The 60948-nt window shown below is 54.1% G+C and overlaps 2 protein-coding genes across 5 annotated transcripts; both read right to left on the bottom strand.

The window, feature by feature from the left end:
• Positions 1-9487: 9487 nt before the first annotated feature.
• SEMA7A (semaphorin 7A (John Milton Hagen blood group)) lies at positions 9488-33530 on the bottom strand. The gene is made up of 14 exons (XM_061394841.1): positions 33305-33530; positions 19689-19840; positions 18825-18866; positions 18396-18488; positions 18096-18180; positions 17822-17932; positions 16892-17031; positions 16087-16271; positions 15094-15202; positions 14811-15009; positions 12108-12235; positions 11763-11917; positions 11510-11571; positions 9488-11182 (listed from the first exon to the last, which is right to left on the bottom strand). Exons 1-14 carry the CDS (start codon positions 33474-33476, stop codon positions 10821-10823), a joined length of 1995 nt encoding a protein of 664 aa, XP_061250825.1. The 5' UTR covers positions 33477-33530; the 3' UTR covers positions 9488-10820.
• An 11404-nt stretch (positions 33531-44934) lies between these two features.
• On the bottom strand, positions 44935-58263 carry UBL7 (ubiquitin like 7). 4 transcript variants are annotated; one of them, XM_061394842.1, is made up of 11 exons: positions 58173-58262; positions 56622-56834; positions 54932-55051; positions 51471-51553; positions 50615-50699; positions 50057-50114; positions 49201-49334; positions 48895-48944; positions 48491-48658; positions 47657-47779; positions 44935-45184 (listed from the first exon to the last, which is right to left on the bottom strand). In XM_061394842.1, the coding sequence occupies exons 1-11, from the start codon at positions 58210-58212 to the stop codon at positions 45047-45049; spliced, it is 1212 nt and encodes a 403-aa protein (XP_061250826.1). In that variant the 5' UTR covers positions 58213-58262; the 3' UTR covers positions 44935-45046. The 4 variants fall into 4 exon arrangements, with proteins under 4 accessions (XP_061250826.1, XP_061250829.1, XP_061250827.1 ...); XM_061394845.1 differs by having other exon boundaries at positions 44935-47421; positions 58123-58227; XM_061394843.1 differs by having other exon boundaries at positions 58123-58227.
• Positions 58264-60948: the final 2685 nt, after the last annotated feature.

The following is a 60948-nucleotide window of genomic DNA, read 5'->3' as shown; positions in this document are numbered from 1 at the left end:
GGTCACAGCGATGTAGATATAGTGGTAAAGAATCCGCCTACCAATGCAGGAGACTCTGGTTCCATCCCTGGGCCAGGAAGATCCCCGGGAGAAGGAAATGGTGACCCACTTCAGTATTCTTGCCTGGAGAATCCCACGGACAGAGGAAGCTGGCGTGTTACAGTACAAAGGGTCACAAAGAGTTGGACATGACAGAAGCAACTTAGCACACACTAGATTGTGTACTTCAAAAGGGTTATTTTATCTCAATAAACAAATAAAGGCAAACAACCTCCCTAGGGACAAGTTGAAAGGCCAAACCCATCTGGTTGGCTTGTTTGCTCATCTCTTTGTGTCTCTCTGAAAACACCATTCCACAGGAGCCATTCTTTGTCCCAGGGAAGACCACACCCTCACACCCTAGCCCTGCCCCCAGACTCAGCCTGCAAGGAGTAGTCAGGAGGAGAAGAGACCCAGAGGGCCTTGTCGGAGGATGAAGCCCTCTCCTTGCGTCCCAGCTTCAGGGCAGGTGCCCTCATGACAAAGGGACTAGGGAACTGGCTGCAGTCTGGGCTCTGACACAGGTCCATCTCCTCCTTCAGTTTCCCCATGAGGAGTCTGCCTCCCAGGGTAGGATGAGGTACGACAGAGCCTGAGGCTGGGGCACCATCCGGAAGTCTTTCCCTTGGCTTGCACTCCCACATTGTATGGACCAGCAGTTGGGAGGCTCTTCCTTTGGTCTGGCTGCAGTATCCGGCTTGGAGACATTAGTAGGCAGAGGTTTCCACTGAGTCAGCCTGATTCAACCTTACTCACCTTTGGGCCTCCATGGAGGTCCTTGCGCTCAAATGCTCTCAGTATGGTGATGAAGCAGGATGTGGGCTCCCTCCAGCCCCCAAAGCAGCTGTTCCCTGAAATGGTCCTGGTGGGAAACAGCAAAAGGAGAAGGCCAATCCCCTCCCCACCTTCCTGTGACAGCCTTCCAGCCAGAGCAGGGAAGCTGGGCCCCCACGCAGCCTGTCTCTGTCCCTCAGAGGATGCACTGGCAGCTGGCCCTCCCCATACTGAGCCTTTTAGAATGAGTGGTCACGTTAGCTTCTTCTGATGTCCAAGCATCGGGTCTGAGCAGATGGCGCGTGAGGAGCCCTGGTCCCTGGGGACTGACCCAGGCCTGACCTCTTTCATTTTGCCAGAGTGATCCCCCGCCTACATATACGCTCACCTCTGCTATATATATCCTATGTCACCACAAGCCCAGCAGAGGAGCCTAAAACATAACTACGCAATGAGTGAATGAGATCAGATAAAACAGCCTGAAACTCTGGTTATTGTAGGGACAGGATTAATCCTTTTTTTTTTTTTTCGCTTTGAAGTTTTGGTAAACCACTTACCCTCTCTGTGCTTGAGATCCTTTAACTAATAAAACGGATAATATCAACTTCATAGGGCTGGTTAGGACACTAAAATGATTCATGTAAAACTTCTAGAATAGTCCCAAGCAAATGATGTACAGTCACTCTTATCCAGTCTGTACATTGCCCTCATAATCTTGCCCTTTGAAGACCAGCCAGGGGGTTGGCTGACCAATGCCTTTTGCTGACAAAGAGTGGAGATCAGTGACACCTTTCAGGAGATCTCTGGGCCCCTGCTGGGTCAGCCCCCTGGAGGACCATTAGCTCCTGCCCCAGTGGTGACAGGTACCCCCTCCCAGGTGCCCAGCCCTGGCTCCTCCTGCCCTTCACAAGTCTACTGCATGAAGAGCCTGGACTTAGGTGCTCAGTAAGTGGGCAGCTCTGAACACACAGCCAGTTATGTGCTGAGGTAGGGTAGGCAAAAACAGCTCTGGGGACCACCCTGAGCTCGCACGCAAGGGCAGAGCAGGCCTTCAGTGTGTCCCGGGGCTTCCTGCCTACACAATCCCCTCTCTTCCCATGTCATTGCTTCAACCCTGGGAGACCAGGAAGTCTGGGTATTTCAGGAAAGCCCTGGCCCGCCCAGGAAACCAAAGTACCTGGTCTTATCTGGCCCATTGTCCTGAAAGCATGGGAACAGAGGCCTTCTGCACCCATGACCCCACCATGTACTCACCAGGGACATCCAGCCCTAGCTCTCCATGGGTAGGGTACACATTCAGTTAGCCTTCCTGCCTGCAGTCACCTCATCCTGGGCCTCCTGTGGTGCAGTTCTCCTCTGTTCCCAGTTCCCAGACGGGTCATAGAACATCTCAGCAGGCCGACAGGGAAGGAGCACCAAGAGGGGAGGGTCAGAACACCCTCTGGGCCAAGCATCAGCTCCACATGGCATCTTCCTGTTCCATCTCCTCTGCTCACCTCTCTCTCTTTCTCTCTGTAGGTCTTGTTGGCCCAGTGATCCCCACTAAATTCCCCAAATATCAGTGGAGGGTTCCCAGCCTAGATCTTCAAGCTCCCAGTTGCCAGAGCCAGAGAGGCAGGAACAGCTGAGAAATTAGATGTGGGTCTACCCTGAGGCTGTAGTCACACAAAAAGAGAGCCTCATGACCGCCCCCCCTTATCTGAGTAGGTGGACAGGACCCCAAGGGGGAGGGCTCTATGAATGGGTGTGCATGGGCATAGATGCACATGTCTGCAAGTGTGTACACGTGAGCAGGTAATGTGTGTGGCCCCATGGGCTTGCTATGTGTATACACAAGAGATAAAGAAGCCCGCAGTTCCATCTTGCCAGGTTGCCAGGGCACCTGACTCTTCTCTCATTACATGGACACTCTGCCTGTGTTTCTACCCATGACCTGGGGTAGGAGTGAGGGTGTCTCAGGGGAGGTGAGTAAGCAGCAGGTGGAGTTCAGGAAAAGATGTATCAGGGCTAAGATGTCAGCAACCCCACACCTTCTCACTCACAGAGCCAGTCTGGGTCTTCCCCCAGGTCTGTGGTTTCTTCACATGGGAAATGGGTCTAAGGTCCCCAGGATGCTATCCAGGGCACAGGAGAGTTGCAGCTCTGGATTCCTCAGGTCGCTGGGGGAGGAGAGCACCTCTGACAGGCCCCAGAACCAGGAGCAAAAGTCTTAAAACAGTCTTTATACTTTTTGGTGGCCTCTGTGAACGCTGAGTGGGGCTCCCACCTGTTAGGAAATGAAGAGGGCCGTAGGGGGTGAGAAAACCTCAAACATCTTAAATATTTTTTTCAACAACTTCGCCTTGGCCAAGAGAAGCCTCTAGATCACACCCACCTCTGCTTCCTTGGGGGAGGGTGCTGCGAGAGGTACGAGGGGCTGGGGGGACGGCAAGAATCCTGGGTTCTAGGCCAGCTTCTGATGGGCCAGGTAGCTCTGGCTCCCTTCCTCTGGCCTCATCAGTTCGTCTCACTGCTAGGGGAAGGCTATGCCCACACTGGCTAGCTGCCTCTGAGGACTAACAGAAGACGTCAGGCAAGAAAAGTCTTCAGAAATAAGACTCTGGGTACTACATGGAAAGAACTGCTCCGTGACCTGAGCATTTCCCCCAAAATCACTCCCGCAGAAACGGAAAGTGGCTGTGGCATGCGCTGCCCCCACTTCCTGCACCTGGCACCCGGCTTAGCCCAAGTGGGGAAACCGTCATGGACCAGCAGCATCACCTGCGCTCTCACTCTTGCCGCCGGAAAGGCCCTCCCCTTTGTGGGGGCCCACAAACCCCATCCTTTACATGCAGACCAGGATGTGCCCCAGCCTCAGAGTGAGGGCTAGGTCCCAGCTGGGCATCAGGACTCAGAGGTTCCGGTCCCAACTCTGCCAAGTGCTCCAGATGGCCTTGAGTCCCTCCTTCCTCTGGGCCTCAGTGGGGAGCTCCACCTGCCTACTTCCAGCCCTGAGGAGCAGGCAGGGACCCCAGAAGCTCAGATCTGGAAGGCACCAGAGCTTCCCATAGGCCATCAGTATAGAAGGCCCGTACAGGGGAGCAGGTGCCTGGCACTGAACACTCCTCCTGGCAGGGACAGAGGGCAACAGCCCACACAGATGGGCTGCCACATCTAAGAGGTGCAGCTCCCTCCCTGTGGGGCAGGACAGAGATACCCGAAGTACCCATGCCTGCGAGGGAGGTAGCTGCCAGACCTGCCCTACCACCTTCCAGCCCCATCTCGTTCAACCAGCCCTTCCAAACGGCTCACCCCTCCCCACATGCCATGGTCTCTCACACCACTGGGTTTTACAGGTGCTGGTTGCACTGCCTGGAACACCCTCCCCTCCTCTGTGTCTGGCCAACATCCCCTCAAGAACAGGAGAGTGAACAGAGCACAGAGTTGGGAGGTCCAAGGGTCCAGAGGTCCGGGGTCCCGTCTGCTTAGGAGGGCAGAGCAGTAAGCAAACCCTCATCAGGCCTGACAGTGGGCACGCTGAGCTCAGGGTCCCCAGGGGCCAGGATAGACCTCGGCCAGGGAGACGGGGGCTGGCGGCTAGGGCAGACAGTCTGGGTTGTGGAGGAGCTGGCGGGCACAGGGCCTAGCTTTGCTCGATTGGCTGTGGAGGAGGCTGGAACTGCAGACTATTTTTAGGCTCCTGATGGATTGGAGAGCTGAGGATGCTACAGCCTTTGCTCACTGGGAAAATACTAAAGTGGCCCCGGCTCAACCTGGGACTCAAGATCTCCCAAGCTTTCTCTTTTGTCCCTAGAGACCAGAAGCTGGGGCCAGGAAGTGGGCCGGAAGTATGCCCAGTACACCCAGACATGCAAACACCCAGGAAGGATTTCCATATCATTTGCACACTGCTCTGTTTCCTTATCAGAAGAAACAGGAAGTTCCCTTTCAGAGGACCCTTGGTGGAACAGGGCATTCACCCAAGTTCATCTCCAGCTGCCCCTCCTGGGTATCAAGAAAGGCTGGAGAGGATGATGAAGCTCTAAAATCAGAAAACACAGACAGGGGATTCTAGCAGGTTAACAAATACATTCCATCTGATCACTCAGTGGTGGCTCCCTGAACAGCAATGTTGACAAGGCTTCATTCATTCAATCCACAGATAACCATTTGCATGTCTATTATGTGCCAGACACCATTCTAGAGGATGGAGGGTTAGCTGTGAGCAAAAATGATGAAATTCCCTCACAAAGCAGGTATGCTACCACAGTGTGGCCCAATAGAAATGTATTTGAGCCACACAGATAATTTCAAATATTCTAATAGCCAAATTAAATAGGAGTTAAAAGGAACAGGGAAGAAAGACTTTTATAATATATTTTATATAACCCAATATATCCAAAACATTTTCACTGCCGCGTGTAATCAACATAATAATTTATTAACAGATAAATTATTTTTTTCATATTACATCTTCAAAATCCAGTATGTCTTTTTATCCTTCCAGCGCATTTCAATTCAGTCGAGTTACATTTCAAGGGCTTGTTCTAGAAGGCAGTTCTAGAGAAAATTGCTCATCTGAGCTCAGGAGAAAGGAAAGCCATGACTGATAGGTGTCTGCTGTGGACCTGGGCAGGACCTCTGAGCTGGATGAAGTTGCAGGCCACGTGTTTGCCTTTGTGTTATCAACCCAACCCCGAGCACGTATGTGTTCATCTCGACCTAGTCCTTCTGAGCCCATTCATCTTCCCCAGCCTGAGAAAACTGCCAGCCTGACCCTGACTTCTGGGATTTTAATCAGGTGTGGGTCTAGCACTTCTGGCATGGGCTGCTTCTGCTGCTGCTGCTGCTGCTAAGTCGCTTCAGTCGTGTCCGATTCTGTGCGACCCCATAGACGGCAGCCCACCAGGCTCCCCCGTCCCTGAGATTTTCCAGGCAAGAACACTGGAGTGGGTTGCCATTTCCTTCTCCAATGCATGAAAGTGAAAAGTGAGAGTGAAGTCGTGTCTGACTCTTAGTGACCCCATGGCATGGGCATCATCCTACAAAAAGATATCAGAACATCAACAAGAATCTCCTGGGTGTGAGCCTGTGCTTTTTCCTCTCATGTGGGCTGGCTCATGGCCACTGGTGACCCTGAGAATGCGGGTTTTGCTTTTGTTTTATTCCCCAAGGCCTCTTCCTCCCAGAGTTAAATAATATCAACAGAAGAGTGTTTCCTGAGCCTGAATTAGCCATTTCAGGTGCACTCCACCAGCCCACACCCACAGACCTCCTGGCCAGACCCTAGCTGGGAAAACCCATCCCAGACTCTCCACTTGCTTTTCCAGATAGTGAGAAGCTAAAATTGGGCTGTGGAGGCAGCTGGAAATGCCTGAGGATTGGGTGTGTGTTGGGAGGGAGGGGGGTCAGGGGGTGTGTGTCGGGCAGTGGTGAGCTTGGAGTGAGGGAGGCTGGGATACAGTGTGTGAAAAACTGGATCTCAGATCCCCATCATCCTTATCATCATTACCGTCATCACCCACCCACCCCTGCTCAAAACCCTTCAGAGACTCCCTAGAACCGACTGGATAAAGATCTAGGGCCTTGGCCCCAGGAACTGATGGAGTAATTTAACCTCACTTCCAGAACCTTGCCCCTCTTTCATCTTATTCATTCAACTAACAAGAATGTATCACAGGAACTCTTCTAGGTGCTAGAGATGCATCTGTGACCACAACTGACAATGTCCCTCTGTCTTTCTGGAGCTCACATTACTGCAACAAAGCCTATAACACCCCAAGTTCTTGCACACCCCCAGGTCTTTGCAAATGCTCTTCCCTCTTCCATTCATCAGTGACCTCTCCACCATCTACTCACCATTAAAGGTGCTCTCTGCACTTTCCCTGACATCTCCCCCAAAATGGGTTGGTTCTCCTCCCACCTTCAGTTCAGTCAGTTCAGCCGCTCAGTCGTGTCCGACTCTGCAACCCCATGAATCGCAGCACGCCAGGCCTCCCTGTCCATCACCAACTCCCGGAGTTCACTGAGACTCACGTCCATCGAGTCAGTGATGCTATCCAGCCATCTCATCCTCTGTCGTCCCCTTCTCCTCTTGCCCCCAATCCCTCCCAGCATCAGAGTCTTTTCCAATGAGTCAACTCTTTGCATGAGGTGGCCAAAGTACTGGAATTTCAGCTTTAGCATCATTCCTTCCAAAGAAATCCCAGGGCTGATCTCCTTCAGAATGGATTGGTTGGATCTCCTTGCAGTCCAAGGGACTCTCAAGAGTCTTCTCCAACACCACAGTTCAAAAGCATCAATTCTTTGGCACTCAGCCTTCTTCACAATCCAACTCCCACATCCATACATGACCACAGGAAAAACCATAGCCTTGACTAGATGGACCTTTGTTGGCAAAGTAATGTCTCTGCTTTTGAATATGCTATCTAGGTTGGACATAACTTTCCTTCCAAGGAGTAAGTGTCTTTTAATTTCATGGCTGCAGTCACCATCTGCAGTGATTTAGGAGCCCAAAAAAATAAAGTCTGACACTGTTTCCACTGTTTCCCCATCTATTTCCCATGAAGTAATGGGCCCTCGCATGTACAATCACCACCCAGCTCCGTATCTGCCTCCCCTACCAGGCTGCAAGGGCTTGAGGGCAGGGCCTGCGCCTCCCCTCGCCAGGACCCCGGGGCCTGATTCCGGGTGCCCTCCCCCTAAAGCTCCTTCTTCCCCCCAGCTCAGGACTGAGCAGTAGAGATGTGGAGGCCGAGTGGGGTCTAGGACTCCTGTGAGGTCATTCTGCAACCTCTGCCTGGCCCCTCCTCCTCCTGACATTCTAGGGGAGGCACGGAGAGAAGAAAAGGCACAGACTGTCTCCAGCAGAGGAAGGTGGAGGACCAAGGGGAGATGGGGCTGGAGAAGATCAGGTCGCTTGGGGCTCTGAATGCTGAGAATCGTTAAAGGGTTTCAAGCAGCAGAGAGATGAGAAGGCAGTAGCCTTGACCCATGAGATGGCAGGATACTGGTCACCCAGGGAAAACTTTAGTGGCCCTTAGAATTATGAAGTGGAGGGAGGCATAAGGAGTCCCCCATCCCCTGCCGACTTCTCCGGGAAAGCTGAGCTTTGGTTTTTCGGTCTTGCTGTCTCTTTTGTGCCCCTGGGGCAGGATGCACAAGACAGAAGGCAGAAGGATAGGCCTGGCTCCTGTCCCTGACCTGGCCCCCAAGAGGCTGGTGCTGCTGCCATGATACTGTGTGGATCTCCATGATCCCAGGGCCCAACCTTACAGTCCTCCCACCCACCACCCCCAAGGCCCATCGTGTGGCTGGCCAGTCAGGGGAAAACAGGGCAGCAGCCCAGGGCCCGGCCAGCCCCTCCCCACCGGCTCATTTACATGGGATTTACATGTGCTCCTTCCATGCCTTGATGCACATGGCTTCCTGCCCGCCTGGCCTCTCCTGGGGTGCCTCCATAGAGACAAAAGAGTGTGTTCTGTTCCTCAGGTCCCCTGATGTAGGCCCACAGGGGAGCCAAGAGACTCACCACAGGAAAGAGGGCACTTCCTGGGGTCCAGAGAGAGGGCAGGGACCTCCTAGAGGTTGCCTGGCAATCCAGGTGTGGTCAGGGCTTGAGACCCACTTTCCCCACTAGCCACTCCCAGAACCCACTCCTTCTGCCCTCTCCACCACCATCCAGGGATTGAGGAAAGGTCAGTCTATGCTGCTGCAGCCCAGCTATGACCTGGAGGAACCTGACTGACCTAGTCATTGACCCTGAGCTCCTTCCAAAGGCCAAATTAGTCTTAGATCCCCTTACAGTGTGCAAGAAGAAGCCTCTCAGAGGCCCTGTCCAGCCCCGTCCTCTTCCATAGGAGGAGAATGAGGCTCGGGAAAGGCCAGGTCTGCCCAGGATCACCAAGGCTGGTGGAGATCCCAGGTCTCTGCCCCCAGCCCAGAGCTCACTGGGGTCGCCCAAACTCCTGGCCTCAGCACCCGGTGCCACCTAGGTCACCCTGGGAAGGCACGTGTGGGAGAGGGAAGAACCAGATTCAGAGAGGGGAACTGTCCCTAGTCTGCCACAGTCCCCTCTCCAGGAGTTACTGCTCAGGAAAATCTCCCAGCAAATCCCAAAAGGCCTGGATCGGACCTCCCTGGCAGTCTAGTGGCTAAGACTCTGTGCTCCCAATGCAGGGAACACGGGTGCGATCCCTGGTGGGGGAAGATCCCACATGCTGCATGGCACAGCCAAAAAGAAATCTCCAAAAGCCTGCACGAGGGGCGGGAGGCGGGAAACCAAGGAGGGGGAGGGAAGAAGGCTCCCACAGGGTCTTATTTGATCAGCTTTATCTCCCAGAATGGGCCCTTTGAAGGCAGAGAGGCCAGAGGCTGTTTCTAGCATGGCCAGGCCTCCCCAGGGAAGTGGTCAGGGGGTGGAGGCTGGGAAGGGGAAACGCTGGCTCCTGAGGTGAGGAAAGGTCAGGTGCAGGAGTGTCTGGGCTCCAGGTCTTTGCCTGACAGGCAGAGCAGTGCTGGAAAGCTGTGGATTTAGATCTCACTCCTGCCTCGCCCTAACCAGGAGCCCTTCAGCTCCAAGGCTCTTGGGAGAAGGGGTGAGGCTTACAGGGGCAGAAGGTGCTGAGTCATGAACAGGAACCCCCATCCTTACCCCCTGACCAGAATGGCGTGGAAGGCAAGGAGCAGGCACAGGTAAATAAATAGCTTGTTTATTAGTAATATGTTACATTATTAAAGTGCATTGAGAAGAGATGCAGGGGCCGAAGCTGGAAGGCCACCAGCCCCAGGCCCTGCCCCAGGCTGGCCAGACACAGCCAGAGAAGGGCCCAGCTCTCTGCTGAAATCCATGGACAGGGCTGGGGGCAGAGCCACCCACCTGGAGAGCTTGGCCCAGGCCGTCCCTACAGGAATTCACAGTTTAGCCTAAGTTATAACATGTCCTGAGCTGAAGGTGGGAGGCTAGGAGCATGGAAGCACAGCCCTTGGGGAAGGGGGCTGAGGGGAGGGGAGGGGACCCCCCCGCCCCCCAACCCCCAATGCCAAGGGCAGAGTCCTAGAAACCTCCCCCTGAGGACCTGGCTCCTCCTTTGAAATGAACACGGTGAACCTAGGGCTCAGTTTTCTCCTTCATTCTCCCCCATCTCCCTCATCCCACCCCCTCCCACAACCACCCCGACCGGGGGCATGGACAAATGTCCCCTTCAGACTGGGCTCCCAGGGCAGAGCCAGCTCATGCTTCTCTCTTCAAACCCATGCCCATCCCTGGACTCTCATCCCATTCCCAGGAGCCGTAGACCGAGGCCCCCCCCACCCCCCATGACCCATCCCTCCCCCAGCCCCTCCCTCCCCACCCTACCCCGCATGTAGTTTTGGTATTTCATACGGATGCAGTCAGAAGTAGCTATACATGAAAGAAGCCTAACATAAAAATAGAGCTTTTTCCGTCCTTCCGTCCGGAAAGCAAACATCCTTCAATAAACATGCAACGCAGCTGCCTAGAGAGACCCAGGTCTGGCGAGGAGGTCACAGAGGGCAGCCCTGGGCCTGCAGGAACACTAGCCTCCCCGAGTCCTTGCAGGAGGGAGAACGAGGGGGCGATCTGGGTCTAGCGAGTCCAGAAGGACTCGGGCCTCAGCCCTAAGGTCCAGAGATGGGGTCCCCCATTCATCTTTTCAAACCCCACTCTCTGGTCCACAGGTTCTTAGGCCAAGAGCATCACTGCATTTCATCAGTTTGAGGAGGAGTTTTTGAAAAATAATCTCCAAAAGATAGTCTTGGGTCATCAAGGCCCCAGCTTTAGAGTCACAGCCTGCGTTCTGTGGCCCTCAACACCCTCGCCCCACGGGGGCCCAACAGCCGCCTGCGGCTGGCCATCTGCAGGCCCGGTGTCCCCCGTCAGGTTTACGCAGTCCCCCTGGGAAGAAGTGGTGGACAAGGAGCTCCTGGGCCCAGCCAGTTCTGGGTGTGAGACTTTTCTAGTGCCTCAGGGCTGCAGAAGCCTGCAGCACACCCGGCCCCGTGAGGCTCTAATGGACCAGCAGGCCAAGAATGAGCGTGGGCAGGACACCCAGCCAGAGGCTGGTGGCCAGGGTGCAGGCGTGGCCCAGCAGTTGTGAGGTCATGGCGCTGTCCTCGCGCAGCAGCTCCCAGTGCTGAGCTTCGCGGAGGTAGGAGTCCTCCTGGGCCTCGCAGTAGTAGTGGCCATAATGGAGGTCCGTGAGGTTCTCGATGAACAGGATGCAGTTGGGGCTCTGGTGGCCGGGCTCACAGCTCTGCTCCACACTGTTCTCGTGGCGCCAGGAGTAGGTGGCATGGCGAGACTCCATGGGGCAGCTCAGGTAGTAGCGGGAGTTCTGGGCCAGGGAAACCTTCTGCAGCGGGGCCTGCTCTGGGGAGCGAGGGGGAGGGAGCCGTGAGGAGCGGCTGAGGGCTCCCAGGGCAGGCTGTGTCCTCCCACACTGATAGGGCTACAAGGCCAAGGCTTCTAAATGAACACGGGGAAACTAGCCCCCCTTCTCCTCCTTACTCTCCCCTGCCTCCCTCACCCGACTCCTTGTAGAACCCCCACACCAAGGGGGCTCCTTCCACAGGACTGTCCTGCCCCATCTGTCTGGAGCCCCCAGGACCAGACCTGGCCTCCCTCGGACAGGGCCACTGGGGCATGAATGTACCACCCGCACTGGACTGCAGCCTCTGAGCTGGGCCAGATAGGTACCTGGCTTCGGGTTGGGGCACCCCTTGTGGGGGTCGACTGGACTGATGGACTGCAGCACTGGCCTGGAGTTGGAAGGAAGAGAGAGGTTAAGAAAACAGGAGGCCACAGGCTCAGCCCCTTCCCTGTTCTCACCCCCGACCAGTAACAGCAGTGGTGCCCACCCGGAGGAGGGTCTGGCCAGAAGGGACGCCGCCCATCAAGCACCACTGCTGTGTCCACTTTCTCCTAGGAGCAGGGGGCCCAGCCAACATACTCTTGGGAGCTGTAGATGGAGACACAGCGGTCCTGGTACCAGCCGCAGTAGGGGTCGCGGGCCATGAGGCAGCCATGACAGCCCCCAGTGTAGAGTTCACACAGGTCCAGGGGTACCTGGCTCACCTCCCACTGGGAGTTCACATACAGTTTCCGCTGGAAGGAAAAAAATGACCACTCAGGTCAGGGACCCCAACTGAGTTCTAAGCCCCCGGGCTGAGGTCCAGTTGCCTGGCAGGCCCAGGGGCCCAGAGACCCTGAAAAGGACATGCGAGTCACACACAGAGGGGCTCTGTCCTCAGGTCACACTGGCCCCACAGGGCGGGTTGAGGGTGGGGAGGCTCACCCGGTCAGCGTCCAGTGACATGGCCTGGATAGCAGCCGCGCGGCGGAAGGGCTGGATCTCCAGGATGTTGAAGACAAGGCCGTGCTCCCGCTCCCCCGGCTCCAGCACCTTGTGGATGGTGCCCTTGTCTGTGGGTGAAGACCAGAGGGTCAGCAGGCGGGAGCCCCACCGCAGAGCCAGGCAGCCTCCCCCTGGGCTGAGCTGACCAGGAAAGACACAGGTGGGCAGAGCTATTTAAGTCAAGGTGAGAGTCAGAGGACTGGGGTGGGGTGGGGAGAGGACAGCATGACTGGGGAGGGTCTTAAGGGCCCAAAGATATCACAGGAAGTTTCCAAGACTGGGCCAGGGAGGCCATCCCAGGAGGCTCTGGGCTCCCCAAGGCTGCAAGGGGAAGCCGGAGCACGAAGAAGGGAAACAGCAGCCCCACGTGCCCAAGCACTGCCAAGCCTCCAGCTATACGCATCAGTTACAGTACTTCACTTAACCCCCCACTCCCCTGGGAGGCAGGTATCACCATCCCCACTTCAAAGGAAGGGAAATGAGGTCACAAAGACCAAGCAACTTGCTCAAGGTCACGCAACTGGTGACTGGAACCCAGAGCAGGCAGAACCAGACCCTTCCAACCTCTTCTGTTTCCTGGACTTTTTCATATGTGCTTTCTTTAAAATAAACCTTTTATTTTGGAATAATTTCAGATGTACTGAAAAGTCACAAAGACAGTCCAGAGTTCCCATATACCCTTCGCCCAGTCTCCCCGAAGGTTAGCATCTTGTATGACTGTGGGGTTTGTCACAGCCGAGCAGTTGACACTGGTTTGTTATGATTAAGTCGACTACAGACTTTATTGGGATTTCACGGGTTTTTCCGCTAATGTCCTTTGTCTGTTTCAGGATCCATTCCAGGATTCCATACTGCATATGCAGTCTTAGGGGATTTTTTTATTTTTCTAAAATCTTAGACTTAAAAAGGACCTTAGGTTCCACATAGGGGATCCCAAGGTCATCTACTAGGCTGCCTGCCTCAGAGCCCAGAGCTCTCTCCATTCATTCCTGTCGGGGACTAACGGGCATCCTGACCCCTGAGTCCTCCCAATCCTACCTCCCCGGCTGTCCCAGTTTCTATAATAGCCTACCTCCCTTTCCCTCCGTCCAAATTTCCCAGGGCATCACTTGCCCCAAAAAAGCAGTCAGATGATCAGATGACTGCCTGCCGGGGACATTACCTCTAAGTGTCCACGATCCCCCCTCTGCGGGTTCTGGGATGTGGTCCCTGGCTCCCTTGGCCTGACAGACTTCCAGCCCACGCACTACCTTCACACCCACACTGCCCTTCACCTCCTCCACAGCCCGGTGACAACCTCCCATAGCTTCTTCCAGCTGTAAGAGCCTCCCATTCTCTGCAGAAGGCTCAGAAAGTCCTATCTCCCATCCAGCCCCAAGCCTTCATGCTGCAAACTCCAAAACGGTATCTCTCTGATGGCCCTAAGGGAGAACCGAGACAAATGCCCTCATCACTCAAGTGCATCGGCTTCCAGGTCTGCAGAAAGGGAGCCTACAGCTGCCTCAGCCCAGGACCAGCCTGCCTTGTCCTGGCTCCTGCTCCCAGTCTTACAATGTCACCCCGCCTACACCCCAGTGCTCTATCCTGCTGGCGGGTCACAATAGCCGGGCCATCCGCTGCTAGAGCAGAGCAAGGACAGGGCTCAGTGGGTGGAGCCAGGATGAATGGAGGAGTCAAGGGGTGGTGGATCTCACAACTCAGAAGCCAAGCCTGTGAACGGGAAATTACTCTCCCCAAGACTCCTAAGAGTCAAAACACCAATGAGAACACCATGACCCTGAGAAAACCCCAAGGTGAAGCAACAGCTGGAAGTCACATGGGGCGGTATGTGCAATTGAGGGGGCTGCCTGAGGCCTAGACTACATGACCCCAGAGGTGTTAGGCACTGGGGGAGACACTGCTTTTCTGATGGCACCACTACCCAGTCCCAAGGAAGGCCTATTGCTCCCAGGGCATCTTCGCCCACAGTCTGGGACCAGGAAGTTGCTCTAAAGCCACCTCAGGGCTGTTTTCTTCACGGCCAATGATCTTCTGGGATGCAGGCTCATCTTTCAGAACGTTCTATTCTGCTTCTGGGGCCAGCCAGACCCCACTCCCAGAGGGACCCCCTCTAGGGAAGAGGAGGTGGCCCAGCAGTCCTCCGCAAGACCCTGCAAAGGCGCTGCCGTCAGGAGGCCCTTCCTCACATCTCACGAAACGCTTTGCATCCCACAGCAGATGGTTCCTCTTACTTGCATAATCTCAAAGACAGCAAGAGGAGCCAATTTCCTCACTCTGCCTAGCAGAGGCCCATAGGACACCTGGGACCAGGCCCTCCCACCTGACTTTCCACATCTCTTCCTACCATCCTCAGGAGTCAGGGTGCTGGACCAAGCTACACCCAGCTTTGCTCACACTCACCACATTTCTGCCTCTGAATCCGAGTACCTTCCAGCCTTCGATGCCCTCCTCCCTCTGCCCCACCTCCTCCAGGAAGCCCTCACTGATTGACTCTTTCACAGCTACACATATTAACTCCTGACAGATCTTAGCCACTCAGTTCTCCCTTCCAGGTATAACTATCCAACCAGATGTTAATGACATTACTCTTTATACTCATTTTAACCAAGCAGACTGGAGAGGGGGTCCCGGGTAGCCCCTTACCTGTGGTTAGGTAAAGCACGTGGAAGGTCTCCCCATTGCTGGCGTGCATGCGGTGGACAACCACTTTCTGGTAGTGGTACTTAGAGTGGAACAGTGGTGCCTTCAGAGGCCCCATGGGCTCCACCCTCTGCACCACCTCAGGGTGACTGTCGGCCACCTGGAAGGTCTCTGTGGGTATCGGCTGCCGGTCTGGGAGGCACTGGGCGAGGAGAACAGGTCCAGATCAGTGGGGTGGCTGGGAGATGGGGTCGCGGCCTGGGCCATGGCGGGTGTCACTGCTCACCTTGCCAGGCCGTGGGTTGGGGAGGTTCGAGTGGTAGCCCTTGAGTGAGGAAGTGCAGAAGACCTTGTCAATGTCACCGAGGGAGTACACACAGACAGCCGAGTAGTTCCTGGGGGGACATAGAGACCACCTCAGTGGGAGGCCCAGGACCGCCCACCTCCACTCACTCAGGCCAGCCCCGCACCAGATGGAGTATAACTATAGCCTTGCGACCAAGCCACCTGGCCTTCGAGCTCTGTGACAGCAGGGACTTTCCTGGAGGCCAAGGCCAGTGCCTGAGTGTTAGCAAATACCACTGAAGGAAGGAGAGAGGCAGGACAGAAAGAGGGAGGGACGGAAGTTCAGCCTAATTTCTCTCTTTTGCAATATAAAACCACAACCTGTATTCTGTCACGGAATCACTGAGTTCAGAGGTCAAGCCCAGGGCAGGAGAAATCCCAACACGCGCATCCTTGGGATGCTAATGGCCACAGAGGCCAGAACCCCGTCCTCCTCCCAGCCCGCTGGGTCCATGCACACGGGAGCCCCAGAACAGGGTCTTGGTTTCCCTACCCTGCCCCCACCCTCCCAACACACACCCTGCACTTAGGCCTGTCTTGTTTTCAATCAATGAGAGTGATTAAGAGGTGTGAATTATCAGGCACAGGCAATGCCTGAGCAGGTGTGATAGCACCCAGCACCCTGAGAGGCCTCAGGAGCCTTTTCCCAGGGCCCAGCAGCCACTCTGCGTACACAGCTGGAGGACACACAGGCCCAGTAGCCATGAGCATGCATACGGCACGTGTGCACACAGCCATCTATACAGACTCACAAACGCACCAGCATACACATCCCCCTGAGCACTGCGTCCGCCCAACCCAGGCCCAGCAACAGCCTCGTCCCTTGAGCCTGGAATCCCTGCGCTTGCCACATCAGCCATCCCCTTGGCAGGCCCCAAGTGCTGTGACCCCCACTGGACACTCACCAGCCTAGCCCCGGGACAAGGCCACTCACCAGGGGTTGGAGAAGACGCCATAGACCCTAGTGTCCTTCCACTGGCCGTTAGGGTCGGGGAGCAGGAAGACGTCCTGGAGCCGGTTGAAGTTCTTATTGGTGGTGGCGTCACTGCACACCAGCATGGCTTTCAGGAAGGTGTTCCACTTGGAGACTGACAGTGAACTCTCACCACCCTGGTCCCCCTGGAAGGGAGGAGAGGAGGGGGAGGTCCCTCAGCACCTGCCTGGGCTACCCCATACACCCGGGGCACCTGATGCCGGGAAGGCCAGCACCCAGGCTTCTGAGGAGGAAAAGAGGCCCTGCAAGGGGCCAGGACCTGCCAAGGGGCAAGGCTGGGCCACCCCACAACTCAGGCCAGGCTCCAGGTGGCGGGCCTGGCTGACCCAGGGCACAGGGCCCACAGTGGGGACCTGCAGGGTGCGGGGGTCAGGTCCCCACCGAGCACACTAGCTCAGACACACGTCTGCCCACTCTTATACATTCACACTCACACACATGGCACAGTCCTACACAACTCAGCATCTTCACACAGGTGACACACACAACGTCAACACACTCTTGTTCCCATGCATATGCCCGTACACACTCTCCATGAATACACACCTGTGCACACCCTCACACATGCACATGATCCCAACCATCACTACCCATTCACAGATGCACCGACCCGCCTGTGCACACCCTCTTCCTCCCACAGTCCCACAGACTCCCTCGCACACTTGCACACACACAGGCACTCACACACTCACTCACTCCTGTTCAGGCACAGACACACTCGCTTGCCCACCCTGCTCTGGCTCACCCTGCACAGCTGGGCCACTCGGGACACGTTGAGCGGGGCCTCGGGATTCTTGTCAGGGTTGTCCTCTCGGAAGAAGTAGTAGATCTTGTCATCATAGGCCTGGTCTTGGTGCACGATGGTGGCCTTGATGAACTGTGGGTCTGCCGGGGACAGACATGAACGGGTTTGAGGCCGGGAGCCTCTCAGAGGACCCAGCCTCCGAGTCTGCATAAACAAACCCACGTCCAATCACAGCAGGAATAAACTTCAGAATGCCAGGTCCAACACCCCAAGGGGGCCGAGACTCTGCACCCCCACCCCTCACCTGTTTTGCCCTCTCCTACAAAGATGTCATTGGCCCAGGAGCAATGACTTCATGCCTAGGGACCGGGAGGAGTCCCTGGGGCCCTCTATGTCACCTCTGCCTAATTGGCAGAAGAGGGAGTGGGTGCGGCTCCACATGAGCTCAGCAGAAGGACACGCTGTGGCTCCCGGGGACCCCGCACTGGGTCTGGGGCTTCCTCTGATTTGTCTCCAGAGGGTGTCAGGCCCATTCTGCCCCCACATCTTCACCTCTGCTATCCCCTGCTCCTGGCCAGGCCCACCTCCTTGGCTCTCTTGTCTCAGGGCTGCACCCAGCTCCCATTTTCCTGATGGCCTGTGGCCCCAGTGGCCCTCAGGGAGACTCCCCAGAAACATGAGGACTCCTGAGCGTTCACACAGCCTCGTTGGCCCGCCCAGCGCAGTGGGAGTGGCCCTCAGGGAGCCTCCCGAGAAGCATGAGGACCCCTGAGCGTTCACACACCCTCGTCGGCCCGCCCAGCGCAGTGGGAGTGGCCCTCAGGGAGCCTCCCGAGAAGCATGAGGACCCCTGAGAGAAGCATGAGGACCCCTGAGCGTTCACACACCCTCGTCGGCCCGCCCGCCCAGCGCAGTGGGAGTCTGACTCACTCTGCATGACGGTGTCACTGGTGTACAGCTCGATCTCACCCTTGATGCGGCGGAACCTAGGGATCTTCCCATTATACTCCTGCTTCCGGATGGTAGAGTACACCTCGTCCCCTGGGCACAGTGGGAGGGCCACAGATAAGCGCACGCAGCTCTTGGAAGCCCCTCCATGGGGCCTGGACCAGGCACAGAGCTGACCACCCTCCCCCAGCCCAGCACAGCTGCCCTCAGGGCACCCGCATGCTCCAGCCACGGCCCTACCGTCAAATGGCCCTACCATCAAACAGAACCAGGGAGTTCTCATCCGGGCTGAAGGGTGCATAACCTTTCCTCTCCCCAAGAAACTCCACAGAGTCGTTCACCTGAGGGAGACCAAGAGGGTCAGAATGCCACGTGGTCCCATAGTCATTGCCTCCCATGGGTGCCAGCTGCTCAGCCAGGGTCCCCATCCTCCCAGGAACTCTGTACAAGACGAGACCAGCCTCAGAGCGCTCCCCCTCCTCCTCCCACCTTGAGGGGCAGAAGCCCACCCAGACAAGGGTGAGCTGACCAGGCACACAGGGAGGGGCCTCCTCACCAGGATCCAGCAGCTGGGGCGCCGAGCATTGGTGCCACAGGCCAGCAGCCCTTCGTTCTGCTTCTCCAGGAGTGTGATGTAGTTCCCACAGTCCTGCCAGGAAAGGCAGAAGGCAAGAAGTTGGTCGGAGGCCCTGGCAGGCCTAGCACTAGGACCCTCAGTCTTGGGAAAGAAGGCTTCAGAAATCTAAGCCCAGGAGGTATCTCTAAGGAGAGCCCGAGTGGGTGCAGTTGACTCCCACCCCCCTAAAAACAGAGGACAGGTTTAGGGAAGGAGTGTCTCCTGCTCAGGCCAGGAACCCTAGGACAGGGCTGCCTCTCTCCTCCCGGACTGCAGCTCCCAAGACACAGCCAGGCCTCCTTCCTCAGACTCTTAGGGACTTTTCCAAGGGGCCCAGCCTGCTCTCTGCACTCCCTTTTCCACACTCACCTGCTTGTCCCGGCAGGACCCCTTGGTGGAGCCAATGTTCACCTGGGGGAACAGGGAGGGGGGATGTGAGTCCACCTGCCAGGGGCAAGATGCCCCCAACTGCTTTCCATGCATTCTCAGGATGGGCTCGTTTGACAGATGAGCAATTAAGGCTTCAAGAAGGGGAGTGATTTACCCAAGAACACACAGGCTACTGAGCCTGATACCCAGAGCCACGGGCCAGCCCAGAAATCTCACAAGACAGGGTCACAGGGTTTGGGAGGCCGGCTTTCTGCTAGGCCTCCCTAGTCAGCGCTCCCCACCCGGCCAGGCCTGTTAGTTCCATGCCTGTCTCTACATCACTCCAGCACCCAGGCCAGTCAGGACCACTTTCACGGAGCCTTTCCCCAGACACCACTTATGGTGGTAAGCACTTATGTGCTTATAGGGGGCTGACCAGTTCTGGAAGACATGCCAGCTCCCCTGGATTCCCTGAGGCCTCTCACCAAGGCCAGAGAGGAGATAAGATGGGGAAAGGGACTTCCTGGTGGTTCAGCGGTTAAGAATCCACAGGCCAATGCAGGGGACACAGGTTCGATCTCTGGTCTGGGAAGACCCCACATGCCACAGAGCAACTAATTTTGTGTGCCCGTGTGTCACAACTACCGAGCCCATGCCCTAGAGCCCGTGCTCCGAAACAAGGGAAGCCGCTGCAAGGAGAAGCCCGCGTTCCGCCACAAAGAGCAGCTCCCACTTGCCTCAATGAGAGAAACCCTGCACGCAGCAAGGAAAACCCAGCTCAGCCAAAACAATCAACCAATCAGTCAATCAAAAGAAGATGGGGAAGGAAGAAAGAGAAGCGGGCAGGAGAGGGTCCAGGCTCACCGTGCGCACGGAGGCGTTCCTGCCCTTGAAGAAGTCAAAGATATAGACTCTGTTGCGTCCGCCCACCCACACGGAGGAGCTGCCTGGCTCGTGGAAAAGCACCGTGTGTGGCTCAGTTGAGCCGAAGTCCACATGGTCCTGCCCTGCACGGCCTAAGGAAAAGACAATAGGCAGAAAATGTTGAGGCTGCAAGATCCCGGCCTGCCCTCCACGCACACCGCGTCCACCGAGCTACGAGGGCTTGGAGCTGGCTATGGAGACACTGGACTCAGAGCTGTGAGCAAGAAATGAGAGGAGCCCTCTGGTAGGGGCTGGCAACCAGCTGACCTCACCCCAAAGCCAAGGCCCCTACCCTACAATATGTGTGACCTCAGAGTCAGGACAGAATTTAAGGACCCCTGGGGAGAACCGACCCCCCCCACCCCACCCCCCCACACACACACTCTGCTGCTCCCAAGAGGGCTGGGCTTGGAAAGGAGGTCCCCCAACTCTGCTCTGAGGCTCTCTGCTGCCTAGGACAGAGCAAGCAGTCACCTCCACCTCCCTCAGGTAGTAAGGCTTCTAAGAACCCCATGGACAGTTCAGGCTCGCAGGAATCACTTTGCTCAGAACCCTCTCCCCTCCTTCAGGAGGCCCTCTCTGACCCTTTCCAACCTACCCTATCCCCTGAGTGAGCAGGTCAGTAAGGATCAAGAGCCAGAAAGGAATCTTAATGTCCAGTTCCTCCCATTTTAGAGATGGAAATACAAAGGTCCAGAGAGGGGCAGCCCAAACTCACATGGGCAGTAGCAGGCCAGGGACCAGAGCTTCTGCCCCAAAGCTGGACTCTGCCCTGGACTGCCCTGGCCTGGTTTCACAAGGATGCCAGCTCACTCCCGGGGGGATGACCAGCCCCTACTTCCCCGCAACTCTGGGATGGGGGCCCTTCACGGAGCATAGCCTGGGCCTTTAAGTAGAAGGGCTGATTGGGACAGTTTTGCCCGAAAAAGAAACCTTCTGCAGCCACTGCCTCCGGGGAGAAGATGTCTCATCTCCGGTGACATCGCTGAGGTCGTCCTGGTTGCAGGGCTAAATTACAGGAATGGGACAGCCTGTGGCGGCGCCCCCAGCAATCAGCCATAACTAGCATCATCCCACCTCCGACCAGCCCGTGCCCTCAGCCTGATCACTGTTTATTCAGCTGCAGCAAACTCAAGGGCAGCAGGCAGTGACACCCAAGCAGGACACCCTCAGCCCAGACAGAAAAGAACTGCCCTGTCCTTGACTTTACCCTCAGTCCCTCTCGGTGCCATTTGAGCCATTCCTCCTGATTCTGCATTCAGCAGGGACAGAGCGCCCTATCCACCCTGCAATGCCCACCCTCTCCATTCTCACTCCCTTTCCTTAAGATACATTCTTGCATGGCCAGGTCACAGGGGCAAGTGGGCTATTCTCAGACTCCACCTCAGCTGTGGCCCAGCTCACTGTATAGAGGCCAGAACCAAGGGCCTTCAGGGACACTCTAGCTCAAGGTCGCATTGGAGGCAGGAGATTCTGGCTCATTCAGACTGAGTGTCGGTAGACAGGAATGTTCACGAAGACGCCAGCACTGCGGGCCACAGAGAAACGCTGAGCTCACGGCCCTTGGGTTCACCTGGTGAGGGCTCACCCAGGGCTGGCAGGCTCCCCTTCCCCAGCAGCTGGGATAAAATTAGAGTGTTAGAGGGCTGGGGAGAGACACAAGGTTTTCCTGACTCAGCGCCCTGGCTCCGGCTCCCCTTTCTCCCGCAGCCTGAGCAGCCACCACCAGCCCTGCAGCCTAACCCGGAATCGAGACAGTCTGTAGCCCCGGCTCCCCACCTACTCCCCGAGACGGCCAGGCGGCCAGAAAAAGCTACCTGTCTGGGCCTGAAGGCACGGGACTGGAACCTGAGATCTGAGGCCTTCCAGAGGCCAAAAGGGAGGAGCCCCAGGCTCAGGTCACACTGGCCACCTCCAAACAGTCACCTCAGCTCACGGCCTCAGAGGAGGGGTCTGCACAGCCAATGCTCAGCCCTAGTCGTGGAGGAAGGGGCACAGGAGGGGCCCCGAGGGAGCCTGTGTCTGGGGTCACAGGGCCATGCAAGTGAGGAAGAGACTAGTCTGATGGGAAACAGCCTGGGCGGTCTAGTCTGATGGGACAGCCGTGGCCTGGCCCTGGAGAGCAAGCTCTGCAGGGAGGCCCGGCCCTACCCTGGAACCCAGGTGGAGGAGTGAAACAGCCACACCAAAGCAAGTCTCCATGGCGCTCAAGCAAAACTGGTACAGACCCCGGGCTGCTCACAAGGTATCGCTGAGAACACACAGGGAGGGTGAGGGCTGCATGGAGGCTGAGGGGCTGCTGGATGTGTATGGGGGTGCTGCTGGGTATAGCATGACAGGACAGCCCTGCACAGATCTGCAAGCGTGAGCCCCGCTGCGCTCAAATGCTGGCTGTAGCTGTCGGGGTCGGGAGTGAGAGGGAGGCAGGAACTGCTTACCTCATCTTAGGGAAGAAACAGGAGCCCAGGAGCATTGCCTCCCTTGACCCCGAGGCCCCTGCCCCTCCCAGCTCTGCGCCTGGTGATGTGTATGGGGGAGATGGCACCAGCTAGGCCCCAGGACGAGGCCTTGGCTCTTTCCCTACCCAGCCCGGCTCCCGCACTGCCTGAGGCCCTCAAAGGGCCTGATTGTGCAGGGGAAGTGTCTGAGCGGCAGCAGCTCGATGAATACATGAAAGGAAGCTTTGTTCAGGTCACAGGAGCGGGGGCTGGGGGGCTCAGGGGCAGGAGGGCTGCCTGGAAGTGAAGGCAGCACCAAGTCTTGGAGGCCAGGATCTGTGGCCCCTTGGCACCAAGAGGGGAGGGGGTGGCATTCAAGGCTCCACTCCAGCAGGGGTTGAGCAAGGCCGGGGCCTGCTCCTAAAGAGATTCAGTTTTGCATCCCTAAATATGTCTTCTTGCTTCCTTAGGAATCCAAAAGGATGGAGAAGGCAGACAGACCTATGCTAGATGGGTCAGAAACAGGCAGCAAGAGAATTCTAGGCAGTGGAAACAGCCTGAGCAAAGGTGGGGAAGCTGTGTGGTGGGTAGAGAGACTAAAGAGAGGAGAATGGGGAGGGGGAGCTGAGGCCCCCAGGTGGTGATGGGGAAGGGCAAGGCAGGGGAGCAAGGTACACCAACCCGCGCCCTTCAGTCTCCGGAGCTGCCTTCTCTTTCCAATGAGCAGGGCCAGGATCCAAAGAGCCTCCTCTCCTCCAGCGTCCCCCCCACCCCAGGTCGCCCTGTCTGACCAGCACCACGCCCCCCCTCCCCACTTCCTATCCTGGAAGTCTAAAAGGAGCACCGTCTGGCACCGTGTCTCCCCCCTCACTCCCCAGCCTGACGCATTAGTGGCTGACTAAGTGGTAGCTAAAAGCTCCCAGAATAACCAGGGGTTCAGGCAGGGGAGAGGGCTAGGGACACACGGGATAGGCATGGCCCCAGAGGCAAGCCAGGCACAAGCCCCCTACCCCCATGTGATTCTTTGCCAATCCTGGCTCCTTCTGGACCAAGAAAGGGCACACTCAGGCTGCCCAGTACCCAGCTAGACTCCGTGGCCCCCTGAGCCCCCACCTTCCTCACTAGGCCCAGCACCAGATAGAAATGAGGGTCAAGAAGATGGCTGGGTGTCAGGGGGGCAGCCCTCCCCCATCAGGCCCCCAGCCAGGCCATCCCTGGGGCTCAGATCCTGTGGGAACCAATCAGACCTGACCCCTCTGGTGGCCCCCACCCTCCCAGCACAATACCAGCAACCGACTGTCTGGGACAAGTGTGACCTTCTGTGGAGGGGGTTTTCCTAAAGCGGGGCTGCCTGCTGGAGCATCATTCTTCCTCATCAGCCCTGGGTGCTGTCACCCTCTGGTCCTCACCGTCCCCGCATCCTCACTGCCCGTGAAAGAGGGCTGCTCAGGGGAGGGGGAGTGGTCGCTAGGACGGGGGGCAGTGGCATTATCTGCGAAGGGAGGAGCAACAAGGGAAGGGCCCACAGTCGGTCTGGACAAGGACAGCCTTCCAAGCTGACCCACTGACCCGACAGGCCTTGAATGCTAACCTCAAGGAGCCCTTTGAGAGAAGGCATGGGGCGGGCTCCGAGAATGGCAGGAATGCGGTATCCAGCAGGGAGTGCCTTCAGCAGGCAGCCAGGGAGGCCCGGGCACAGGGCAGGAGCCAGGCCACCCTCTGACTGGAGGCCCAACCACAGCTGTCAGGAGCCTCCTCCCATAGTCGGGCCCCACCCTGGATCACCAGACCCACCTGATACCCTCGCCAGAGGAAGAAGAGGGAAGGCCCACACAGGGCCCAGGAATTAGCCCTCAGGCTCGCCATCCTGTGGAAGCCCACAGGTCAAGGAGAAGGGAAGGGAACAGTGGCTGAGCTGAGGGGCCCGGGGGCCAGAGAGACGGTGCCACTGGCCCAGGACACAGAACAAGGGGGACAGAGCAGGGCCAGGCAGCCGCTCAGGTTTCTGGAGCTCATCGCCCTGCTCCAGCCCAGGACCACAGCCTGGACTTTGTGAGAGCATCCTGATCTTCAAAAGCCGTCCATTCCCTTCTCTCGGCCGCCCTGTGTCATCTCCTGCTCTCTACCCAACATTCCCTTGCTGGCCAAGGGAAAAGTCACTGACCTGGTAACTAGAGGGATCGCCCACCCACCATCCTTTCAGGTAGGACTCTGAATGACAGAAACTTTCCACTGAAAGAGGTGAGGGGCAAAGGAACAAATGTCTCATCATCGTTGCCTCTCGCAGAGTGGCAGGGAAGAGGGCCCGGGAAGCCACTCCTTGTATCCAGAAGCCCAGTTTATGGGATGGCATGGGCCTGTGCTAAGGAAGGGTTGTGCTATTGGGGTGCTGCCGACACTCGGCAAGGCAGGGCTCCAGACAGCTGCCACAGAGTTGGTGTGCTGGGGCAGGTGGCACCCCTGAGGCGGTACTCAGGGTCATGGGAGGGGTGCCTCACTTTATCAACCATGGGAACAGTGAGTTGTGTGCTGAGCCACAGGGGAGGATCTTCCCACCCACCAAGGTCAGCCGTGGGTGGCAGGGAAGCATACCTCACGTACGGACTCAGCCCAGGTTCTCTCTGTGCTCCCTGTGGCAGCCAGGTGGCTGGGTGGCCGTGACCTGACCAGGGACTGGGCCTTCCTGAGTGTGGCTTCCTCCTCAGTGGATTGGAGGGGCTGGTACTCGCTAAGGTCTAGGCTTTATGACCCACCGTGACTTAGCAGCAGCAGCAGCAGCAGTGACTCTTGGAACAAAACACTCGGGGTTAAGCTTGGGGGCATTTGGGGGAAAGCGTGGGGTTGTGAGTACTGGATAAGTCAGAGACGGCTTTCTGAAGGCGCAGGCAGCAATGAAACCACATCCTCATCTGCCTCCACCAACTAGCTCACCAAATCCCCCCAATCACCCTGCAAAGAAGGCAGGAGAGCACCTGCATGCCCATTTTACAGACAGGAAAACTAAGGGCCTTCCACGCCACCAAGGGCCGTGTGCTCTCTGCACTGCACCACTGTTCTCGAAGGACCAGAAGGCTTGGCCTGCTGGAGAGACCAGCTGGGGCAAAGACTTGAAGGTAAGGAGCAGTGTGGAGAATACACTGAGTGTGTGCTGGGGGCAGGGCTGAACCAAGTAGATTTGGGGGCTCAGGGAAGGCTAGCACAGAGGCCCAGCCAGACAGGGGAGGAGGCTCCAAGCCCAGGGAAGGCGGGAAGCCACGTCCTGTCCAGATTCTGCCTGGATTCCACCGGTTCTTCAGCTCAACAGGTTCTAAAAGCCCCAGAGTGAAGCTGAAGTCAGGTGGTGGCTCTTTCAAAGGAGAGGATAGGCAGAGGCCCTGGGCCTGCCCTTGGGCCCAGGGCCAGAGTAGGGATCAGGGAGAGGGCAAAGGATGGCTAAACCACCCCAAATGGGAGGAGGCAGGCAGGACAGGGGGCCTTGAGAAACAGAAGGTTCCTTAGCTCAGCCTTAGCCTAGGCCAGAGGGGAAGGAGGGAGGGGTCAGAGAGCAAGGGCAGCCAGCCAGCATGGGCAGTTAGGGAGAGCTGGCAGGGGCCAGGCTGCCAGGGCTGCATTCATCAGCAATCAGAAATGCCAAAGGGGGAGATGACACAGACAACAATGATACCCCCACCTAACTGTTTCACAAAATTTACTAAGTGCCAGGCAGTACTCGAGTGTCAGATGTATTAACTCATTCAATCATCACTGACCTCTTCGAAGGCAGTTTCTTTTATTATGCCCTGTACGTTCTACAGATGACGGCAGCCAGACACAGAGAAGTTGAGTAACTTGCCCAAGATCACCCAGCTCACTGGTGGTGTGGAGGCTGACACTCAGGCAGACTGAGTCTGAAATCTGTGTTTATAACACTGGGCTCCATAGGTGAGCCCTTGGAAGCTTCTAGGTCAGCCTCTCTCATACAAATGAGGAGACTGAGGACCAGAGAGGGTGGAATCGGGTCAGAGGCTACTTGCCCGATGAATGCCTGACCTCTCTCCACGATGCCCTAAAGAGAGTGTGTGTAAGCGAGCGTGGGTGTGCAGGCCTGAGGGAGGCAGGGACTAGGGACCTGGGCGTGTGTGCCGCACTGCATGCTGACCAGTACACAAGCATCCCATGATCTCTGCCCAGAATAGCACAGTGCAGTGTGGGCAGGCTATAGCGAAGGGAGGGTGTGCTCAGAGACCCTTCTTTACCATCCAACCAGCCAGGCTCCCGCCCAAACTGCACTGGTTAAAAAAACAAAACAAAACACTGCTTCTACCTCCCAACTCAAGAACCCACCACGGGTCCCAACTGCCTGTTGCGGCAGGGCCCAACTCCTCTGCTGGGCAGTCAAGGCCCACCCGTCTCTGCTCCTCTCCGCCTCCCACTTCTATCCCTTCGCTTGTGCTCTCCCTTCCCGACCGCCTTTCCCCTTCTCCCTGTGCTCACGGTCTTACCTGGGCTTGAAGATGTAGCCTCAATCCCCCTCTCCCGCCCGCTGGCTTCAGGAAGTGTCCCAGACTGCTCCAGGCCTCACAGTTCCGTCCTGCCTCTGACCTTGTGCTATACACCATCTGGCACACACCATCTTCTCTCAGATCACACTGTTTGGTGGAATTTCACCTGGACTGTGGGGTCCTGAAGGTGAAGCCCAGTCCCCGGGGCCAATCCAAGGTCAGGACGGGCAAGTGTGGGCAGCTGAGGACGTTAAAAAGCAGCAGGACTAGGGTAGGCCAAACCCCAAGGTCAGACTCGGAGACACCTTAGGACAGGCTCCTGGGCCATCGACAGGGTACCTTACTCCCTCACTAGGCTGGCAAAGAGCCCCGGGCCCAGAAGACAAGGATACAAGCAGCAATCTATGCCACATTCTGCTCCACTCCACGTCCCTGCTTCTCTGTCTAGCCTGGCTCTTCCTCCTCCACCAGGCAGTCGTCCCTGGTTGCACCACCCCACACTGACCCTTCCTGCTCTCACTTCCTGTCCCAGTCCTTGGCTGCACCAGGCTCCTGACCTCCCCAGGTGCCCTCTCTAGTCACAGGCTGCAGGCCCACCTCTCCAGGTACCAGCAGGCCCTCCAAGGACAAACCCAGAACCTCTCCTCTGCCCTCACCGGAAAAGAGACGGAACACAGACCTAGGCACAGAGCGGGGACTAGCTGCCCCCCTTCGTGCAGGCCGCCCCCAGGGGTGCTGGGTTAGAGCCCCACCCCTGACTGACAGAAGGGGTGCGGACATGCGGCAGCCTCAGCCTAATCCCCGGCTGCCGTGACGGTTAAACCCCGATTAGTCCATACCGTGACACAGATCAACCTGCTCCCAGGACCTGAGGCCCAGCTGCCCCGAGGAAAAGACCAGAAGAGTGCGTGGAGCTGGCCCAAATCCAAGGTCCTGAAGGGAGGAGGTCAAGCTGCTAAGGCTCCCAGGAGCAGATAGCCCTGGGGCAGGGAGAGTCTGGGTCCAGCTGAACTGGAAATGGGGTTGGGGAGCCATAGCATGAAGACAGACAGACAAGTGGAAGGAGGCCAAGAGCTGAGGCCAAGGACAGTCTTGGGAGGAAGACACTGCCCTGGTCCCGGCTCTGCCCATCTCACTGGGTGATGCTGGGCCAGTCCTGGCTTCTCTGGCCTCAGTTTCCCCATCTGTGGAATGAGTGGTTAGCCCAGTTGACCTCTGACGTTTGTTTTCTGACATCAGGCTGCATGAGTTAGTCATCCAAGAAGGCTCCTTGGAGGAAGTGAGATCGAACCAACAGAAAGAAGGAGGGGGTTGAGTTGGGAGCTTGGAGGAATGACCAGCAGGGCAACAAGCAGCAGGGCAATGGCCTTGAGGCAGGAGAGCATGGGGAGTGGGGAATGCTGAGGGAAGATCTGTGGCCAAGGTGGGGTTGGGGTGCAATAAAGGGCTTGGAGGCTGACTGACCATCGGGAACAAGAAAGGGATGGATGAAACAGTCCCTCACAGCCTGCGCTGGCTACGAAAGGGAGAAGCCCAAGTCCTCTGACATCTGGGGACCACAGTCCCTGCTCCAGGAGGACCCCCTTCCTCCCCCACCCTTGGAGAGAGGTGGCTTCCGGGGCAGCCAGGACTGGCCAAAAAAGGAAACCAAGAAAGGAGGAACCAGAGCTGTCAACTAGAGCAGAGGAAGTGCTGTCAGCCCCTTGTGACAGCTAGACTGCCCGGCAGTGGCACCGGGGGTGGAGGATAGGACGTCAGCTGGGGTCTGCTCTGAAAACTCGGGGGCCACCCACTCTACCACTGCCCCTTGAGGGCCACTGGGTCCCACCCCAGAGGCTGAGTCTCGGCTTCCCACCTGCACATCAGGGGTCCTGACCCAGCCTTCCTCAAAGAAGGGCGTCCTGCTCTCCCTGCTTCTCCCACGCGCCCAGCCTGGGTAGTGATCCACCCCCGAGAAGGAGGTGAAGGTTCCTGGAAGTGGAAGCTGGGCAGAGGAAGGCCATCTGCACCTCCCACACCAGCAGGGCCTGGCTGACGCTGGGCGAGCCCCTCAGCCCGTGAAGCATCTCTGCTGAGGACTGGGCCTCCTCACCCGGAAAGCACCTGTGGTCAGGAGCCAGCAGGAAAGCTCTGGGGTCCCTGGACCCTGCCCCAGCTTCCCATCAGGGAGCTACGACACAGGGAGGTCTTCTCTGCCCACCATGGTCCTTTCTTCCTACTGCTGGGCTAGCTGTGGAAGGCCATCAGACATCCCCTCCTACAAGAAACCCTCCTGGAGCCCCTAGGCCAGGCTGACTCAATGTTCCTCCACACAGCTCCTTGCCTCTCCTTCATCCTAGTTGCAAGTTCTGGGGTCTGAAATCCTGTCATACCTGGGTACTTCCTCCTGTCCCTCCCCTCTCAAGCTGGCTCCTATTCCACGTACCATCCTGAGCTATCACCTCTTCCAGGAAGCCTTCTCTGATTGTGCAGACTGGATTAGGTACCTCCTTGACCCCCACAGCTGCCCTCTGTGACAGGCCCTGACACGCTGCATTGTAACTGCAGCTTGACTTGCCTATTTGTCTCCTCATCTACACAGAGAAGCCTATGCACTCATCTAGTTTCTCATCCCTGGTTCCCTAGGCCCAGGACCAGCACAAGGTTGGCCCCAGCAAATGATAAATGCCAAAAATACTGAATTACTATGCTCACCCCAGGAGTTACAAACCAAATGAGCCATTTCCTCCAGCTGATCAGCCATCAACTTATGAGAGAAAATGATAGGAAAGAACAGAAAACTAAAGGAGTTCCCCTGACTTCCCAGGTTTTGGTTTCTCCTCACTGCTTGGGTTTGAAGAAACCACTACAGCCTCCACCTGCCCCAGAAAGGCAAGGGATTAGTGTTCTGACAAGGATGTGCTCAGTCGCTTCAGTCATATCCAACTCTTTGCAACTCTATGGACTGTTGTCCGCCAGGCTCTCTGCCATGGGATTTTCCAGCCAAGAGTATTGGGTGGGTTGCCATGCCCTCCCCCAGGAGATCTTCCATGACCCAGGGACTGAACCTTCATCTCCTGCATTGCAGGTGGATTCTTTTATCACTGAACCACCAGCTCCTTCCTACATCTGCTTTGGGCTTCCCTAATGGCTCAGCGGTAAAGAATCCACCTGCAATGCAGGAGATGCAGGTTCAATCCCTGAGTCATGGAAGATCCCCTGGAGGAGGGTACGGCAACCCACTCCAGTATTCTTGCTTGGGAAATCCCACGGACAGAGCAGCCTGGCGGGTTACAGATCACAGGGTCGCTAAAGAGTCAGACACGATTTAGCGACTAAACAATACCTGCTTTGGAAATTTGAGGAAACTGAGGCTCAGAAAAAGTCAAGCACTTGCCCAGAGACACACAGAAAATCATCAGAGCTGGGTCCAAAACCAGGCTTCCAACTTCCCATCTCTTTCTCCCTCATCATGGTCATCTTGGGCCAGTGCCAGATCTCTTACATCCCAGCCTACTCTTAGAATCTTCATTTTTCAAGAAAGGGGGACCACAGAGCTAGCAGGAAACTCCCGGTGACATCACCAAGCATTTCTCCCAGCTTAGAAACTCCCCTTCCTCCTGGGACTTGTCCCCCCTACCCCAGCCCTGTTCTGCAAGGGGAGTTCACCTTGAAGGTGATGAATACATCTGAGTCCCCAAGGGGGCAAGGATTTCCACTGGAAATGGTGATGCTTGGGGAGCCCCAGCTGTGACCTCATCCCCTAAAGGAGGTGACAACAACCCCCCACCCTGGGGAGTGGCCCCATAATGGCTCCCCCAGCAGCTGCCAAGTCAACAATAACATCCTGTTTTTTAACTGGACAAGGGAGATGGCAGAACCAGCTGGATAAGTGGAGACTGCGCTCTGTTTCTTGCTGTGGACAAGCTGGCTCACCTCTGACCTTGGAGATCAGGGTCTTCTGGGTCTTCTCCATCTCCTTCGACCAGGGATGGAATAAGAGAGGGGTACACAAGCATGCCCACCTCCTGCCTTCACCTGCAAACCACTCCCCACCAGCTCCTGCTGCAGGGAGGTCAGGTCCACAAAGTCACACCCTTGACTGGCCCCTGTCTCAGTGACAGCTCTAGGGGGAAAAACTCCAGAGCCCTGACAAGCTCTGAGGGTCAGAGACAAGTACAGAGCTCAAGGGCAACTGGCAGGTCAGTACTAGCACATCGCTTGCTCTGTCCAGAGCTGCTCTGGGCCAACCTTTATCAGACTGGAGAGGCATCAACCCCCCTGACAAGAGCTGGCCGGGACCTTCCCAGAACTCCCTTATCTAATCATCCCCTAGGACTTGGGGGTTCAAGTGGCAGAAAATAAATGACAGAGAAAGATCCCTCTATATTTATTCCAGTCCTCACACTTGTCCTGGCTTATAATTAAAACCCCAGTTTAGGCCTCACGGAAAAGCAGCTCCAGAACCACCATTATCCTTGGTCTAGTCATTCCTGGAGGCCGCCGTCCCCATTCCTTCACCCCACTGGTATACAGGGACCTAGGCCTCCAGCAAGGCTGGGAGGGTCCTCCTCTCACCCTACTCCTGGGTTCGCCCTGCCCAAGCCCATTCCTGTCCGACTGCCATGTGTCACTCCATGGGAAATAGGAGGCAGCTGTCAGCTAGGCATACCATTACCAGCTGGTGGTCCTGGGGGACAGGTGGATGGCAGGGTTTGTCTGGCCTGTGGGGTGCCTGGCACCAGCGAAGAAGACCACAGATTGCCCTTGGCCATGAAAGGTGAGGGGCTGGCAGACCCAAGTTGGGGGTCAACAGTGCATTACCCAAAAGAGGGCATGGCCATTGTGGCTACAATAGTGAACTGCATGCAGCGGAGAGAGCACTTTGGAAAGTGGGTAAGAGGACAGAAATCAGTTTTAAATAGCCTCAGGGTGGGAACTAAGTGCCCGACGAGAAGGGAAGGCAGCATTAAGTGCTAAAAGGTGGGTGTGCATTAAGTATGTGTGTGAAAGGGTATCTTGGGAAGACTGGGGGATGGGGAAAAGCGAACCAAAGGCAAGGGGTTTGGCACAAGGGGAGATTTCAGAACACTCTGAAAGGGGGAGATTTTAGAACACTCACACGTGGCCATCATCCCCTTCAAAGCGCACAAATGCCGTGCTGTCCAAGACAGCTAAGCAGACTGAGGAAAGACAAGGATGCTGAGAAGGAAGAGAGAGCCCAGGATGGAGCTGGTATGACTGAGGGGCATGTTGGTGTCCACCTTAAGTGGACAGTCAGGGGTCCAGATGCCCCACTCCACTTGCACCAGGAATATCTTTGTCTGGATAGCAGAGCTGGCCCCCAGAGTACCCACTTCATGGCCAAGAAACGGCCTAAATCTTTCTCCACTTCCTAACTCAGAACAGGCTCTGGTCCCTGCCAGATCAGAGCCCCCTTTCTGCAATGTGAGCTCACACAATGCACAGTGACCTTGGGCGAGTCACATTCCATCCACTGCAGCAGCAGTTCAGGCCACTTGCTTTTGGAGTGGGTTTTTCTTTTTTCTCTCTCTCTCTGCTAAGAATACCTGCCCCAGATAATGCTCAGGCTCTGGCAATCCCTGCAAACCGCCTCAGGCATCAAAGAGCTCCCGGAGGGGCCAAATCTACCAGCCCCCCAACCCCCACTGCCGGTCCACCACCACCGCAGGGGGGCCGCGCCGACGCCGAACATGGGGACAGAGCCCAGTGGTAGGGGGGTGGGGAAGCATTTTTGTGCATTGCAGAGGAGGCGAGCTCAGCCCCTCGAGGCAGAAAACCCCTCAAACCACCCAGCTGGTTTTCCGACCCACGTACAGTGGTCTAAACTGAGGCGCCACTGGGGGAGACTCCGGTCCCCCAAGTTCACATAACCAGGAGGGCCTAAAAGCTGCACTCCTCCTCCAGATCCTCTACCTGGGGGTCCCAATGGCCGCGCCCCACCCATCGGGCACTGCCCCCACGCTGGCGCCGAGCCCTGTGACAACTGCCACGTGCGGACAAGGGGGGAGCGGCTGGTCCCAGCACTGCAGAGGCAGCGCCCGGGTGCCCAAAGCCTCCGCACCGCACCTCGTCCGGGCTCTCCACAGGGTGCCCACCCCTTTACCCGGCCCGCGCTTGGGGCCGGGGCGGGGGGCGGGGGCAGGCAGCGGGGTCTTTGTTCCCGCAGCCCGAGCGCAGCGGCGGCGGCAAAGGGTCCGCGCCCCCTTGCCGGCCCCACTGGCTCCCCCGCACGCAGCTAGAGCCCGCAGCTCTGGAAGATAGAGCCGGGTGGGGGCCCGGCGGGAGAAAGGATCCCCCGCACAGAGGCCCGGGCGCTGGAGGACTGGAAGTGCCTAGGGCCGAGAAGAGGGCCCTCTTGTCCCCCTGCACCCGGCCGCTGCAGCTCCCGGCTGCGGGCGGACTTGGAGCGACTTAGCTGGGCTCCGGCCCCCGCCGCTCGCTCGCCGCAGCGTTACAGCCAGCTCCGGTGTGGCCGCGCGCACATTCACACACTCACCCGGACCCACACGCTACCGGCGGGGACAGCCCGGGACCCACAGAGCCGCGCGCACGCACTCCCTCCGGTGCCGCACACTCCGCACCCGCCCCGCGCGGCACTGGATCCCGCGCCCGCAGCTCAAGCGGCGCCACCTACCTTTCCAGACAGCGGAGATGCGGGGTCCGCTCTTCGAGTGGCCTTGGGAGGCAGCGGCCGTCCAGACCAGCTGCAGCAGCAGCCACAGCGGGAACCTGGACCGAGCCAGAGAGCTGGAAACGCGGGCTCGCGGGGCGCCGAGGGCGGTGCATCTGGACGGAGGCGGTGTCATCCCCGGAGCGGAGCGACGGCGGAGAGCAGCCAGACTGAGCCAGCGCCCGAGCGAGAGCTGAAGCCAGTGCGAGGAGGCGGAGTCAAACGCCTGACCCCACCCCGCCCCTCCCCCGCCCCTCGTCTCTAGGCTAGCCAAGGGGGGGATGCAAGTGCCCCCCTCCCCACCACGCCCCAGGGAAACCTACACCACCTCTTTCTGGGCAACTCCACCTGCAGGCAGAACCCGGGTGGGCAGCGAGCAAGACAGACTTATGGTCTTCTGTGATGAGCTCCAGGTTCTGTCCCCTCTCTGGGCCTTAGAGTCGCTCCCCCAACACCATAAAGGGATTGGCCTAGCCTAGAAGTCAGGGAGGACCTCTCCTGAGGGCTCAGACAACCTCTAATGGTCAGCTAAGTGTTTGGACCTTGAAAGCTGTGGTTCTTAGAGGACGGGCTGGCCAGTGTGGACACAGCTCCTCTGAGCCTATAAACAGAAGCAAGAAGCTTTTCCTTAAGCAAGGGTTTTGTGCAGAGGGTCAATAATCTGTGGGGAGCACTCAGAGCCCCATCCTTGCTCTGCTGTGAGAACACGGAATTTTCATCTTGGCCTGGCTCCCTCCCCTCCCCTCTCCTCCCTTCCCCAGCCAGCAGCCTTCTGGGCTGCCTCCCCCCCAGCCAGCTGGTGTATGCTCAGAAAATCCAAACTCATTTCCATGTGAGTGGAGGGGGATATAATTAAGAAGGCCCCTTCCCCAAGTAGAAAGAGAGGGAAGCATCTTGCATGCCCAGGACTCACTGCTGGGGAAACAAAGTCAGGTCAGCTTTAAGGGATCTCTGTCCACAGGATGCACAGGGCTCAGCTGAGCAGGCTGTCTGATAACCCAGTGGTGACCCCCTGCAGGTCTGACCACATCCCTCTGCAGTCATCTGAACTGCCCAGGCAGCTCTGCCATCAGCTCATCTTTTCCGAGCCACACGTCTGCCCTTTGTAAAGGAGTCTCCTCTCCCTCAAGCCAGTCAGGACCCTGACCCTCCACCTCTGCTTCAGCCCAATCTACTCATGGATGGGAAATCCACTTACCCAGTGCTTGTGCTGTGCTCCGCTGTGCTACGTCGCTTCAGTCGTGTCCGACTCTTTGCAACCCTATGGACTGTAGCCCACCAGGCCCCTCTGTCCATGGAGATTCTCCAGGCCAGAATACTGGAGTGGGTTGCCATGCTGTCCTCCAGGGGATCTTCCTGACTTAAGGATCAAACCTGAGTCTCTTATGTCTCCTGCATTGACAGGCGGGTTCTTTTACCACTAGCGCCACCTGGGAAGCCCCACCTACTGCTTACTGACCGGCTGTCCTCAGGTGGACTGCCTGCAGAGAAGACAGGTTGAGGAGGAAGTAGCAGAGGTGCCCTGGGGCCCCCAAGACCCACACACCTAGCTGGACTTGTTTCACACACTACAGGCACCACCAAAGACAGGGAACAGGCTGCCCTGGCCCAGCCCCAGCTCCAACCCTCTGCCCAGCCTACAGCCCCAGGAAAAGGTTATCACCAGGAAGTTCCACCTTACCATTCCATATTTTGTCTCCAGTTATCCTCTCCTTCTTCCCTAAGTGCCCCTAAGACACCCCAACAGGCCAAAAGATGAAATCAAGATGCCTCCAGGGATAGTGCAGAACTAGGCTCCTGGCCCACTGGGAAGGGCCAACAGATTCATGATGCCCAGAGGTACACAGCCCCAAAGAGAGGGAGGCCATGGACAGCTGAACAGCCCACCCATCCCGGTCCTATACTCAAGCCTGTGGCCCTGAAGCCAGCAGCATGTCCTGGTCCAGGCTGACCTCCAACACTGACACTCTGTTTCCAGCCCAGGGCCCCATCAGCTGAGCTGCATGGCCCCAGTGTCTGCCCTTTCTGCAAAGATAAGCAAATTAAGAAATTGCCTACCCTGCCTTTAAGAACTGAGAATTCAGAATTGATGATAACACTGCCCACATGCACAGCAACTCACAACACAACCCACTTCCACCTACATTCTCCCAGCCAGTCCTACATTCTCTGCTCTCTCCCTTAGTGAGAGAGAGAACACAACCCTATATTAGAGAAGGAAACTGAGGCACAGGGAGGGAGAGGGATCTGCCCAAACTCAGCTGATGGAGCCAAGCTAGTGACCGAGGTAGTCTGACTCCAATAGCAATAGCTCATGCTGAGGTTACCATGTTCCGTGCGTGTTTCATAGCCTCATTTGAATTCAGGCCTGGCGTCCTGCGATTCATGGGGTCGCAAAGAGTCGGACACGACTGAGCGACTGATCTGATCTGATCTGATTATCATCGGGCTCCTTTTGCAAACATGGAAACCAGGGTACAGAGAGCGGAAGAGGTGTGCCCAAGGTCACACAGCTCATTAGAGGAGGGCTGGGATGGCAGCTCAGGCAGTCTCTCTGGGACCCATACCCCTACCTTCTCTATCATAATGCTCTCAGTGCAGTCCACCCTTCTGCAGCTGCCTCTGGTGTGTGGCTGGACCCAAACAGTCCTCAGAAGGACCCGGACAGGGCCCAGGTTACCGGGTGCTCAAGAGGAGGGCAGGTCAGGGGCTGGGCTCAGCCTCCCAAGCAATACGGCAGCAGATGGAAACTGGGGCAGGTGCCAGGGAATTTCTTTCCAGGCTGGGGTGGGGGTGATGGGGTAGTGCTGAAGACTGTCCCACCTCCTGTCAAAGGGGGACCCCTCTGGCTAGGCTCCTCCATGCTCATCTCAGCACCTGCTTCACCACCAATGGACACCCCGGGCCAACCAACCTAGGGGCAAAGGGCCAGCACCAGATGGCAGCCCACAACTGGTTGGCAACAGGCAGCCAGGGGAGGTGAGAACTGAGCCCATACAAGTGATTTGGGGCAGTAACTCTAGCGGGAGAGTGCAGCTAGACTCTGGGCATGAAGGGGAAGAGGTACCCAGGGTGGGGAAAGCAGAGCGCCAGGGTCTGGCATGGTAATGAAGGGAAGTCAAATCAGAATGGTCCAGGTGACAGGAGCCTGCCTTCCTCACTGGGGCCCAAGGCTGGCTTTTGGGCCTGGACCAAGGAAGGTCACAGCCATGGGATGTGATGATGGGAAATGGACCAGCAGAGGAAGCAACAGATGTGGATGCTGACATGTCTGAGGCAGAGGCACATTCCTCCTGCCTTCCATCTCCCTGCAGCTCCTCCTGGGGGGAGTCAGGGGAGGAGGCTGGGAGAAAGAAATGAGGAAGGCTTCTGTCTAGGAGGAAACTACCTTGAAGCAGTTCTCCCTGTGGAGCCAGTGCCAAATCCAAGAAGACCCCGTGCAGAATCAGAGAAATGGACACACACAGACGTGAGGTTCAGAGCTCCAAAGCCGCAAGAGGCCCTGGAAGCCTTCCGAGCAAGACCTTTCAGGGCCTTACTCAGAGCATTCCTCACACTCCAAGCTTCCTCTGACCCCTCCCCAACCCTGAGTCCATGACTATACCTGGTCTTCAAAGAAATGACCCACCCCTAACAAGAGGTCGGTGGGAGGTATGAGGATGGCGGGATAAGGAGCCCAAGCCCACAACAGCCCCTTCAAGAGGCTCAGAGCTTGGTGCCCAGCCAGGACCTACAGCTACTAGTAATAGCAACCCTTCCCGTCCCCCCATCACCACCAGCACCCGTTGCAGGGGCTGAGAGACCAGGGTGATCTGTCTACAGGGCAGCTGCTACTCAGCTTGAGCCCTGAGGCCACAGGAAAGTACACTCAGTGAAACGGGCAGCTAGTTTTCAAGAGAAACTAAAAATGAGTTTTTGTTGAAACTCCCGGTTTTAAAATAATTCACAAGTCAGATATTTATAGTCATGTAAGCCACGGCTGGGAATTCCAACTTACTGTGTGCTCATGATGTATAGGCTCATGACTGTAGGCATGGTCACAACAGCCTCAGCCATCACTTGACTTGGCCTAGCTCTTGGGAGCCCATGTCAGGGCTCAGGGCTGGACAAGGCAAGGCAGAGGAAGCCCTCCTCGGCTCATGTAGACTCTGATGCCACACCTCATGCTTCCCTCAGTGGTCTGCCCACCCCTACCCCTCTGATTGGATGTTCCCCTCAAATGCCTAGCCCTCTCCTCCTATCCAGGGCTGCCTCTTCCTTCTAGGCCAGCTCAGAATCACCCTAAATGTAGAAGTTCTCAGAATTTCCACCACCTTTCTTAGTCCTGAGAGTCAACCCTTCCCAGCAGCATTCCATTCTTGCATCTCTGTTCCCTGTTCCTAATCATTCTTGATGCATTTTTATATGACTGGTCCTACCTTAAACTGCTCAAATCAGAGTCTGGCCAGCCAAGTTGAGAGACAAAAATTAAAAAACCACAGAGGGGACATTCAGCAATAAATAAGAGTGGCAGAGAAGATGACAACTTTTCTCCTTCTATCACGGCACTTGTGCTAAGTCATGTCCGACTCTTTGTGACCCTATGGACTGTAGCCTGCTAGGCTCCTCTGTCCTTGGGATTTCCCAGGCAAGAACACTAGAGTGGCTTGACATTTCCTTCTCCAGGGGATCTTCCCAACCCAGGGATCAAACCCACGTCTCCTGCATTGCAGGAAGGTTCTTTACCACTGAGCCACCAGGGAAGCCCCGTCAGGGCACTCAGGTCACCTCAAAACATGATAGGTGCCCCCCATGGCTTCCAGGGGCAGCCCAGCATTCCTAGCCCCCAAACTCTGCCCATATGGCATTGGGCTTGTGGTGAGAGTGCCACCTGGTGGCCATTTCAGAACAGAGCGGACTGTTGCTGCTGCTGCTGCTAAGTTGCTTCAGCTGCCTCCGACTCTGTGCGACCCCATAGACGGCAGCCCACCAAGCTCCCCCGTCCCTGGGATTCTCCAGGCAAGAACACTGGAGTGGGTTGCCATTTCCTTGTCCAATGCATGAAAGTGAAAAGTGAAAGTTAAGTCGCTCAGTCCTGTCTGACTCTTAGCGACCCCATGGACTACAGGCTACCAGGCTCCTCCATCCATGGGATTTTCCAGGCAAAAGTACTGGAGTGGGGTGCCATTGCCTTCTCCAAGGGGACTGTTAGCAGAGACTAAATGTTGACCCTTGAACAACATGGGTTGGAACTGCATGGGTCCATTCACACGTGGATTTTTTCAATAGAAAATGCTAAAGTGCTACACAGTCCAATCCCCAGTTGGTTAAATCCTCACATGCAGAAGAGCAGAGTCAGAGGGCGGACCTTAAGTCATACATGGATTTTCGGCTGCACAGTGGGTCAACACCACTAACCCCACTTGTTTAAGGGGCAACTCTACATGTTCCCAAGCCTTCCTGGAGACAAACTCCTCCCTCTGCTCCACCCTACTTCTCCCCTCCCCTCCCTTCCCCTCAGATCCATCTCCGAGACTTCATTCTCAGTGTCCAAGGCCTGAGGCAGAGCAGGATCTTGTGGGAGTCATGTGGAACCCGTGAAGACTAACATAGTCTCCTGACCCGATATGGCTGGGAGGCCAATGATCAAGTCCCAGCTTGGCCACTGACTCACATTAAGTAAGACCCTATCGCAGGCCAGGCCTCTATTTGTTTACAAAATGAGAAAGAGAGGTTAAAGCAGCAGCTCTTCTGGTCTATCTGATCTAGACCAGAGTAGACAAAGCCTCCTCATTCTATCTTCTGCATTTGCTTCTTGTTTGTAGGCTGAAATAAACCTGCTTTTAAATCTCTGGAGGATAGGAGGCGTTCCAGGACCCTTCCAGTTCTGATGTGATCCTTGGGCCTGCTAGGGCCACCTGAGTGAGGAAACGAAATTTTTGCAAACATGTGATTTCCCACATTCACTTTCTTTCCTGGATACCCCAATTCTTGGGGTTAGAAGTAACCCTCAGAGGCCGTTCAGTCCCACCTGGAGCCCCTACAACTGCCCTTCTGGATGTCATGTGGCATCTGCTCACATCCAGTGAGGATGCGCTTACCCCCAAGGCAGCCTCGCCCATCTCCTTAGCTCTGACAAACAAAGGCTTCTTCCCCAGTGGAAGACTCCTACCCAGTGGTCTCATATCTGTCCTCTAAGGCCTCTGTCCTCACAGACCACATCTAATCACTCTTCTTGGAATAGAGCCCTGTAGAGATTTCAACACAGAGGTCATGTCCCCTGAAATCTTTTATTTTTTCAGGGTAAATAACTCCATTTCCAACTCGGTCCCACGTGGGGCTTTGCTTGGTCTCTTTAATCCTGGTTGGTCCCTAGGATATCATCAACCAGTCATTTAACAAACATCTACTGAGATCACCCTAGGCAGTCTGGTTTGTGACCATCTCCTTCCAAGACTGGGGTGTAGATCAGATACAGCACCTAGAAGAGAGAGGAGTCAAGGACTGGAAAGACTTCTCCGCTCCTATTACAGCCCCTCCAGAGGTACTGCCTTGTTGGGCTGAGACACTGGGTTGCTAAATCTTGTTGATTTTAGCTTAGGGTGGTCCTTGAACCAATTCCCATCCATCAGCAATGGCTTTCTGAGAGACTGGTTGAGAAAGATTGAGTCTGGATCTGGGCCCACGAAGGGAAGACAGGAGACCCCATCATGCAGAAGAGCAAGTGGTTTTCTGGTTTCCTCCACAGGACCTCAGAGTGTCCCTGTTTCTGTCCCTCCTGTCAGGGGTGCCTCATTGTCAGGATCTTGACTCCATCGGTCATCTAGAACATTCACCAGTCCAGCTCTGAGTGCCTTGGCATCTCTGGTATACATGTTGTCAATGTCCACTTACATGTGTTGAGGGAAAATGTCAAACAGGACACAACTGAGACTCCAAGAGGTTAGGCTAGGCTCTCCATGGAAAAGAGACCTACACTTCAGTCAGTCTGACTTAGAAGCCTGATTTCCCTCCAGGACTCAGGCTTCCACTTCCAGGAAGGGTAAGTAGTGAGCAGACCCTTCAGGCCCTTTGAGTGGCTTCCGGCCTGCCAGGCAGGCATGAGGCCCCAGGTGCGTGCACTGATGGAATCTCGTGGACACAATCCTGCCCAAGTTCTAGCTCGGCCCGTTTCCTGGCACAGTCACGTCCGGTTAACAGGAAGCACTCGTCTGTAAATGGGGATAATAAGGTCTACTTTTCAGGGTTGTTGTGAGGATCAACTGAGATGGCATATGTGAGTGCCTAGCTCAGTGACTGGCACAGAGAGGGTGCTTGATAAATGAATACTGTTGCCCTGCATTGCTGTGAGCTGCTTTTGCCAAGGTGGGTAGGGCAGTGTCTGGGCCTCCGCAAAAGGCATTTCAGGCATACAGGAGGCAGAATTCTGTTACCAGCAACTGCAGTCTATAGGAGCCAAAATATGGCCGGCCCCAGGGGAGCCAGGGGCACAGCCAAGCTGATCCAACCTCAACCCAGGGCCAGAGCGGGTTTGGAGAGGCTGGATAAGCAGATAGAGGGAGGCCTAAATACCACCCCCCAACCCCCCCTTCCTCAACACACGTTCACTGCCAAAGGCTGTGGCAGAGGCTATGAGAGGCCACCTCAGGGTAGGACTCAGAGCTTGGTCGGGGGCCCAGGCCATATGGGGCTGAGGCAAGGAGCAGAACTGGGGCCCATGTGCCCAGCAAGCTGTGCCAGCCCAGCCCCATGCCAGCCCAGCCAAATTTGAGTTATATCAGGAGAAGGGATCTGTTCAGAAAACTCACCCATCTCTGCATATTTGCATATTCTATTTTGGGGTCGCTTCCTTTTTTTTCCCCTTCGCTTCCTAGAAAAGTTCTTGTGATCAATTCCAACTTCACCTCTGCTGAACTGCAAACACTCACTCTCTATCCTATCTTCCCTCCAACCACCCTCTCCCTGGTCAGGTACTCCAGGGTTCTCTGTCCTCCCTGCCTCCGCTGCCCCCACCTAGTCAGGCCTCAACCCCTGCAACTGGGCTCTGTGCCAAGGTCACCATAGTTCAAGCAGTCAAGTCCAATATCAGCCCCTGGGTCACCAAACTTCTCAGTGGTACTTCATACCACCTGACCATGCCCCTTTTGTCCAGTTCTTTCCAGCTTCTTTCTGTCCAGCTCTGATGACTCCTGCTCTAGCCTTCCCAGAAGCAGCCCATCATCTCCTTCCGGGTCCCACGTCCAACAGTCACTATTTGTTATAAAGTCTAACTCCTTAGTGGATGTCCCTTTTCCTGCCTTTCCTTGAAAAGCTGAATGCCCTTCTCTCTTGACACAGGCCTATTCAATTTAAAACTTCCTGATCATTATCTCCAGCCTAGAAACCTCCAGCTGTCTCCCAGACACCCCCAACTGGTGTCTCATGGCCCCTCCAGCTCAGTATATCCCAACTGGTCTTGTACGCCAAATCCCAAGCCCAATACCTCACTCCTGCCGCACCACCCTCTACCCACTCACATCCTGCCTGCCCCCCAGATCTGGTCTTTCACATCTCACATCCCTCTCCTCCTCCCAGCCCCCTGCTGCACTCTAGTCGAGGCCCCCACCGTGTCCCATCTGCAGGCAGTGAGCCTCCTAGCTGGCTTCCCACTCCCAGTCTCACTTCCCACAAATCCAGCCTCCACGCAGCTGTCAGATTCTCTCACACGAGTCTGGTCCTCCGCTGCCCTGCCTAGAGTCATCCATGGGCTGCTCTCTGCCTTCAGGATGAAGCCTTAGCTCCTCAGCCTGATGAGACCCCCCCCACCCCACCTCCCACTTCTCTCAGAAGCCATGGGCAGCAGTGGGAAGGTTGCCAGCTTTGGAGTAAGTGGACCTGAGCTTCCAAGGCTGATCTGCCCACTGCACCACCATGGCACTGGGGACAGGTAACCTCTCAACCTTGGTGCCATCTGATAAATGGAGTTAATCATAATACTCACCTTTGCCAAGATGAGCCGTCAATGCTGACTCAAGTCTCCCGCCCCACCCACGCTTCTCCGCACCTGCCATACTGCCCATCACATTGTCGGTTCTAAGTGGATCACAGCTTCCTCACTGGTCTCCCCTGCCCAAGCTCTCCCCACTCCCCATCTCTTCAAACACAGCAACCAGCGGCCTTTCTAAAATGTAAACCCAGCTCTCCCCTCGATGCAGATTCTCCTGTGACTTCCACTGCCCCTAGGATAAGTCCTAACTCCTTACAAGGCTGAGAGCGCTCCAGCCTCTGCCTACCTTGAAGTCCACCCTCACACCCAGGGCTCCAGGAGCCGTGTCCTGTCCGCTCCCGGCCCACTCTGAATGTACACCTTCTGGCCCAATTCCTCCTCACCTGCGGCAGGCCTCACGTCAGATGCCACCTTATCCAGGCAGCTGTCCCTCACACACACACACACCCTACCCTAACCCAACCAACTGAGCTCCATTTCCTATGAGCCCAAGCCCACAGGACCGGCCTGGCCTATTCTCATCAGGCTTAGTGTAAACACGCTTGTCTGTTTTACCAACGGCACGGCTCTGTGAGAGCAAGGCCCTCGTCATGTTTAACTGGCACAGAGTAGAGACTGAATGAATGTTTGTTGAAAGGATAAAGGGGACAATAGTGAGGAAGGAGTCCTTAGCCCTTGGAAAGCCCCAGGCTCAGTGGGGGCACTTATCAGACCCAAAATTTACTATTTAAAACATGGTTACAGGAAGCAAAGCCAACATACCCAGACCCTGGAGGAAAGAGCTGACAAAGAAGGGAAAGGGAAACTGTGGGGACAGTTCAATTCTGGGAAGCAGTATAACTGGTATTTCGGAGTCAGTTCCAGGGACAGGGCAAGGCGACCCACGTGTTCCACAGCATAATGGGCCGGGGGTGTCAAGGAGACCTAGCACAGTCCCTGGGGGCCGGGGCCAAGTTGCCACAGGACGGAAACCAGCTCAAGGCGGGCTGTATCATGGAGACGGGAAGGGCTGTGTCAGCCCCATTTGACCAGACAAGTCTGTGAGGATGGAACTGGCCTTTGTTTCCATCACAAACAAGCCAGACACATCAGGTTCGGAGACAGAGCTTCCTGGTCTTTGCTCCCGACCACAAAGAGGCAGTTGGGTTCCAGGCAGACCAGTGAGGCACGAAGAGGCCTGGCGAGCTCTGCGTCCTTTCAGCCAATGCAAACACCCCTCAACATTAGCTCTCGGGAAATGTGGAGACTTCCCATTTTCTGGAAGGAACAAACAATGTTCAGACCACATGTGGAACAGTGGAGCCTCCCAAGGACTTCTCTGTAAAGTGTCACCGAGACTGGAGGCCATCTGGAAAGAGGAACAGGACTTGCGAGGGGCCAAATCCAGGAGGACATGTCCAAGAGCAAGTGAATTCCTTGTGTGTGCTCATTCTCTCAATTGTGTCCGACTCTTTGTGACCTCATGAACCGTAGGCCACCAGGCTCCTCTCTGCTCATGAAATTCTCCAGGCAAGAATACTTGAATGGGTTGCCATTTCCTACTCCAGGAGATCTTCCCAACCCAGGGATCAAACCTGCTTCTCGTGCACTGACAGGCAGATTCTTTACCACCGCACCAGCTGGGAAGCCCATCTCTCCTGAACTGAAGCCCAGCTCACAGAACAGAGGGAGCAGGCTTGCTCTGTATGGTCCCTTAAGACAGAAAGGGAGCTAAGAGGTAAATGTTCTGAGGAAGCAAGGACAGAGCAGGCAGTCCTAATCAGGGGTAAATCTTCTGTCCCAGGAGGTGACAAGCAGAAGATGAATGACATAAGCATGGAGGCTGCAGATGAAATCTCTGCCAAAGGCACATGGCAGGAGCAGCCCTCTGAGCAACTTCCCACCGAAACACCAGCTGAAGGGAAGGGTTTTTTCCTGACAGAGTATTCAAAGCACATGAAACCCACTCGCTCAACTTGGACATGTCTGCGACGCACCAGGGAGTGCTGTGCCAAGGGGACGAGAGCTCAGGCAGATGGAGCAGCAGCTTGGGAATTGGTGCCCTCTCTGCAACACGGAAGCTGGGCCCTGTTGGTGTTGGTGTTGTTGTTTAGTATTGTTATTTAACTGCTCTTGTATTTATGCCTTCAGGACAGAGACATGGGCCCTGCCTCCTGGCACGGCTCTGAGGCCTGGATCCTGGCATTATTACAGAGCGGGCATCAGAGTGCATGGTGAGACTGGCCAGGGGAGGGACAAGGAATCTTTCACAAGCCTTTGGGAGAGGGAGCAATGGCGGGGGATGAGGGGGTGAGCTTCCACTCGGCCATTCCTCAGACTGGTCATCCCAGGAGCACAAGGCTCTTCTGGCCACAGCCGTAACACAGCAGCCACCCTGGAGACTGGGCAGCAGTCCCTGGGCACATTCGGAGGAGGCCACACCCAGAGCACCAAAGGGCCTGGAGGCTATCACTGGAAACTTCTGCCAAAACACCAGTGTGGGCATTACGCGGCATCTCGGGACACAGATCTCAGCTTCTCCACCCGGGGCCCAGCTGATGCCATGGCACCAGAACCCACACACACGCTTGCCCCACCACCACCTCTACCCACTCACATCAGCCAGAAAGGCCACACAATGAACAAAACAGAAGGTCGACCATCAGGTGTATTGGGGCGAGTAGAGACGGGGCACCTTCAACAGTGCTTCCCATGGGCAGCCGCCTTAGCAGTTTGCTGGGGGTTCAGGAGGAGCAGGGAGTTCACGGGGCTCCTCCGGCAAAGATGAGCTCCAGGGCCGCCTGGATGTCCCCCCCGGTGGCCTGCAGGGCCCGCAGGCTCAGCTCATCGTCCTGGATGCCCATGTCCCTTAGCTGCTGCAGCTGGGGCTGCCACTGGCTCTGCAGAAAGACAGGACAGGGAGGAGAGGTCAGTAAGGATCCAACAGAGACTTGTTCACCTCTAGCAGAAGGTGTGTTCCTCCAGGAAAGCTGCTGACATGAGGTTCCATACAACACAGCACATCAAGGTCTGTGGACTGTGGAAGAGGTCTATGGAGAGGCCTGAGGGTTTAGGGAACAAATTAAAAGTTTTTCCAAAAAAAAAGGGGAAAATGTATCATAAAGATCAAAAAGAAAAAGCATAAAGTATACAATGTCTAAATTTCAAAAGATTACTTTCTTTCTCTGCTGTATCTATACACACACACACACACTTTTAAATTACTTTGTTGTTTTAGTATGATACACAGTGCCTGGTGGCTCAGTTGGTAAAGAATCCACCTGCACTACAAGAGGCTGCCTGCAATGCAGGAGACCCGGGTTCGATTCCTGGGTCAGGAAGATCCTCTGGAGAAGGAAATGGCAACTCATTCCAGTATTCTTGCCTGGGATATCCCATGGACAGAGGAGCCTGGTGGGCTACACCCCGTAGGGTTGCAAGAGTCGGACACAAGTGAGCGACTAAACCACCAACACCACACTGTGAAAAGTCTCACACTCATCTACTCGTCTCCCCCATTCCTGATAACCTACTTTATTTTCTTTGAGGAAATATAAATACACATTTCTATACTTACCCTTTTCTTATATCGCTCCTTTTTTCCTATCATATTAAGGTATCATAGAAAACGCTTGTGGATGTCCTGAAATGTACCACAGGAGGGCAGCTTCTAGTCTTTGTCGTTATAGAAACGCTGCGGTAACTGGTTCTGTACAAATGTCACCCTCTGCATGCACATACATCTCCGGGATAAATTCCGAGCAATGGGACTGCAAAGAATTACAGGCCATCTGTACTTCCTTTTTGGTGAACAGTCTGTTACTATCCTTTGCCTGCTTTTCTACAGAGCTGTTGGTCCTAAATCACTAGAACTTCAATTCAGGGAGGTTTTGCCCTTTGTCTGGTCTGCGTTACAGATTTCTTTCTGGTTTGTGATCAGCTTTCAGACTTCGCTTGTTCTTTTTGTATGTTGGTTTGCTTTGCTTTGCTTTGCAGAAATTTTCACATTTATGAACTCAAAATATATGTTGCTCTTTATACAATGGTTCCTTGATTTTTTGACTTTCAGCTATGAATGACCTTCTATATGGATTTAAAGAAATTTAGTATTTTCAATATCTCTGACTCATGAAAGAGGAAGTACGCACCTTAGGGAAAAGGATGTGTTCACACTGTGGGAAGGAGAAGGCAGTGATGATGAAATGCAAATTCAAAGAAGCAGGCAAGCAAGGGTGAGGATGTGGAGGAGTTTTAGAAAACCACGGAAACCGCCTCAAGTTTCGTTTACAGGCCAGGTGGAGACATAAAGATTTCTGAGCTGAAGAGCAGAGTGAACAAGCATCAGGCTGCAGATGATGAAGGAATCAAAAAGACCAACTGTCTCCAGGTCCTGCTCCTGCTCCCCTCACTGTCCACCGAGCCACGTGGGGCAGTGAGAACCACATGGGCCAGACCCTGTCCCTGTCATTTAATGACCTGGACCAGTTCATGACGGTGGACCAGTTCCAGAAATGACGTTCATGCCCCAGGCTTAGGAGCAAACAAAAGAGAGTAAAGCAAACAGCTTGTGCACAGAGGCGTGCAATAAAATGTGAACCCCTGGGTCACACACGTAGCTGCTAAGCTTCTGTGTTCCACGAGGCAGGGGGGATGGTATCGCTCCCTGGTGACCGCCGGACAGGCCTCATCTCCTTACGCAGGCACTCAAGGCCCTCACACTCAGGCTTCTGCTCTGCTTTACTCTGGCCCCATCTCAGGATCTTTCATCGTGGATATTGCCTCTGCTCTTGCCAATCTGTCATGTGTACCTCCACATTCGCTCACACAGGTAGCTGCCTCTGCCGGGACACCACATCCCCTCAACCAAACATCCCCTTCTCTGCCTGGCTAACCTTAAATAATTCTTTGACAGTAGGTACAAAACCACTTTCTCAGAAAAGTTTTACCTGATCTCAAGCCTGGGCCAGCTTCTCACCCTGTTGTTCCTCAGTTCAGTGACTGTCTGGCGCCCCTCCATGGCGGGAATGAGGACTGGCTCATCACTATCCCAGGAGCTGGACCAAGCTTGGACCAGACAGGCTCAAGGCTCAGTCAATGCTCACAGGATGGACGAGTGACTCCTCAACTGAAACAGCCACTGAAATACCCAAGCCAGGCGGTCAGTGGAGCCAGGCCATGGGCACTGGGTGCAGGAGTGGAAGCTGCAGGGACACCCGCCCTTGCTGGGAGCACCCTCTCCTGTCACGCTGCCACGCCCCAGCTGTTCCTGCAGCAAAGCAGGCCAAGTGGAACGGGCCTCCGGAGGGCAGAGGAAAGCTCAGCGTCCAAAATACCAAAGAAGCCGTGTGAACATCAGAAGGGGGAAGACTGACCTGAAGGCTGGGCTGCCCCGAGGCCTGCAGGGCATGCTGCAGGGCTTGGCTGAAGAGATCGTTGGTGATGGGCGTCCCTGACTGGACGCTGGAGGACATTGGGGAGGTCCCTGAGGAGTGGCCCTAGAGACAGACCATGGTCAGTGCCACCCTCAGAGCCACCCCAGTCTCCCAGCACACACCCACTGCCGTCACATCACCCCACGGTGCCCTGCGTGCCTCACCACTGCCTCCCAGCAGGGGCCAGCAGGAGACAGCCACAGAGCCACCTTAAAGCTCTCTGTGTGCGCAGGAAGGGTTCTGTACTCTCTTGCTCCAGGGAGATGGAATGGGACCCCTGACCGAGCCTAGGACCCATACTGGCAGAGGAAAGACGGCTTTGCCGGCTGAAGTGACTATCACCAGGAATGCTTAAGCCTGTGATATACGCCTGGCCACTTTCAGGAATAAGTAAGGAACCATTATGCGACATGAGGTTCTTCCAACTGTTGAGAAGAGTCAGTCAGGCCTAGGATGAGCCCCAGACTTCTGAGCCTAAAGGCAGGTGAGGGGAGGTCACCTGAGCTGCAGTGGGAAACCCACTGGGGCTCCAGGTAGAGCTCAGATCAAAGCAGATGGAGCACAAGGATCAGCAAAGGTAAACCCACTCTACCACTGGGCCCTTCTCCCTGGGGGCCCAGCCTGGACCTTCCCACCCCCTCTCTCCATATCTGGGGGCTCGGCCTGGACTTCCCACCCCCTCTCTCCATACCTGGGGGCTCGGCCTGGACTTCCCACCCCCTCTCTCCATATCTGGGGGCTTGGCCTGGACCTTCCCACCCTCTCTCTCCATACCTGGGTACCAGGAGTCGGCGTGTGAGAGCTGCTCTCCGGAGTGCTGGCCAGGGCCAGGGCAGTGGCCAGCTCGCTCTGGGTGATGGGCCGGGGCCCAGCAGCTCCACTGTACCCCAGGGAAGCTGGGCGGGAGCTGGGGGTGCTGCTTGAGGGCGTGGACCTGGCACTCTGGACAAGGGAGGTGCCCAGATCAGGGCGGAAGCCCTGAGTGGTTTTCAGAACCCCACCCCTGCTCCAAGAACAGTTCTTGGGGAGACTCCCCAGGCTGCCAGGGTCACAGCAATAGTGTGGCACACCTGGGCCCCCACAGGGCCTCTGACCACCCCCTGCTGGGCGTGCCAGGTCCTGGGGAGGGCGCCTCCCCAGCACCATCTCCCCCAAATGGCGGGCAGCCCGTCACTTACTGGGTGAAAGTCGTCCTCATCATCAGAGAGCCCTTCAAACAGGAAGCCACCTGGAGAAGGAAGGACAGATTTCAGGAGGAGGAACAGGAAGGCACAGGCGCTGCTCCAGCGTCTCGGCACTAGTTACTCCAAATTCATGTTCTCATCTCTCCCCTGGAAAATTACAGGACAGATGCTCTCCCTGACTCAAACCCAGAGTTCCCAAGGAGCACCCTCTGCCAGCACTATACATAGCTGCGAGTAAAGCAAAGCCCTGGGCCACCGCCCATTCCCCAGGGGCCTGCGTCCCGCAGTCCAGAGGCTCACCTGGCATGTCCCGGTAGGCGCTGGAGGGCATGCCCCGGGAAGAGGAGTCGGCCCCTGGCATTGGGGTGCTGCCTGCCACCGAGTGCAGGACCAGGACAATGGCATTGACCAGGGCAGGGTGAGCAGGCACCAACCTGAGATGGAGCAGGAAGAAACTCAAGGGTGACTAAGAAGGAAAGAGCATCCTTGGGCTTGACAGGAATTCTGGGAGCCCCTCCTAACAGTCAAGTCACCCCTGCTTGTCCTTAAATTTCCCAGTCTTCAGCACCTCCCTCCAGGCGGCATGTCTTCCTGCTGCTCTGCCTTACCCTGGGGCCCCCACAGATGCTTCACTCTCCTCTCTGGCAATGCATGATGGGACACACACAGCCCAGAGGCTCAGGGGTAGTCTCCTGTCTTGACTCCAACACCACTTCACTGGGAAGTCTTTGAGTGGTCCCTCCTCTCCCGAGGGTTTGGCTGTTTTCTTCACTTGAAGATAAAGGGACATAACCTCGACTTTCCCTTCCAACTCTAAAATTTTGGGACGTATGCACCTGTTTCTTTCCCAGCTTAAAATCCTTCACAGGCTCCCTAATATCTACTGAATGAGATCTAAACTGAGCCTGGCCTGCAAAGCCACCTCCCTTAGGATGCTGCTTCACCCCCACCTCTGTCTGCCCCTGCCCTTGGGCTTTGTCCTCACCTCCCCCCACCCCCACCCCCTCCTCCAGCCCTGGCTCCTCCCTACCTCCTGACACATTCAGAAGACAGATTTGGGGGATGGGCTCCAAGAGCAGAATCCAGGGCGACCATTAGGCTTCTGGCCCGACCATGAGGAGAGAAAAAGTGCCCTTAGTAAGATGGGTATACTTACGTATCAAGCATGTTGGGGTCAGCAAAGACAGAGAAGAGGTCCTTGTCCTGGAGAACCCCTGAAGGAAAACAGGACATCTAGCCAGATCCAGTGGGGAGGCCTTGAGGCAACCAGCTTAACAGGGGTACGCATGGAAAGTGGGGCAACAACGTGCCAGCAGCACAACCCACGTGCTCTCCATGTTGCTCCCCAGGCCCCTGCACGGAGGCTACATGCTGTGCACAGCACCCCAGCCTCTTTCCCCATGTCTCTAGGCTCTCCCCTTGTCCATCAAGGTGTGCAGGAAGGCTTCCCTGACTGCTGTGGTTTGGGCTAACTGCTGCCCTCACATGTCTTCCTCACAGTCTCACTTCTGGTGTTACTTAGGCCACGATTTCTCTGTGGGGCTGCAGTTCTTGGAGGGTTGGGTATATGGAACACATCTGGATTACTCCGCCTCCTGCCACAAGACCAGCGAATCTTCACATGAAGTGTCAAAGCTTCTTTAAGGTAACTGCCTCCTCCTGGCTTCTCCTTCTTCAACAGTTCCTATTTCCTTCAGTTCAGCCTTGCACTTACCAAGAGCAATGGGGTCACTGCTGAGGCCTGGGGTGGCCACAATGATCTGATCCAGAGATTCCTTATTGCTGAGCATCTTAAAGACCTGCAGGAGAAATGGCGGGGGGGGTGGGCTGAGCACTCCCACTAGCTCGGTGCACTCAGAAATACCCACACACAGCTGAAGTACTTCCTTCCTCTAAGTGCTTGCACACACACCACCATACTGGAACAATAGCCCCAGGGAAGAGATGAACCTCTTTTTTTCTCTGAGATCATGGCTTACTGGAGGGGAAACAGCATAAAAGCAAGATCACAATAAGCCTTCAATCTATGGTCCTTAGCCCCATTTCTAGTTCTAATGCTTTCACAACAAAAGCTCTTATTATAAGCCCAATAACAAAGGTTTCTCTAGATTTCAAAAGTCCTTTTCAATCTCCAAACAACTATCATTTTTCATTTATATATATTGGGAGTTTGCAGCTGTCTTCATCTTGCTTATCAACTCTCCTATGGAAAGTCAACAGTGCATTTTCCCAGCGAGGGGATCCTGGGAAGGAGCGGTGGGCAAGCAGTTCAGTCCAAGCCAAAGAATGAGGCCCAGCAGAAACAGCATACGGATCCTTTGACTGTAACTATATTCATTCCATGAGGCCAATATCAGGAGAGGCTGTATCATTATCATTAGAGGGAATCAACAATGCCTAGCTGAGAGCCTCTTTGGGGGAAGACAGGGTTCGACTGGGACCCACAGACATGGCGAAACCTCCCCAATAACTCTGAGGAGCCATGGCAACCAGCTTCCGGCTCCCTCTCTGCATCACCCCTCTCCAGCAGGCCTGCCAGGAGTCTCACAGAGGGTTCAGCACACACTCACCGCCTCCCTGTAGGAGGAGCTGCTGTGCAGGGCAGTGTGCAGCACTCGGAACTCCCTCAGGGCAGCCACTTTGTCCACAGGTTCTGGGGATGAGACACTCAGTTACCCTATGACCAGGGCCTCACCCCTGCCACAGACACAGAGCATGGCTTCAGCCAGAGTCCAGGCACGGGTTCTCTTCCCTCCTCACCCCACTAAGAATGGGCATCCGATCAAAAAAAGCTACACCACACACATGAAAACTGCACTCTCTTTTTAAGCCTCTTTGGTAGATAAACAAATTCAAGTTCTAGCAAAGGAGACTCTTACCTTAGGAAAAAGACTGTTCTGATCAACATCCCACTGCAGGAATTCTAGACTTTTCACACTTGGAAAGGAGGAGGGTATAATGAACTCAGTAGACTTTTGTGCAGTGATTTAAAATAAGTGCTGCAAGCCATCTGAACAATATGGAGCCATGTTGACACAATATGTTAAGAGAAAGAAATAGAACATAAAGTTGTATGGGTGTTCTCTAGTAAAACTTTATGAGATGTCAGTGTGCGTGTGGGCCAAGGCTGGACGGGAACAAGCCAAGGTGACAGGATCGGGAGGGTAACTGGTTTCTCCTGGGTATTTTCTTTCAGGCCTCTGTAATATTATTTTGATTAAAAAAAAAAAAAAACAAATAACAAGAAGGACCAAGACAACATTGTACCTAGGCTTCTGAACAAACTTTCATCACACGTCCAAAAACAAGCATGTCACTAGAACTCAAAGTTCCTTTTTGATCTTTGGACGTTATGACTCATACAAATGGGAAAGTCTAGCAGTTTTCTTAGTTTTAGTTGGTCACTTTACTATTTAGGACATCCGCCCATTTCATAGATAATTTAGGACATCCGCCCATTTCATAGAAATTCCGGTAAAACAAGGGGGAGTAGGCAGGAAGTCCACCCTGGATCACACTTTTAAAAGTGTGGTGACCCTCACCCAAGAAGGCTACTTGTGATTATGTGGCCTTGCACTGCTCAACTCCAAAGGCACGATTTCCAAAGCAAAAAGAGAATGGCACCCCTGGGGTTCTGTGTGGCAACCACACCCTTACCTATTGTTCTAATCATGAGGGTTGTCTCTTGAAAAATATTCACCTGAAGTAAGTTACCTGGCTTATTCGTTAAACAAATTTGTGCTAAGCATTTACTCCACGCTTTTGGAGTGAATCTTGTTTTGTGCAAGGCACAGGAATGTAAAAAGTAAGAGTCCCTGCCATCAGGGAACTCTTAAAAACAGTAGGAGAAATGAGACAGACTCAAAGACACATACACACAATTACCAAATACCATGCTGAGGGCTTCCACAACAGAGACATGGACCACAGTGAGGGCATTAGAAACATGGAGGCCCACAGCCCCCGGAGAGAACGTTTGAGAGGAGTATTGAAGGTAGAACAGACAGTGACCGGGGGAAGAGGTGCTGTAGGCCTAAACGAGAACAAGTGCAAAGGCTTGGGAGAATACAAGCATGAGGTGCTTCGAAGAACACTAAGCTGTTTCTATGCTGGAGCCCAGGGTACACACCCCTGCTCAAACAGCAGGCCTACGTGAGATCCTAAAGGGATGTGCAACCTTCTGCAGAGAACCACCAAAGGGATCCAGGTGGGAAGGAAGCAACTGACACTTTTCTCCTCCTACAGGATCTAATCTGGTGGAAGATAAAGAAATGTGCTTCCTTTTGAAAGGACACTCAAGGATAAAATATCTAAAATGCCACCACAAAAATTTCTTTGCAAATCTAAAAGTTTATTTTCACCTCCAAGTAAAAAGTCCGTTTGTTTCAAAAATAAATTTCCAGGGGATAAAAAGGACTTGAAATCTTAAGCTCATAATCAGCTAAGAGTTACAGGTTGTCTCTTAATGTCTCTGAGCTAATCTCATCCTTTGGAAGTGGGAGGCAGCCAGCCCAGTGGAAAGAATACTCTTGAGCCAGGAAAATCTGGATTCACATCCCAGCTTTTGCATTCATTTTTCTAAGCAGATGACCTTGAATGAATATCTTTCTAACTCTCTTTTTCTTCATGTATAAAATGCTAATACTGTTACCTGACCTGCTGAGCCACTTGATTAAATGAGATATCAAACAGCAACAATCTGGCTGGAAGAAGCAACAAATGCTCCTTTCCGTCTGTCAATCCCCTCCAGCCAAAGACCAGAGGGGCACACCTGCAGCTGTGCAAGGTGTGTTACTGCTCTTACAGAGGGGACGCGCACCACCAGAACCACGGGGCATCTCAACAAGAGCACGCTAGAAGGGACTCAGAGGATGTGGGCTTTAGTTAGGGGACTCGGTGGGGGAAGTTTAAGGAAGCAGGGTTTTGTTGTGGATTGGAGGCTGTCAAGAAGTGGGGGTGATTTTATGATTAGGTATCTTAATAATTCTTATCTAGAAGGAAGGAAAACTAGAGCAAGATGAAAGCTGAAATTGGTGAAGAAACAGCAGTCACTCCTAATAGGCAGGATAGAGGGTTATTTGGTCATTTCTGTGGTTGGTCAATGTGCAGGTTTATGGCTCTGTTCAGAAATGAAAAGAAATCTTGTTTTTATCTGGATCCGTTACAGCCCCAGAGTGAGCAGCCTTGTAGATGCTAGTGACCTGTGAAATTGTTCACGATTCAAGGCCTAGCTGAAGCCCAGGCCAGCCCCTGGATACCAGAGACTGCCTTTCTCTTTCTCACTTCCCATCAGGGTACAAAAGAAGATCTTTTTGTCCTTTATGTTTAGAATTGAAAAGAGGGAGAATTTCAAGTTGATAACCAGTCACAGCAATTGTGAAGATTATTAAAATATGCCAAACTGCCCGTTTTTAACAAAGCTAATCTCCTACACAGCTTAGCTTTATCCTCAGGGAGGCTTTTAAAACACAGATGTGAAATTTAAATTATGAATTCCAAGCAGCACCTTTTATCAGTAAGTCAGAAAGGCCTGAGAGGCTTTGTATGTTTCCTCCAAGAGCTACTTTCATACTATTTGAATATTCTCAAACTCCGGGAAGATAAATTAGCAGGAGTGAGGTGACTGAACAAACCACCCGCCTGAGGCAGTTTGTGGGAAGATTTGCGCACATGAGAACACACCATAACATTTAAAGGGCAAGGAGTTTTCAGCTTCTTTGTAATGACAACAAAAATAACCAAAAAATACAAGGTTCGCTGAGAAACAAACTGTTGCCCTAAAGGAATTTAAATAGATACATACTCTCCATCCCACTAACAGAAGGCACTGTCAGTGGCCACTGGCAGCAAGAAAATCAAAATTACACTGTTCATCAATGTGTCTAATCCAACAAATGATAAAGATATCCTTTATTATCATCTCAGTAGATCTCCCCTATGTTCCCCCCAGGCCCTTGCCTCAAGGACACACAGACCCTCCTTCCCTTGCAGATATTTCAGAAGCTCTGCCTGTCTAAGAGCCAACACTCACCCGGTTTCTGGTCAGGCTCAGGCCAGGACTTGCGCAGGACATGGACTGTGGATCCAGGTTGAATGCCATAAAAGTCAAGGGTCTGATCATCTTTTAGCTTCCGGCCACAGTATATCAGATCTGGGCGGGGGGAAGAACCATTCATTTATATTTTACTCTTCATAACAATTTAAATGACTTTTGTCCCCTAAGAACCTTATCTTGATTGGACAGATAGCTAGAGAATGATATATGCTTTAAACGGTACTCTTACTTAATAAATACATTTTGCCAGCCTGGATGGGAGTGGGCCCTGGGGAAAATGGATACATGTATATATATATGTGCGGCTGACTCCCTTCACTGTTCACCTGAAACTACCACAACAATGTTAATGGACTAGACCCCAATACAAAATAAATAAAGTTTGAAAATAAATAAATACATTTTAATAACAATTGTTACAAGCGCAAATTGATAAAATACAGAATCTATGCACAGGAAAACTCTAGAGCTTAACATCATGGAGACTGCACCATTTAAATGAATGGGAAGATGTAACAATAAAAAAGAATGAACCCCATGTTTTTAGGACTAGAAACACTTTTTTGCCAGCTTATACCATTTTGCCCGTTTATATGCCATTGCATTAATAATATACGGCTTCCCAGGTAGCACTAGTGGTAAAGAACCCGCCTGCCAGTGCAGAAGACTTAAGAGACGTGAGTTCGGTCCCTGGATTAGGAAGATCCTCTGGAGGAAGACACTGAAACCCGCTCCAGCTGGGTTGGAGAGTCCCATGGAGAGAGGAGCCTGGTGGGCTACAGTCCATGGGGTCGCAAAGAGTTGGACACAACTGAAAAGACTTAGCATGCATGACTGAAAATAAACTTTTTGCCAGTTTATACCATTTTTCTAGTTTATATGCCATTGCATTAATAATATAATTTAATTATATTCACTTTCTGAAAGTGATGCTGGAGTCCAGGGTTTGATCCCTGGTCAGGCAAAAAAGATTCTGCACGCCACACAGCATAGTCAAAAATAAAAAAGAGAAAGAAATTATATTTAAATTCCTTCTTCCTCCACTAGAATGCCCTTGCCATCTCTCCTTTTTCACTGCCTTCCCTCTAACCAACCAACCAAAAATCCTTCTAACCGTCCCTTAAGACCTACCTCAAATGCTATATACTAAGGGCCTTTCCCTCGCCAGCACCTCCTTCCAACCCAAGTTCTTGCTCTTTCAAAGAATGTCATAGTTAAGGAATGTTGTGATGAAGTAGTTCAGTATATTGTACAACTAAAATGGCAGCCAACAGTTTTATTATATGATTTGTTTCTATTCACCTAACAACAATCACTTTCAAGCAGTGTTAACATTTGTTTTCATTTAGTCTCTAAGTCGTTTCCGACTCTTTTGCGACCCCATGGACTGTAGCCCATCAGGCTCCCCCTCCCATGGCATCTCCCAGGCAAGGATACTGGATTGGGTTGTCATTTCGTTCTTCAGGGGATCTTTGCCACCCAGGGATTGAACCCTCATCTCCTGCATAGGTAGGCAGATTCTTTACCACTGATCCACCAGGGCAGCCCGGTGTTTACATTATAAGACAACAAATCCCAAACTCTTAGTTTACCCTTGTGATTCCAGAATGATTCTCCCCCAAAAGAAATCAGAGCAGAAGCCCATCCCCAGTCCACAGAGACTCACCAATCAGCTCAGGGTCTGGAACAGACTCCTGGAGTTTGCCAGCAATAAGCTGCTTCAGAAATGAAATACTATATCCCCCCAGAGAGTATTCTCCGAGCTCTGTCTCTGGCAACCGAAGAATAGATTTGGGGGCAAGTGGCTGGTCAGCCAGCTTCACCGCCAGGTGCCAATCTGAGAGAGACATCCTCTCTCTTTCGCGCTCTCTCTTTCTCCCTGTAAAGCAACAAAGCCTTAGTGGTTAAAGGACAGACCTACACCACCCCCACCCCACCAAGGGGTTGAAGGAAAATTCTCTGTGACTGTTGGAAAAGCTCAGGATGCAGCATCAGGAGGCCTGAACTAGAATCTGAGGTCCTCTTTTCACTCATTCTATGGCAGCAGGAAACTTCAGCTCTCTAAGCCTCTTTGGCTTTACAGTGGACATAAAAATGCCGTCCCACCTAACAGGAGCGTTGTGAGGTTCAAATGAGATCATCCAACCCTCTCCTTTATATACACTCCGTGTTTCTTCATCAACTTTTGCTTTAACCAAAACAACTTTACCAGAAGCTCCCTGCCTCCTGCTTCTCCCTATTAAATATCCATGCTGCCACTCATCATTTTAAAATGCAGATATGATCAATACACTCCTCTGTTTAGAAATCAAATTACTTCTGTGAATAAGTCTAAACACCACAGCCTGTCAAAAACATTCACATCTGTTCTCTCTACCAGCCTTCCCCTCTCAAGAGTTCTCGGCTGCCCCACCCTTCCCAACACTTAAGTCCACCCCCACCCAGCCTGGATTCAAAACAAAGCTCTCCCCCACTCTGCTCAACTGCTAACTCTGCATGTAACTCCTCTTCCCTCTTCCCTCTCTAAGCAAACTCCGATCAAGAGCAACTCAGACACAACCTCCTCTGTTCTCTCTCTCTCTCTCCCCCCTCTGTTGTTGTCACATTCCCTCATGACAAAGAGTTACAAATATCTATACTATTTACTTCTCAATCGTCTCTGCATCTCATTCTTAGAGGCTTGAAAGCAAAGACTAGAATTTTTTGTCTTTATTGACTCAATGCCCGGTATTTATGGGTACCAAGAAAATGAATCAGAAACCCGGCAGTTGGGAGAAATAAGACAAGACAAGCCCTTGTTAGAATCATTATTGCTTCCAAAGTGGCTTCTTCGGAAGAGGAAAGAAAAGGCTTTGAGGCTGTGCAGCAGATCCTAAGGCACCCTCAAACCTTCCATCTCCAGGTTGATGGCAGGGAAGGAAATGGATCTTTTAATATACTATATATCATTTAATCCTCACAACTGTTCTGAGACAGGCATTATCATCTACATATTACAGCCGAAGAAACCGAGATCTAGAAAGGTGAAGTCAGCGGCCCAAGGTCACTGATAGTTAATATTGCGACAGGGACACTATCTCTTGGGTGACGACCCCACCACTCCCACAGAACCAGCTAACTAGTCACCACAGGTCGATCCCGCGCGGCCCGGGACCCAGCGCCCTCACCCGTCCCGCGGAAGGAACCCGGCCGCAGGGCCGCCGGTGTAAACACTCACTCAGGTCCTCTCGCCGGAAACCGGAAGCTCCGCGCTGCATTCTGGGAGTTGCAGTTCCTGAGGCGGCTCCCCACCACCCCTCCCCCCCCCCCGCCCCTTTATAAATAGCTGGCCGGCAAGGGGAAGCTACTTGTAAAGCTTCCGGTTTCCGGGGGTGTGGCTACTCCGCAGTTTGAAAATGGGGGCGCGAGGGTGTCTCCGCGCTTTCGCGTGATAGCGTTATGTATCACTCAGTCTTCCAAGGCGCAGGTCACCGGAACGGGGTCTGACGTGAGGTTTGTGTGCGCGCGTGCTAAGTGGCTTCGGTCCTGTCCGACTCTTTGCGACCCCACGCACTGCAGCCCGCCAGACCCCTCTGTCCATGAAATTCTCCAGGCAAGAATACTGGAGTGGGTTGCCACGCCCTCCTCTAGGGGATCTTCCCGATCGAACCGGCGTCTCTTTTGTCTCCTGCATTGACAGGTGGGTTCCAGGTATGATGTTTACAGCCCCGCGATTCCCGCAATGTCCTGGCACCCATGCAGAGTCCGCAGGTTACGCCAGGAGTAAGTCAAGGCTGTATGTTGTCACCCTGCTTATTTAATGTATATGCAGAGTACATCATGTGAAATGCCGGGCTGGATGAAGCACAAGCTGGAATCAAGATTGCTGGGAGAAATATCAATAACCTCAGATAGGTAGATGACACCACCCTGATGGCAGAAAGTGAAGAAGAACTAAAGAGCCTCTTGATGAAAATGAAAGAGGAAAGTGAAAAAACTGGCTTAAAACTCAGCATTCAAAATTCTTAGTGATGGGAATACCAAACCTCCTTCTTCAAAAACTAAGATCATAGCATCCGGTACTATTACTTCATGGCAAATACATGGGGAAATAATAGAAACAGTGGCAGACTTTATTCTCTTGGGCTTCAGAATCACTGCAGATGGTGACTGCAGCCATGAAATTAAAAGACACTTGCTTCTTGGAAGAAAAGCTATGACAAACTTAAACAGCATGTTAAACAGCAGAGACAAAGGTCTGTCTAGTCAAAGCTATGGTTTTTCCAGTAGTCATGAATGGATGTGAGAGTTGGACCATAAAGAAAGCTGAGCACTGACAAAGTGATGCTTTTGAACTGTGATGTTGGAGAGGACTCTTGAGAGTCCCTTGGACTGCATAGAGATCAAACCAGTTAATCCTAAAGGAAATTAGTCCTGAATATTCACTGGAAGGACTGATGCTGAAGCTGAAGCTCCAATACTTTGGCCACCTGATGTGAAGAACTGACTCATTGGAAAAGACCCTGATGCTGGGAAGGATTGAGGGCAGGAGGAGAAGGGGACCACAGAGGATGAGGTGGTTGGATGACATCACCGACTTCGATGGACTTGAGTTTGAGCAAGTTCTGGGAGTTGGTGATGAACAGGGAAGCTTGGCGTGCTGCAGTCCATGGGGTCGCGAAGAGTTGGACACAACTGAATGACTGAACTGAACTCTTTCAATATAGGAGATTTTCACAAATATCACCCCATTTTCCTAAAGCCTAGGTTCCTCATTGTTGCTGTTGTTCAGTTGCTAAGTTGTATCTGACTCTTTGCTACCCTGTGGACTGCAGCACACCAGGCTCCTCTGTCCTCCACTATCTCTCAGAGTTTGCTCAAATTCATGTCCATTGAGTCAGTGATGCTATCTAACCATCTCATCCTCTGCCACCCCCTACTTTGGCCTTCAGTCTTTTTCAGCATCAGGGCCTTTTCCAGTGAGTCAGCTCTTCTCATCAGGTGGCCAAAGTATTGGAGCTTCAGCATGAGTCCTTCCAATGAATACTCAGAGTTGATTTCCTTTAGGATTGACTGGTTTGATCTTGCTGTCCAGGGGACGCTCAAGAGTTGTCTCCTACACCACAATTTGAAAGCATCAATTCTTTAGTGTTCAGCCTTCTTTATGGTCCAATGCTCACATCTGTACGTGACTACTGGAAAAACCATAGCTTTGACTATACGGACTTTTGTCAGCAAAGTGTTATCTCTGCTTTTTAATATCCTGTCTAGGTTTGTCATAGCTTTCCTTCCAAGAAGCAAGCCTCTTTTAATTTCTTGGTTGCAGTCGTCATGTGCAGTAATTTTGGAACCCAAGAAAATGAAATCTGTTGCTGTTTCCACTTTTTTCCCCTTCTATTTGCCATGAAGTGATCGGATCAGGGAAGCCTGGGGTCACAAAGAGTCAGACATGACTGAGTGAACTGAACTGATGGGATCAGATGCCATGATCTTAGTTTTTTGAATGTTGTGTTTCAAGCCAGCTTTTTCACTGTCCTCTTTCATCCTCATCAGAGGCTCTTTAGTTCCTTTTCACTTTCTGCCATTATAGTGGTATCATCTGCATATCTGAGATTATTGATATTTCTCTGGCAATCTTGATTCCAGCTTGTGATTCATCCAGTCCGGCATTTCACATGATGTACTCTGCATATTAGTTAAATAAGCAGGGTGACAATATACAACCACATATGTACTCCTTTCCCAATTTTGAACCAGTCAGGAGACAGGTAAGATGGTCTGGTATTCCTGTCTCTTTAAGAATTTTCCAGTTTGTTGTGATCCACACAGTAAAAAGTGTTCGTGGAGCCAATGAAGCAGAAGTAGGTATTTTTCTGGAACTCCATTGCTTTCTCCATGATCCAACAAATGTTGGCAATTTGATCTCTGGTTCCTCTGCCAGCTTGTACATCTGGAAGTTCTCAGTTCACGTACTATTGAATCCCAGCTTGAAGGATTTTGAGCATAACCTTGCT

Source organism: Bos javanicus, chromosome 21 (genome assembly GCF_032452875.1).
Source record: "Bos javanicus breed banteng chromosome 21, ARS-OSU_banteng_1.0, whole genome shotgun sequence".
Taxonomy (NCBI): Eukaryota; Metazoa; Chordata; class Mammalia; order Artiodactyla; family Bovidae; genus Bos; species Bos javanicus.
This window is presented reverse-complemented; position numbering and strand designations above follow the sequence as displayed.

Excerpts from the sequence above, each read along its gene's own strand:
- UBL7 (XM_061394842.1), bottom strand. The coding sequence starts at position 58,212 with ATGCAGCGCGGAGCTTCCGGTTTCCGGCGAGAGGACCTGA. Across the intron at positions 55,052-56,621 it reads TCCAGACCCTGAGCTGATTG|ATCTGATATACTGTGGCCGG; the intron begins GTGAGTCTCTGT and ends CCCCCCGCCCAG. Across the intron at positions 50,700-51,470 it reads GCTCCTCCTACAGGGAGGCG|GTCTTTAAGATGCTCAGCAA; the intron begins GTGAGTGTGTGC and ends TTTCTCCTGCAG.
- SEMA7A (XM_061394841.1), bottom strand. The coding sequence starts at position 33,476 with ATGACACCGCCTCCGTCCAGATGCACCGCCCTCGGCGCCCCGCGAGCC. Across the intron at positions 18,489-18,824 it reads GGTCCTGCCGGGACAAGCAG|GACTGTGGGAACTACATCAC; the intron begins GTGAGTGTGGAA and ends CTTTCCTGGCAG. Across the intron at positions 12,236-14,810 it reads CGTGCTTTACCTAACCACAG|ACAAGGGCACCATCCACAAG; the intron begins GTAAGGGGCTAC and ends CTTCACCCACAG.